The 72,089-nt window shown below is 31.8% G+C and overlaps 4 protein-coding genes and 1 long non-coding RNA gene across 5 annotated transcripts; all 5 read left to right on the top strand.

Annotated features, from left to right (window-relative positions):
- The first annotated feature begins 1,556 nt into the window (after positions 1–1,556).
- LOC139496100 (acetylcholine receptor subunit alpha-type acr-16-like) lies at positions 1,557–7,728 on the top strand. Its single transcript, XM_071284561.1, has 4 exons — positions 1,557–1,668; positions 5,225–5,355; positions 6,661–6,797; positions 7,308–7,728. The coding sequence occupies exons 1-4, from the start codon at positions 1,608–1,610 to the stop codon at positions 7,648–7,650; spliced, it is 672 nt and encodes a 223-aa protein (XP_071140662.1). The 5' UTR covers positions 1,557–1,607; the 3' UTR covers positions 7,651–7,728.
- A 17,381-nt stretch (positions 7,729–25,109) lies between these two features.
- LOC139494507 (cartilage matrix protein-like) lies at positions 25,110–31,385 on the top strand. The gene is made up of 3 exons (XM_071282667.1): positions 25,110–25,164; positions 30,384–30,679; positions 31,356–31,385. Exons 1-3 carry the CDS (start codon positions 25,110–25,112, stop codon positions 31,383–31,385), a joined length of 381 nt encoding a protein of 126 aa, XP_071138768.1.
- On the top strand, positions 30,355–35,664 carry LOC139494506 (uncharacterized). The gene is made up of 5 exons (XM_071282666.1): positions 30,355–30,679; positions 31,530–31,827; positions 33,419–33,620; positions 34,625–34,722; positions 35,576–35,664. The coding sequence occupies exons 2-5, from the start codon at positions 31,554–31,556 to the stop codon at positions 35,662–35,664; spliced, it is 663 nt and encodes a 220-aa protein (XP_071138767.1). The 5' UTR covers positions 30,355–30,679; positions 31,530–31,553.
- A 2,788-nt stretch (positions 35,665–38,452) lies between these two features.
- LOC139494957 (uncharacterized) lies at positions 38,453–39,143 on the top strand. Its single transcript, XR_011657221.1, has 2 exons — positions 38,453–38,494; positions 38,945–39,143. It is a non-coding gene; the product is annotated as an uncharacterized lncRNA (long non-coding RNA).
- Positions 39,144–69,108: 29,965 nt separating this feature from the next.
- Positions 69,109–71,436, top strand: LOC139496099 (acetylcholine receptor subunit alpha-type acr-16-like). The gene is made up of 4 exons (XM_071284560.1): positions 69,109–69,292; positions 69,729–69,859; positions 70,369–70,505; positions 71,012–71,436. The coding sequence occupies exons 1-4, from the start codon at positions 69,232–69,234 to the stop codon at positions 71,361–71,363; spliced, it is 681 nt and encodes a 226-aa protein (XP_071140661.1). The 5' UTR covers positions 69,109–69,231; the 3' UTR covers positions 71,364–71,436.
- Positions 71,437–72,089: the final 653 nt, after the last annotated feature.

Raw genomic sequence — 72,089 nt, 5'->3', positions numbered from 1 at the left:
AATACACCAAACTTCATAAAAACCTGGTATTTAGTAATATTAATACATCATCATGGCAGCTGTATAGATTATGGAAGATCAAAGTTGATTTGAAAAAAAATATTAAAAAAATTAAAGTGTACTATCTGAATATAGTACGAACTGCAAATTCTAATTCTTTGACCTAGATTAATTCAATACTTAAATTTGACAGCAATACACCAAACTTCATAAAAACCCGGGATTCAGTAAGCTTAATATATATCTAAGATATCTGCATAGTTTGATGAAAATCCAAGTTGATTTGAAAACATTATTAATCAAATTAATGTGTACTATTTCTATTTTGTCCAAATTGCAAATCCTAGCTTTATTTATCAAGATTAATTTAATTCTTAAATTTTACAGCAATACAACAAATATGACCTGGGATTCAGTAAGCTTTATATATATCTAAGATAGCGACATAGTTTGATGAAGATACAAGTTGATTTGAAAAAGTTATTAAAAAATTAAAGTGTACTATCTCTATTTTGTTGGAATTGCAAGTTCTAGCTTTTTTTTACCTAGATTACTTTAATTCTTCAATTTGACAGCAATACAACAAAAACAAAATGACCTGGGATTTAGTTAGCTGAATACACAACTGAGATAGCTGCATAGTTTGATGAAAATCAAAGTTGATTTGGAAACGTTATTAAAAAAATTAAAGTGTACTATCTCAATTTTGTCCGAATGCAAATTCTAACTTTTTAACCTAGATTTATTCTTTTTTAATTTGACAGCAATACACGAAACTTTATAACAATCTAGGATTCAGTTAGCTTGATATATATCTAAGATAGCTGCATAGTTTGATGAAAACCCAAGTTGATTTGAAAAAGTTATAAAAAAATTAAAGATGCTTATCTGAATTTATATAATAATTTTTATTTTGACCTATTGCAAAATTAAATTCTTTCGTTTCATAGCAATACATCAAACTACCAAATAAGCTTGAATTTTGTAAGATCAATATTATATTTAGTTAGATGGGCTGATTTACACCAGTCGATACTAAATTCGAGACCATTTCAAACTACACCAAGATCATCTAGTACTGAATCAGACAAGTCGAAACCTAGTCGAGTACACTTGGTTTTACTGCTTATTTTATGTATGCAGGTTTTATTGACGGGTGATTTATTGCAGAAAACCATTGGCCTGTTTAAAGGCTAATGTCCACTGTAGACGATATGTTTAAACCATTGACCACTGACCACTGATGACCCGTTGATCCATTGACATTCACATCATTATCGTATCTTTTATTTATAAAACTACTTCTAATAAAATTGTCGAGTTGGATAGAAATATATGCTCCTCTACGGTTTGTGTGAATGTCAAATTCAGGTTTAGGAATATTACATTCATTGGGACAATAAAATAATAACTGAAACAATCATCTACTTCTAAAATGTGAACAACATAATGAGTGTCAATTATAGGTTATTTCACAGGTTATTAAAAGCCATTTTCTAAATGTCACAATAATTACTATACAGGATATATATTCAAATTTTCACATCATTTTAAAAGTTGCGTTAAAATTTTCTAATTGCAGTATAGTTTCCAAATTGGACAACAAGATGAAGACACACATATTGCTTACTGTGGTTTTAATTCTAGAATTTCCATGTGTTGTTCAAGGTATGAAAAATAAAAATTGCTCATGAAAATAGTTAAGAAACTTCTTCTGGTTGTAGGTTTTTCATTTAACGCACAAATAATGTATTGAAATAACAATGAGAATCAGAATATACAACAGATAATGCATATGTTTTACGTTTAACTATTTTATCGTTAAATCAGCTGACATACTATTACAGTAATCCTAGCGATGGTATCTTTGTTATTTAATGTCAACTTGTGCACTAAATCGAAGGTACGATTTCACGATTAGGAAACATTGAGATAGACAATAGATAAACATGGAATAATTTAAAACTTGCTTACGTCAATTATAAATTTTGTCGATTTGCTGCATATAAACTAAACTTAGCAATTATTAGGTTGATCTGTTTTCTCTACTTTCATCCGATCCATTAAAAACTTTTAAAGTAGATGTGACTTAGACATTAAGTGAGCTGCAATGGCTTCACAAGGATTAAATAACAAGTGCATACTAAAGTCAGATTTAATGACATGACATTACAATGCTATCGGTACTATGACAACTAAATTAATACCGAAATTGCCATAACGCATAATGTATCTCAAAGTACCAGATAGGAGTAAGCATCTGTTAAAAATTTTACTGTGATACTGCGTGAAATATCTTATACAGTAACCTCATGAGCAGTTGAGGATGGCACTATCTTTAAAAATTTCAAGAAAAGAAATTGTAATTTTTTTTTAGAAATAATCAACCACCCTCCTCGCAATTATAATACAAGTTTACCACTCACTTTCTGGTTCACCTAGGGATCCTGTTTTTTTAATCTTAACCGATCTCTTCTTCTGCATATTTAAAGGTAAAAAAAAATACTTTATTTATTTTCAGTTTCATTCAACCTTGACAAAAATCAAAAGTATTCATACATTTTTATCGGTAATTTGTGCATTTTTCCTTTGATGTGTACTCGCTGATAATGTCAGTATCAGTGGACTGGCTGTGATATAAAAATTATTGGGTTAGTACGCAAATGACATGCGCGAATGCAACGCGTAAAGATCTACTTTCCCCTTTCATTCACAAAATTTGCGCGTGATTTTTATCGCAGAAGCGCACGAGATTTTTGGCGAATGAAACACTTGACATTGAGTATAACTTTAACTTTTATTTTGTTGTGAAAATGTGAACAGAAAATGCATGAAAAAGCCGACAGACTTAAAAAAAAATGCGTTATCTATAATTGATATATGAAGTACAACTTACACATCGTCCATGATGTTCCAATCCGAGTTTTTATTCATACAATACCTGGTGCTGTTCCAAGTAGTTTTCTTTTTCTGTTTCTTGAGAAGTATTTGTTTCACCTGTTCAGACACTATAAAGTGTTACAATATTTTTAAACGCAACACATAAATAGTGACCAAAAAGGTACCGCAATCGCATGAGAGAAGGTAGAAAAAAATGAAAGGAGAAGGTCCGGTAAGGACCGATTTTGGCCTCAAATTTCAGGTTCATCTGACGAAATATTTTGACCACTTTTTAAACACTTAAGTGTCTATTTTATTTGAATTAATTAGTTTATGCGAAAGATTTTAACAGATTTACTCATTAAAAACGATCTGATTCAAGCTCAAATATGAAAATTCTACCTAATATGCCAAAAAATGTCACTTTTCAGATGGTTTTTGGTAAAAATGAAAGTGGCCGCATCCGTGTTCATCCTCAACCTTTATATATGTTATGTATTATCATAAAATACAACTTACGTTTCAATATTAAGGATGAACACGAATGCGGCCACTTTCGTTTTACACGAAAACCGTCTAAAATTTAACTAAAATGCTAGAATTATGAGGATTTCAGTAATTTAGCATGACTTAATGGTGCTAGTACCGGATATATGTGCATTGTATTGTTAAAAACAGCTCATATTTATGTAGCAGAGGCATTCTACTGTCCAATAAATAACTAAAGGTTTACATTTTAACAATTTTGTAAAACTGCTATATTTTGGGGCCAAAAAGGGGTCTTACTGAACCTACTCCTTTACGCATTTTCGACATTTTTATGGGACCTTCATATACAATTTTAAAAGATGTGGTTTCATTGTCAATTTAAAGACAGATATTCATAGAACAAAAAACAAAAAAGTGAACTTATTCATATGCGGATCTAGGATAATCTAAAAAGGGGAGGGGGTAACCGGGGAACCATCTATTAAAATGTTTGAAATAATTATGAAGTAGACAAGAAATGAGCTTGTTCAGATAATTTACAAATTACAGTCAGCTTTGAGGCAGCAACCATTTGGGGGCGAAAAACAATCTATCAAGTCGAAAACATTTTTTTTCTTTCAATTTTAGCATTACATATAGTGGCAGCTGAGGATGAAACAAACAATTTTTTTTTTCTCAGAATCAAAAACAAATTATTTTTTCTCTCCAAAAAATGGAAACAAACTTTTTTTCCAAAAAAAACCCCATAGCCCCCCCCCCTCCCCCTCGAAAATCAAATGGTTGCAGCCTAAGTAAAATATAATTATAACTTGACGTCGTTGAACTTAAAAATGATGATCGGTGAAAAATCTGCTGATTCATATCGTATCATTCTAATGTTCTGACTTACTATGCCGCTGTTGAGGGGGGATATGACCTTAATCGAAGAGAAGCTCTACTGTGATAGTCGACTTTGGTATGTTTTTAACCCATATTGATAGGATTTCAAACTCCTGTAATTTAAATTCGGGACCTCGTGATTTCGTGTTTTTAAACCCGGGATTTCGGGATCAGGACCCTCCTATTCCCCCTCTATGTTGATGCTTTGTGAAAAATAAAGAAATCTGACTTACCGGTATGCTACCATTATATTTGCCATTGTTAGAGTCATGTCCAAAGCCGAACATTAATGAAACACATGCAATAATTCCTTTTCAATACTTTGTGCAAGATAACGCCATGTTTACTGCACTGTGACAACATTTCAAATGACGTAATGCAGCCTGTGACGTCAAGTGTGATTCGCCGTGATTCGACGCGAAAAAGAAGTTCGTTTGTTATTTTCTCTATTATTGTAGTATTTTTTTTTTTAAATTACCGATAAACAGAATAAAGGACTTTTTGTTTTAGATACTGACTTTATCACAGAAAATATCAGGCTCGCCCTTCGGGCTCACCTGATATTTTATTGTGATAAAGTCAGTATCAAAAACAAAAAGTCCTTTATTCTATATGTATTCGTTGTATGTATTATTGATAAGTATGTTTAGAAATTGTCCTTTTCAATCTTTATCTACGCAAATGACCCTACTACTTTTGACTGAAGTAAGTACGACCAACATGTATTTCATTAGTTTAAACTTTTTGATAAGTAAAATTAAATCAAAAACCAGACAGACAGATACACAGACAGAAGGACAAATGGACGGACAGACAGAAGGGAAAATAGACGGATAGACAGACAAACAAATAAATAGACAGACAGACAGACAGACAAATAGACAAACAGACAGACAGGCAGACATATGTATGATGTAAATATCTTTCAAAGAAAATGCCGACCATACATTGAACGTTGTATTGTTGTTATTCTTAGGTGTTTTAATAGACGATTGGTTAATAAGAACATTACTGCAGGACTACAATAAACTAGCATACCCTGGAACAACAGACAATGAAACTGTTGTTGTCAAACACGACATGACTCTAATTCGAATTGTGGAGTTCGTAAGTTTTCGGAATTACATTTGTAATCAGTTCGTTATATTTGTTATCAGTTAATTACATTTTTCACCTGTTTTATTAAAATTATCATAAACAACATGTTGCTGTGAAAGGCTGTTCATTTTCTATCAAATGAATTCTACAAAGTTTAAAAGCATCGAATTTAGAAATATCTACGTTTTGAAACTATTCAGAAAGAATAATGGTATCAACTTTTTACACGAAATTTCGTCGTTCGCAGTTTCACAAAATCCTTCTGATTCAAAGTGTTTTTTTTTTATAAAGACCGAAGCATATACACAGTATTTACTGTTTTGGATAAGATGGAGTTTTCAAAGACAGAAAGATAAACGAGCTTACACAAGATGAAATAGAGAAAAATCGGTCTATAAAATAAATAATAGAAAATCAGTAAATTAAAAGTGAAAATTGTAGCTTTAATTTTAATCTTATTATTTCATCTATAACAGTATCAATCTTTTAACTTGTTTGTGGAATGTAGTGGTGTACGTTAATGCGACAGGAATCCAACAGCAAATACAACAATAAAAAAAATCGTTTTAGAGCACAGCACAGATTGAATATCATACGAATTGATATCTACGCAAAATTTCAAACTTGCATTGATTTTTAGGCTATAAAACCTATTGAATCATTCCAAAGAATAAATCTTAGATCTGTCATTAACATGATTAATAAGCATCCCTCAAATAATGTTACACTTGCTAGTGATAACCACTTTAAAACAAAGAAAATGTATAATATAGAAAATCTTTGACCTTTATTCTGCATTAACACTTTAGATGATGAATGACTAAGTCCGTCAAGGAAATTATTTCTGAATAATTACTGAAGATGTAAATATGTTTCATTATAATACGTTATTCTGATTGCGTAACTGCAATCTCGCCTTATTCCTTAATCACTTTCATTTCAAAATGAATAGTAACACTCATGTCAACACTTGCTACTACAATAAAATGTACTGGTAAATAAAAGTAAAAAACTGATAGTAATCGTGTTTTCATGATTATAGCAAAAAAATGTAATTATAAGTATTGAATACTTCTTTTAGTAATTTCATACGGTTGTAAAAGCGTTGACCGTGAGCATATTTTAAAAATGAACCCCCGCGCTTCATACAAAATATACTTCGGTCAACGCTTTTACATCTCAATGTAGTTACAAAAAGAAGCATTCAATTCAACATGACCTTTATTGTTAATTCAATTGAATACCAGTAGATATGTAATTATAATTTATGAGGACATTTTGTATATATTGTTTACATTGAATATATATATACAGGATGGTACAAAATTGAGGATAGACGCATGGCTAAATACAGAATGGAGAGATCCACGATTCCTTTGGGACTCTTCTCCATCTATTATTCGGTTGCCAATATCACAGATTTGGACACCAGATATCGTTCTATACGACAAGTGAGTACATTACACGTATAGAAATTAATTTGATAAGTAAGATAATATGATTGTTTTTTATTGAAATCTTTCAAAATCTTCTAACTGGTTTACATTTTAGATGCACAGCTATACTTGACTCTATCATATATTAAAAGTTGAATGATTTCAGATAATTTCGATTTAAAATATAAGCAAATGACCTTTCACAAACGCTCATTATATAATGCAAAGATGTATTTGTACCCTTAGTTAACTTTTGTTTTATTCTTTTGTATAAATATATTTTTTGTTTGGGTTAAAAAGGATTCAATGTCAATTTGATAATTAAAAAAAGATATTGCTTGAAATGTTTTCAAAAAGACCCATCTATCTCAAAAATTGTTCACTATACGGAGAAATCTCTTAAATGTTAATTTTGATATCTGACACAACATTTTTATTTTTATTTTACTGCTTCCATGACTATGGTAAAACATGTGCAAGGCGAGCATTTAATATACTAACGTTTGTATTGTTGTTTTTTTACAGTCCAGACACAATGACACGATTTGAACCAAACGCATTGATTCACCAATCAGGACGTGTTTACCATAGCCAGCCAATGCGTCTAGAGGTCGATAACTGTGGACAGTTCAAGGATGAATTTAGATGTACCTTCAAATTCGGATCATGGACATTTGATGGATTTAAAATTGATTTACAAAACAGAAGCCAGGTCATAGATTTGTCAAACTTTCAACTTCAAAACTATGATATAATAGATACAAGCGTGGTCAGGAATGAGTTGCATTATGCGTGTTGTCCGGAATCGTATCTTGATATTACCTACACAGTTAATATGAAAAAACTAAAGACAGGATGGTTTTACTAAGTTTCATTCTTTGTAGATTTTTATTGTTTCCACGGAAGATATTTCAGTGTTTTGTGGTAATAAATTATCCAAATACGTTTGTATGTTCATTTCAAATATAAAACACACATACAGTATAGATCACTTCTAACCTCTCATTAGAACTGTCAGAATATTTTGTCATAGAACTGTTCTAACTTGTCCTAGAACAGTTCTACCTAGAACAGTTATACCCTAGAACTGTTCTAAGTAGAACTATTAGAATTAGTTATATGTAGAACTAACTAAATCAGTTCTAGGTAGAATTGTCAGGATCAGTTCTAGGTAGAATTGTCAGGATCAGTTCTAGGTAGAATTGTCAGGATCAGTTCTAGGGTAGAACTGTCTAAATCACTTCTAGGTAAAACTGTCCAAATCAGTTCTAACAGTAGAACTGTCCAAATCAGTTCTAACCGTAGAACTGTCAGCAGAACTGACTTAATCAGTCAGGACTGTAGAACAGTTCTAAATTACGTCACTGCAGTAATGGCACTTTAGAATTTAGAAAAAATTAAATCACTTCCAATTACTTTGCAATATAATAGCGGATTTTCTATATCTGTTACTGATCAAACGTTACATGTACAAATATCGAAGTGAATAGAAGGTTATCCAACTCATCGGAGAAATAGTTTTATAAGATTGCATACGGAAACATCATTGTTTACGTTTCTTTGTTCCCCTTTTTTAACAGTCTCTTCCTAAATATAACTCTGCATTTAATTCATGGAATTTTAATCGTAATTTACCTTGTTTACATTCATTCAAGATTCTGTTTTGACAAATGTTCAAACGAAAATTGTACAGTGGATGAATTATGGGATATTAATGAAAAAAGTATTGTATAGCGTAAAATATACATTTGTGACATCGCGTCAATTCAGCCAGACTTTTCCATAACGATTATAAATGATATCTGGGAGTCTGGAACTCAGAAAAATATATTCGATCTGAACATGAATGAAACATTTGCCCCTGGACGTTCGGCTAGAAACAAAATCATGCATTTTTCTTTGCCTTCTTCAAATTATATTAAGAGCTTGTCTCACAGAAAACCATGCAAAAGTGTCGAGGAGTGAATTTTGCGGAATCTCTTTAAATTTGGTACACACAACCCTTAGGCCATGCCAATAACACTTGCAAAATATTTTGCTTAAATTTTATCGGATAGCCAAGTTTTGTCGCGCCATCTATTTTCACCCTTTTTTACGTGGAAATTTCCAAATTCTAGGTTTTTTTTATTGATTTTAATCCACCAAATAATTAGTTCTAGCTATGAAAAATATCTATTTCCTTCAATGCATATGATAAAGCATAATAAAGGAAATAAAGAAATGTAAGTAATAAATATATATAGGATTTTTTACAGTAGGATCTCTATGTTTATTAAACAGGTGTTTCAGGAATTGACTATTTTACCAAATTTAGGACCTGAAGAAATTATAAAATATAGAAAAGGTGAAGCCGTAATTAAAAGATGAATATGTCAACATGAACTACTATGATAGCTTAAAGAAATATAAAAAATCCACCTACGGCAAATATTTAGAAATATATTTTGTATATATCAGTGTACGGCTACTTTTTATGGTATTTTTATAAATTTTTTTATGTAACTAAATCTTTTCCTTACACAAAACCACAAATTATGGTGCAATTCGTATCAAAATGAGTGATTTTATACTTCAGCTGCTGTTTCTTGTTAATTCAAAGCAAAAGTATAGTGAAATTAATAATCAAAGTACTAAAAGCTCTCACGGAAAGCTCCATTTCACAAATGAAAAAAAAATGGTTCGATTCAAAATCCAAATCCTCAAATTTGAAACTGCTTATTTCATGTTTTGTCTTTGAACTGTTTCCATTATTATATCTGGCACTTGCTTTTATATGCACTTTAATATTCAAAATGAAATATAAGCACGGACATGTACTGGATCTGCATATTTATGCAAATGTAATGTTATTGGAAATCGTACATGCTACTCGTGAACATTCATTTGTTTGTAAGTATGCCCGTTTTTCAGTATTTTGGTCCAATAGTACCTGATATGGAGGCTGTAAAATTAGAAAAAACACAAATCCTAGTCACAACGAAAAAGTTTAATTAGACGTAAGTCAGGTTTGAAAGGTGATGACAGAATAACTTGTTATAAATTTTTAACGAAAAAAAACAAAACAATCACGACCTTTTTTCAAGTTTAAATTACACAAAAAATTTAGCTTTTTTGGTTTGTTTTAATGCAACAAGACACTGAATCCTTTACATCTCTTTTTAATAGCCCTTACTGACATTCAAATCATTATCATGATTATAGAATTTATTGTTCATAAAATCATTAATACCAGTTGACTCGGCAAAAAACATATCAACATTCAGTTTACAGCAAAAGTAGCCATATCATTGTCCTTGTAATATTTTATGAATGGTCACTTCTATTATGGCTTATAATTCTCATTGTATATTCACAAAAACAAGATCAACACATCTAATATCTACCCTGAATAGTATAATTCCTATTTGTGGTAGGTTCTTTCTATTGTCACTTATTCACTTTCATTTTCAGAAACTGACACTTTGGAGGTTGAGGTCTCCGATTTTTTTTTTACAGAAAACATGCATTGATTATTTTGAGTTTGTTCAGTTGTTAATCGGTTTCCTTTTTAACAAAGTATCCAACTTCAGTAACTATTGTAGTTTATGTAATTTGGATCTTCATTCTGGCTTATTACCATGATTATATAAAATTCGGAATTTTTCCAGCCTCACAGATACATGTATAGGTAGCCTTAGAACTTGCAGTGTGAATCTTAATACTTTTCTCTTACTGCGATGTAACCTTTCCAACTCCATGTTTTATGAATTTCGCTGACATTTTATTCAGTATATTACATGTATGTAACTACAAGTTCAATATACCCACCAAATTCACACATGAATATTTGCACTGTAAAACCTGACTTGTCCTATGCACTATACTATCAAATACTTTTAATTTCTATCCATTTGAAACATTTTGTACATGTTTTATCAAGTTTAAAATTTCTCCACAACTTCTATCATGATTTTGTCAGATCAGGACACGAACAGAAAAAAATTTAACATGTGTGTCATGCTAAACAGTAAGTAGCTTCAACTGCTGAATTTTCATTCATAAGCGGCTTGTTTTCTTGTACATATGGGTTATACTGCTCTAGCAACGAATAGCTTCAGAAGTATGTGCTCACTGAATAGCGTGGACAACCTAAAATATGAAAAACATTTATTGTTAAATATACAAATAGAACCCTTTTGAGCAGAAACCAAGTTATGACAGAAAGAAAAACATCTTATGTATAATCAAAAACAATTTTAAAACAATTTTAATACAATCAACAATAATGTTGGATTGCTGTCCCATTGACATATAATCCACACCTCCTTTTACTCATGTGCATGATATGTGCAAAACAATGATATAACTATTCCAAATTTCAACATTAGAAATACATGTATTCCAACCCTGAGAACAATTTCTATTTCGTTTCAATGGTTAAATTTGAATGTAAACAAAATTGATTAATTTAATTTCTAATTTACTTTACTCATTTTCAAAATAACGAATTTTAATCATGAGAATAATTATGAGAGTGACGGAGCATAGTATCCTGGATAGAAATACATAGTCCCCTCTTGCTTGAAATTTCTGGAAAAAAATGCTATATACTTAAAATAATCTATAACTTGGCATGGTGTATTGTAATACATATCAAGTCAATATCTTTCAGCACGATGAATAATTATATATATAAAAGGTTTGAAAACTGAGTATTAGACATGTTTGATTGAATCAGACGTAACAAAATTTGAACTTGATATGTAACCTGTCATTATAAAAGTACATAGACGTACTTGTACCAATCATAAAAAAAGGTGAAAAACTGATTATTTGTGTGAATTTTCTAAGGAAGGACGGACTGACGAACAGACAGACAGACAGACAGACAGACAGACAGACAGACAGACAGACAGACAGGAATCAATATATTTTCATATCAAAACAATTTACAAAAAAACAATATTTGACAGGCAAGAATCAATGACAACAGACAGACAGCATATTTTCATATCAAAACAATTTACAAAAAAAAAAAAATATTTGGCAGACAAGAATAAATGGCAACCGCTGTTTTTGTTAAATTCATTCCCAGTTTATACGAATAATAAGGAACTTAGAGCTTAACATAGTTGATACATGTACTATACCTGTTATTGTAATCTGCATTTTGATAATACATATGAAGGATATATACATGTATATATATATATATCACCAATGTTTTTGATTTGGGAAACTTTTATCATTAGATTGACTTTCATATGCCCCATTTATGTATTTGATACTAAATTACTTGAGCCCTTAGTTAACCAAATAATCTTGCAACATTAGCCAAAATTCTACTGAAATATAATGCCTAAAATTGAGTTTTGGTACATACATTTGTACATTGTATGTCATGTTTATTTGCAATGTAAGAGACAATTGATCAGCTTCGCCATGAGCGCATGTTGCTGTTTCAAAAATGAAAGTTCAATAACTTCTCAAAGCCATATCTGACAGAATGATAGACCTACAGACAAAGTTATACCATAATAAGTCCCATTAACGGGTATAAAAGGTATTAACTATTGAAATATATGTACAATGTAAATCTACATGTGTTATTATATATCTTGCCAATATTATATTCATGATTTAAATATGTATGTACATACATTTCTCGTTTTTCTGTTTGAATGGTTTTACACTAGTTATTTTTTATGCCAGTTACAGCTTGCTGTTTTGTGTGAGACAAGGCTCTGTGTTGAAGGTCGTACCTTATAATGGTTTACTTTTATAAATTGTTACTTGGATGGAGAGTTGTCTCTAATATTGGCTTTCATACAACATCTTTCTATATCTATATGTCAGATGGTATAATATGCATTGGGACTGCAGGTACTTTTTATACAATAACGTATAGACTGTTCCTGGTGACTGTTACCGAGAAAATCACCCCCTCTTCCTAGGAGTGATTTTCTTATAAATTAGGTTCGTCACAGACAAAGGACCTGTATTTGTAATCCCAAACTGTAAAGGGATTACAGCTGCATTTAAATTTCTTTATAATTATAGATATTGTACATGTTATATCACATGTCTGCCCTTAACAGAAATTTCCACTGGGAGGTTACATGGACTCACAATACAATCAACCAGCAGGGATGGGGTGGGGTTACTTTTATATGAACGGACCCCCCCCCCCCCCTTTTGCAACCCCCTGGCTATGTTGGGTGTGTATCGGCTGACCCTTCTTTAGTTCTTAATAAAAGATATGCAGCCAATGATTTATTTGTTGTATTTTATATATTATTATTATTTACCTGATGTACATGCTGTATACTTCTGTTCAGTTTTCTGTACGGAAGTTCAAGACCTGCTTTAAACTTGACGTTCGTTGTGGTCATAATAGCAACATCAAACTAAATTCCTTCTCAACTTAGCCTCGACATTATCTCTTGGTGTCAGCTCTACATTTTTGTAATATCTCATTATCTGACACTCAGTGACAGGACATTTTCATGCAAACATGGCAAAGCTCTGAGCTGACAAAATGTGAGAAAACTCTTGACTTGTATCTTCACATTGCAGCATTGACATCAATACAAAGTGTGATGCATCTTTATGTCACTCAAACAGCTTATGTAAGGTCCTACTATCACAAAAAGGCTTAGTTGCTAGTTTCAGGGAAGTCTGCATCTCATGATCTGAGCAGGTACCTTCTTTATAGTAGTGTGGAGAACAATATAAAGGGAGATAACTCTTGATAACAACCATTAAGCGAAAGCTACAATGTCTTATTCATTTATATGTTATACATTTGTAAATTGTTTTACATGAGTAAAATTTAAAAAAAATGTTCAAAATTAAACATTTAAATTGATAATAACATCATGTTTTGTTTGATATATGCCCAAAATTGGTTTAGTTAAAAATGCGGGAAAAGTCTTTAGGTGGGTTTTTAGAACAAAAAATAAGGATGTTTTTACTAATTTGCCATGGGTGGATTTTTTATATTTTTTTAATCCAATAAAAATTTGTGGAAAGAAATTTATTTTATGTATTTCTGTTTTCACCTTTTCGAAAACCAGCGACTTGAACTTGGCTAGTAAATGACTTATACAAAACAAGGCATTAAACAGAGCACCCTTTAAGTGTGCAAATAAATAGAAAACTTTTTAAATGCGTAATTTATTATCTTTTACATATATTTCGACAATATAAATTGCTAGAACCCAAATAGAACTAATTTGGTGACTTTTAAAGTAATTTCAAATAAACATATATTTGAAGGAATTTTTGGCTAATTTTGTCCAATTAGGCAAATTAGCTTGTTACTAAAAATAGACACAATTCAGAGAGGTTTCAAATATATTTTCTGGTTTCCATTGAACCTAGGATATGAAAAAACTTCATTTGCTGGAAAAGTTTTAACCAACCTCCTGGACGATTTTTCAAATTTTGCATGGTTTTCTGTGAGACAAGCTCTTAACAATATACTATTCCAAGAAGAGAACTTCCCATACATGTACTTTTTATTTTAAGATAAAGTATATGAATCAGTCATGTGAGCGTTGGATGATGCCGTTAAATAGTTTTGTTTAAAAAAACCTATCACAAACTACTGACTTAAAAAGTCACTTTAGTGACGGTTCATTATTATGGATACAGTAAGGAAATAACGGCACGCTACATTTTTAGATATAGTATAAATTCACCTTATCGCTATTTGTCTGCCATTACTGAACATTACACAGGTTTGCGTAAAATTTTGACGTCATAAAACAAAATATCTGACGCCACAATGAAAAAGTGATTGTTGTATGCTTCAAATGTTCAAGAGGCCGGGTCAGTCAGGATTAGGGATAAGGTGTATTGTGTTCCAAAGTTGGTGTCATTTTTATCATACGATCCGTTCTGACATAGATATATTATTGGTTTACAATGAGGCCATATATTTACATGATAAAGTGTAAATAAGTTCATTTTTGGTTAATGCGGTCAAATAATTTTGTTAAAACGACTCAGTCTGATATATCTAAACTACTAAGAAAAATTTACAATACAATATTTTGAGTAAAAAGAGGACTTGCTGGTACTCTAAATTGATGTGGATTTTTTTTGTAGCCAATGTGTTCCAATGTTGGTGCCATTTGCAATGAATGTAGCTATTACGATATGTCAGGTGTGAGTTGTGTTCTTTAGACATATCTTGATTTCCACCAAGAAAGTGCAATGGTACATATATGTAGATTACAATCAAATATGATCAGATGGGACCACATAACAATAAAACAAAATTCCTAATGCCAACCTTGTCTGAGGGAGTTGAAACAATCGATTATAAGTATAGTCTAAATTATCAACGACGAACTCATGCATTTTATGTTTATAATCATAATCGCTAAAGCCAATAATGTAAAAATAGTCATTAGATTAGCTAGGTTTGTAGTTTGGTACACCAGATGAGCTTTTCGTTGAAAGTCATGAATGTATAAATACGCAGAAACTTGAAGAGCAATACGACGAAATGTGTCTTAGAATGAAAAGCAAAAAACTCATCTTATAAAGTCAAGTTTGCCCGAGGGAGTTGCAGCAATGGATTATAATTAAAAATATATTTCTTGCAATTCAGATTGTTCATTGTTTTAAAGTTAACATTAACCAGTGTTAGAGGCCGCATTGTGACTCCTATTTTTTACATCCTTGTCCTCCGTTCTGTATGGATAATTGTGTTATTTGCAATCAAACATTACGTCCGTGTTATGGTGGTACATTTGTCTATAGAAACAAATGTAAAATCATCAATTGCTAGCATAGTATACTAAGAATTTTAATATGACATGTTTCTTTCACTTTGTTAACCACACTGTGATAAAATTCCAGGTATATCAATCACAATCTTTGCAATTTTGCAGCAACATAACAACTTTTGATTTTTCTACGCTATATACTACTATTCCCCATGCCCAGTTGAAAGATCGACTACACCATCTCATAAAACAGAGCTTTTTCTATAAAAATGGAAATCGTAGATACAAATTTCTTGTTTTGGGTTACAATAATTCATATTTTGTGAAAAATCACACTGAATCTCCCAGAAAATATACTGAAGATGATATTATCAAAATGCTGGACTTTTTGATCGACAATATATTTGTTGAGTTTGGAGGATTTATATTTCAACAGACAATCGGTATTCCAATGGGTATTAATTGTGCACTCCTGCTGGCTGATTTGTTTTTGTACTCGTATGAAGCAGAATTCATTCAGAACCTTCTGAAAGACAAAAAGAAAAAGCACCTTGCGAAATTCTTTAATTTTACTTTCCGATATATTGATGATGTTCTATCATTGAATAACCCATATTTCAGCCAATACTTACATCTCATATATCCAACTGAACTTGAAATTAAGGATACCACTGATACTAGAAGGACTGCTTCATACCTTGATGTTTTCTTCAATATTGACTTAGATGGACGACTTCACACGAAAATCTATGATAAACGGGACGATTTCAACTTCCCAATTATCAATTTCCCATTTCTCAGCAGTAACATACCCTCTGCCCCTTCGTATGGTGTTTACATATCACAATTGATACGTTATTCTCGCGTTTGTTCACACTATACGGACGTCATATACAGGAGTGTGCTCCTTACGCTGAAACTGCTCCAACAAAGTTATGAGGACAGATTAAAATTGACACTCCGTAAATTTTATGGACACCATCACAATTTGGTGGATCCATACGATGTGCCGTTGACCAAACTAGCTAAGGACATTTTTACCACATGGTAGATTGTGTTATGTCATAATGTCGTCTAATCTTTTAATTACCAAACGTGACTTATTCCCGATTGTGACTGTTTTGCCGAGTGTAAACTCGCATTACTATAAGACGTGGCACGGTACTTGTCTATCGCAAATTCATGTATTAAGTTAAAATGTTTAATGTTATATTTGTAATTCTCATCGGATTTTGTCAAATGTGTTGACGTCTTTTCTATTATATTAATGTGTTATGGTAAAGAAAATTAATCACCGCCTTCATTTATCAGATTTGATTTCGTTCAACGTAATCAGTACGATATTTTACGTTTGAAGTTCAAAACAAACCGGACATAGTTTTATAATATAGTTAATTGCTACCTTAAGGTAAATTAAGGAATGTATCTCCCTCGTGCAAAGCTCTGATTCCTTTCACGGATTTGGCTATACTTTTTTGACCTTTTGGATTATAGCTCCTCATCTTTTATATAAGCTTTGGATTTCAAATATTTTGGCCACGAGCATCACTGAAGAGACATGTATTGTCGATATGCGCATCTGGTGCAAGACAATTGGTACCGTTAATTTTATTAGTTTGATATTAATAAGTATTAAAATGTGCTTTGTTATTAAATGCAATATCAGTATTTAGTTCTAATATATAATCTTGAATCAATCCTAATTCTATCTTATTCATTCTTATGTGACGTCATTTTTCATTTTTTGATGATCTGTTTTACAAATTCAAATGACGTAATTTTTTCATCATTTTTCAGTTTCAAATAGGACGTCACTTGGCGTGGAGGCTTAAACTTATTCGGATGTGTCTACTTTTGTGTTTCAAATGTCTGGTTATGTTAATGTATTTCAGTTGTTTCCTGTAATAAGTTAATACTTCAGTTTTATCATGTACATCTTTTGAATATTAATTTTATAAAATTTACTGTTTGCAAAAGTATAAATTATTCTAAATTATAGGGATTTTCTGGTAACTAACAGAAAACCCTTGCCGTTTTTGGCACAACCTTTTTGATCTGTTGGTCCCCGATGCTGTTCAACTTTGTACTCGTTTCGGCTTTCAAACTTTTGTATCTTGGCGTCACACGTAGATCTTGTGTGGACAAAATACACTTCTGGCGTATTAAAATTTTGAACTTGTTGCCTTTTGTTGGCTGTTGTTCGTGTGATTCTTTGTCAAATGTGTTCTCCAATTTATTTATATTGTAGTCCTGTGTTGTCATTTTGATGTTATATTTCACATGGCCATAAAAGTGCGAGGTTTGGCATGCCACAAAACCAGGTTCAACCTACCAATTTTTCCTTTAAAAATGCCCTGTACCAAGTCAGGAATATGGCCATTGTTATAATATAGTTCGTTTCTGTTTGTATTACATTATAACGTCGTGTCGTTTGTTTTCTCTTATTTTTGAGTGTAAATTCACATTGCGATAAGACGTGTCAAGGTACTTGTCTATCCCGAATTCATGTATTTGGTTTTGATGTTATATATATATGTTATATTTGACATTCTCGTGGGATTTTGTCTATGTGTGTTACATTTTAGTGTTATGTCGTTGTTCTCTTATATTTAATGCGTTTCCCTCGGTTTTAGTTTGTTACCCCGATTTTGTTTTTTGTCCATGGATTTATGAGTTTTGAACAGCGGTATACTACTGTTGCCTATATATATCTATACTTAGCACAGACTCCGAGATGTACATTTAATGGCTGTTAAAATATACCACCCATGTAAATCGTAACCTATGTGCAAACACTTTGTCGATTTCGCTATGTTAAAAATTACTATTGAAAAATCCAACAGAACCTTTTTTTCTCATTCTGAGGCATAACCAAAAGGAATTAATGCATAAGGGATCGAAAAGACGTAAAAAAAAAATCCTTTAAATTCCATAAATATTTTCGGTGCATTAAGGTCATTTCAAAACATTACGTCAAACGAATGAAAACGCCAAAGCTGAAGGTTTTTCAATTGCTTTTACCTTTTAAACAAGAATAATATTGCATTAAATATTTTTTTGAGGTAGGTATTGCTTTTTTTTCTATTCTTTTGCATTATTCTCACATTTACTGATTTCAGCAAGTCAACATGGTGGCTCCTTGGTTACAAATGGCAACAGTTAATTTGACGGTACTTTCGAGATAGAAAAAATGCAAATTAAAAAAGGAAAATGGTGGGTTTCGAGAATTAAAAGAATCAACCACATTTGTTTTTGGCGGTTATTTAAGAAATAATTCATGCAAGCTACAGATTTATTGGATGTTGTTTAACATTTATCAAACAGTGGATACAATAGAACAGCCACGCACACCACATACCCATCCCCGCTTCAGTTTTTGAATGTCCGTATTTGTCCTATTAGAAACGAAATAATTCACGTAAGCCATATATTTGTTGTAAATTTACACATGGCCTGGGCTGTGATATTCCTAAATGTTATCCCTCGGTAACGCTCAGGAAAAAAAAATGGCTGGACAATTTCTCGATTATCTTTATAAAGTACAAAAATGTCCAAAACTCGAATAGAAATCAAGTCATTAACATTTAATCAATGTTAGTCTGTAAAGTACTTTTCTAGTTTTATCTCATAAAAAACACACGAACCAAAACAATTGAAAGGCAGGAATGTATAAATTCGTTAAAAAGTAAGGCGCTTTAGGATCAGAAAGGCAAAAAGAAGAATAACTGAACACATCTAAGGTCAACTATGCATGAAGGGATTAAAACTACTTTTTTTCGTTATGTCTTACTGTATCAACGGGAACTTTAAAATCATGTTCAGAGCAGTGCTCTGAATACTCAAATGATGATATTCAGGTGTCGAACAATGCATCTGCAGTGGTTCGACTCAGCGCTTGTAAATGAAAATAACATATTATAAATTGTGTATTCACCCGAAACATTCTCTGGCTTTATCATCATATATAATTATATACCAAACTTCGAAAGTGTTGTATCAATATGTAATAACTTCAGGAGCAAGAACACACAAAGGACATAGTAATAACAGCCAAAATCATCTTTGGTATTCTTTTCCTGAGGAAGTTGAAACATACGAAGAAATTGTCATTTTTTTTATTTATTTTTTTGCTGATAATATCGGTTTTGGGTTTTTTGTTTTAGAACTAATCAGTCTTTTAGTTTTCTTGTTTAAATTGTTTCACGTGTTTCCTTACCAAAAGATTCAAGCTTACTGTATGGTTTGGATATTCCTAAAGAATGGAGACCGTACCGTAATTTCTACTTGTTAATATCCTCGTCCTTTGCACATTGTACAAATAGCTGTTCTTTTCACAATTAAATGTTCCGGCCTTGTTATTTTATTATGCTGTATATATTTTCTATAAAAATATAGATTATTTATTTGGACATCAGATGACAAATTTTAAACAAAAAGCATAGTATAAAAAGAAATATTCACATTTGTATTTAACTACAGGTGGTCCAAAACTTTTTTTATTTGAATGGACTTGTAAATATCATAGAGAGGAAGCGGAAGGAGTATACAAACGCATAGGTCGATGACAAGCCGACAACGCAATGGCGAAAACCGAAAAGAGAGAAATTCAGTTTTGATCAGAAATGTATTGCTGGTCATCACGCTTTACAACGCTATTGGAATTTTTAATATTACTAAACATTGAAATAACAAAAATACCGAATTTCAAGGAAAATGAAATTTCTTATCAAATAGCAAAATCAAAAGCTCAAACACATCAAACCAATAGAAAACAACTGTAACATGATTGACTTTGTACAAGCATTTCCAAGTAAAAAATGGTGGGTTAAATCTGGTTGTATAGCTAGTTTAACCCCTAATTTGTATGAAAGTCGCATATAATAAGATTAGGTACTCTCTAGGACCAGCTGCTTCTTCTTTTAAAAAATGAATCACCTGTCACAAAGTATAATACAATAATTTGCAATAAGAATAGATTCTTGCAGCTTAGATGACCAGGTAGTAGGCATGTTTTTGTATAAATCTAGAAGTAGGCCGAAAATGTGCAATTGAAGACAAACATATTACTTTTACCATACAGATGATACACAAATATGTTAATTTATGTATCATTGTCATTTTTGGTAAGTTTCTTTTGTTACCTATTCTTACATTGGACTCGGACTTCTTTTGAACTGAGTATTAATGTGCGTATTGTTGTGTGTTTGTTTTTTTCTACATTGGCTAGCGGTATAGGGGGAGAATTGAGATTTCAAAAACATGTTTAACCCTGCCGTATTTTTGCGCCTGCCCCAAGTCAGGAGCCTCTGGCCTTTGTTAGTCTTGTATGATTTTTACTTTAGTTTCTTGTGTATTTTTCGGAGTTTAGTATTGAAGAGCCATTGGTGGCCTTCGGCTATTGTCTGCTTTTTGCTCGGGTAGTTGTCTCTTTAACACATTCCCCATTTTCATTCTCAATTTAAGATGTGGTTAAAACGGAAATAGAAATCAATTTACATATTGTGATGCTATGTAAACTCTAGTTAAAACAAAAGTGTCAGGTATATTTACTGCACAAAACGGTTATAATGTCAAATTATGTAAGTTGGGACATTCATTTACTAGCACTTGATCGATACCGCTGCTGGTTTATTGTTGGTTAGGGGGAGGGGGTATCATCAGCTCTATTGACAATAAGTGTATGCTGACATGATGTCACATATACCAACTTTAAATTCTTTGTTCTTAGATCTAGAAATTATTATGAAAATAAAGTTCCAACTCCCTTTGGTATATTTGACCATAGATGATTTTGGCTATTATGCTAAGGTCCGTTTTGATATTAGCTTCAGCTTTTTATGTACGTACCTCTGACATACAAACATAATGAAGATCAATCCAGAAAAAAGTTTGTCGTATGTAGGAAATTTATACGTTTTTAACTGCTTAGCTATATCACTGTTCTTACCATTACACTTGTCGGAATGAGTTTTTGCAGTTTTTGAAGTCTGTTATGAAATTACCTGTACATGCATTGGTGTATTATTTGTTAACAAGTTTCAGTTCAATTACGGCGAATTTTCTGAATAAAATCCATAATGCGGTTGAATATTGTAGTCCAAATCTACTATTCAATTTGATATGCAAAGAAGAGATAAGTACTACGACAGTGCAAACATCGAGGGGTATGTGCGAGAACTTTTGGTTAACATGTTTCTATACTGGTGATGTATTATATTTCTCTAATTTTTGTGCTATTTTCACATTTCCTGGCCGGTGTGAGAAAAATATTTCTCCTCACTAGTGAAAAATCTGTTCTCGGCAAATGATTGGTCGAAATTTGATTATGACGTCTAAATGTTTTGTTTTCTTCTGAATTTTTCTATTGTGACGTCATGAAAAAAGGCAACCATGCCTGATGACGTCGCATATAAAGAACACAAATTTCTGAAAATCTTTGAAAAAGAAGGAAAAAAATCATTAGAGAAACAGATTCCTACACCAGAACTCGTTTATTACGATATTTCTCCACTCTCGACAGTTAAATTTTAGTTATTTAAAGAGCTCGGCAAGCCTCGCGCTTTAAATAATAAAATTTAACTGTCTCGAGTGGAGAAATATTGTTATACACTTGTTGCAGTGTAGGAATCTATATGTCCACATTTTCAGGTTAAAGATAAGATTAGATTTCAATAGCCCCTCAAGATATAAATGATACACATTACACTGCTTCTTTGGTAATCAATGGACATATACAGTTTGATAGATAAAACATTTTAAGGCTATGTTGTATTAACTTACACTTATATTTTCATGTTGTGAAATGACATAAATGCGCCAAAAAGATAAATAGACTTTCGCGGAATTTTATTTAATTTTTATTCTGTTGATTTCTCCGAGCTCTTGTGCATTACTTCATTTCATTATGCATACGAATAAGAATAAAAGTTATTTTGTCTTTTTTAATTGCACTTTTTAAAACAATAAAATCGGCAAAGGGTCTGCAAATAGGTTCCAATACATGTAGATTTACGTTGGAAGTATATTGTAACAGCCATTATTATGTATATCTCTGAGTCTGCGCTAAGTATATTTTATCGAGAATTTTATCACAGTGTTGTTTACAAAGCTAAAGAAGCACGTCATATTAGAATTCGGCTTTTATTACAAGTTTTTTTTTGCGTTCTTGCACCTTAATTTGTTACGTATTGATGCAACACTTTCGAAGTTTGGTATTGAATTAAAATATGATGATAAAGCCAGAGAGTGTTTCGGGTGCATACCAAATTTGTGATGGGTTATTTTCATTTACAAGCGCTGAGTCGAACCACTGCAGATGCATTGTTCGACCCCTGCATATCATCCTTTGAGTATTCAGAGCTGTGCTCTGAACATGATTTATATCATACATTTTTTAAAGTTCCCGTTGATACAGTAAGACATAACGAAAAAAAAGGTTTTAATCCCCGGAGGCATAGTTTACCTTAGATGAGTTCAGTTATTCTGCTTTGTTCCCTTCTGATCATAAAGCGCCTTACGTTTTTACGTATTTATACATTCCTGTCTTTCAATTGTTTTGGTTCGGGTGTTACTAAAAAAGGGTACAAAGAAGAATAACTGTACATACATTTCCATGTAGAAAATGGTGGGTTAAATCTGGTTTTATAGCTAGTTTAACCCCTAATTTATATGAAAGTTGCATAGAATAAGATTATGTACTCTCTAGGACCAGCAGCTCCTATTTAAAAAAAATGCATCACCTGTCACAAAGTATAATACAAGAATTTGCAATAAGAATAGATTCTTGCAGCTTAGATGACCAGGTAGTAGTCATGTGTTTGTATAAATCTAGAAGTAGACCGAAAATGTGAAATTGAAGACAAAAATATTCATTTTACCATACAGATGATACATAAATATGTTAATTTATGTATCATTGTCATTTTGTTTAGTTTCTTTTGTTGCCTATTCTGACATCGGACTCGGACTTCTTTTGAACTGAGTATAAATGTGCGTATTTTTGTGTGTTTGTTTTTTCTACATTGGCTAGAGGTATAGGGGAAGGGTTGAGATCTCAAAAACATGTTTAACCCCGCCGCATTTTTGCGCCTGTCCCAAGTCAGGAGCCTCTGGCCTTTGTTAGTCCTGTATGATTTTTACTTTTAGTTTCTTATGTATACTTTGGTGTTTATTGTGACGTCCATTATCACTGAACTAGTATACATTTTTGTTTAGAGACCAGCTTAAGCACGCCTCCGGGTGCGGGAGTTTCTCGCTGCATTGAAGACCCATTGGTGGACTTCGGCTGTTGTCTGCTTTTTGCTCGGGTTGTTGTCTCTTTGACACATTCCCCATTTTAGTTTTGAGCGCATCTGATGAAGGGCAGTGTTTAATTCATTTACTAGCACTTGATCGATACCGCTGCTGGTTTATTGTTGTTTGGGGGAGGGGAGGGGGTATCATCAGCTCTATTGACAGTTATTGTATGCTGACATGATGTCACATATACCAACTTTAAATTCTTTGTTCTTAGATTTAGAAATTATTTTGAGAATAAAGTTCCCTTTGGTATATTTGATCACAGATGATTTTGGCTATTATGCTAAGGTCCGTTTTGATATTAGCTTCAGCTATTTATGTACGAACCTCTGACATACAAACATAATGAAGATCAATCCAGAAAAAAAGTTTGTCGTACGAAGGAAATTTAATACGTTTTTAATTGCTTAGTTATATCACTGTTCTAACCATTACTCTTGTCGGAATGAGTTTTTGCAGTTTTTGGAGTCTGTTAAGAAATGACCTTTACATGCATGGGTGTATTATTTGTTAACAAGTTTCAGTTCAATTACGGCGAAGTTTCTGAATAAAATCCATAATGCGGTTGAATATTTTAATCCAAATCTACTATTCAATTTGATATGCAAATAAGAGATACGTATTAAGCCAGTGCAAACATCAAGGAGTATGTACGTTCATGAGGACCTTTGGGTAACATGTTCATATACTGGTTATGTATAATATTTCCACATTTTCAGGTGAAACATGAAATCAGATTTCCATAGCCCCTCAAGATATAAATGATACATATTACACTGCTTCTTTGGTATTGAATGGACATATGCAGTGTTATAGATAACAACTAAGGTCTCTGCTCCATTGTAGTAAGGTGTGAACTTTTGTCCCTGTATAAGTTACAATTGAATCCCTCATTAAAAGGCTATATTTTATTAACTTACATCGTTTATCATCATAAGAGTACACACGCCGTAAAATAACAATAAAACATAAGATCAATTTTACCTTCCATTTCTATTAGCGACTTTTTGTGTGGAAAAGGAAATATCTATAAAAATGTGAATAACTTTTCATTACAAGTTTGAAAATTACGAAACGAAAAAAAATGTTTGTTGTAGCCTTTTTGTTCGTAAAATAAAATCTACTAAACATTTGAGAGTTAATATATACATTTGTTGAAACAAAGACAGTTTTTGTAAAACAATTTGATTTAATAAAATACAATATGTCAGAATTAGCCATGTGCATCTTTTATCATTGATTTTGAAATCTGTTACATACAACTATCACTCTTATACAAAGTTAGTTTACAACAAATTAAGCAACGAAGAAGATGTTGAAAGAAATTATGGTGGCCATGTTAGTCAGCTTTCTCGGAAAGTCTGAAGGTAATGTTGAACAATTAAATTTTAGACGGTTTTTTGTTTAATATATATGTCCTTTTAGAAGAAAATCAGAAATAATACTGTTAAGTTATTCTGATCAAAAGAATGATGGTCAACACTTTCCATGTATCGATATTTGCATAATATATATGTTGGTTTTTTTTTAAACTGAAATAATGGACACATTTTCGTATTTGTGAAGTGATAGAGTTACATTTTTAATCATTGATCAAAATAACTCCTAATACTGTTGCCATATTTTAGGTACATTATCAAAATTTGTATTTTACGGTTGTTTAAAATATTATTACAAAGATATTTAAAATTGAGTTATATGAACTCGTTTTATGTCGTCACAGACGGTTTGAGTAAAGAAAGTCGTGTGTGTCTTCTCAATCGATTGATTCGTTTGAACATCGGTAGACGTCTGTTGCCTAAATTTCCTCCTGATACAGCATGAACTGGGAAAGCTTTTTTCACATGCAAATATGTCAATAATCATATATCTACATGTCAGGGCAACTTGAATAATTGGTTCGTATCGAAATGCACGTATCAATGGACCCCTAAATTTATTGACGCAATATGTATGTGGTTGGAATCATTTAATGATAAAATGTCGTTGAATGATTGAACTGGTAAACCATTCCAACATTGTTATCCATTGACAATAAACTGTACCATTTTTTTGTCACTTAAGGGCAATGAACACCATTTTAATGACATGCAGCATCGCTATGTATATTTTGCGATGTGAAAAGGAAAATTGTAGAGATAATTTGTCCTTGCGAATTCATTAAAATCAAACATTTCAAATCAATAATAGTATCATTCGTCATAGGTATTAGTCGTATGAACCATAAATTTTCCTGACTTTCGAGATTAAAAAAGAATGCCCAATGGGTTACACAATGTTGACTGTTGTATCTCTATTTTGACATTTTTACTTGTTATGTCTGTTTGTTTTTGTTCACATATCGTTGTCAATATAATGGAATTTTTGTGCGACTGTTATACAAGTTAGGGGTTTAGCTAGATATAGAACCACGTTTGATCCACCATTTTTCTACATGGGCAAATGCCTGTACTTAGTCAGAAATATAACAGTTGTTAACTATTCGTGTTTGAGCTTTTGATTTTGCCATTTGATTAGTAACTTTCCGTTTTGCATTTTCCTCGGAGTTCGGTATTTTTTTGATTTTGCTTTTTACAGATACGTTTCAGTCAATCTGTTTACATTAAAGGCGATTTAAACTGAAGTTACTTCAAATTCTGGCGGTAAATTGAAGTGACTTGAAATTTAATTATACACAGCGTTTGGTCAATATTTAGGCTACAATAACTTAGTTCATTTGAATCTCATAAGTAAAGTTTCAAAATACAAGATACGTACACTAAACTGCGGGAGACAAAAGTCATCGACATTTTTAAAAGCTCACGCGTGACGGTAAGCACCAAATAACATTTTCTATTTTCTAAATTTAGAGTGATTATGATATGTGCTAGTTTTGTGTCAATTTGATGTGTAAAGCCTTTAAAAAATGAATTTTAAAGTGTATTTTGTTTTGTGTTGATTCAATACTATTCAAGATCAGGGGAGGGTGGGGGTTTAGCAAATATGCATAACTGCGCCAAATCTTGTTTATACCTGTCAAAAGTCAGGAGCCTGAAATCATTTGTCGATGTATTTTATGTTTCTTTGTTCGTTTTGTACATACATTATGCCTTTATTTTACTCGTTTAAATTGTTCCTCATCTGTCAAGGCCGCGCTTTTACAAGCTTGCTATGCGATATGGATTTTGACCATTGTGTAAGGCCGTACGTCATTTAATTTCTTGTGGAAATTTTTTTCATTGGTATTTTTAAATTGACATTTATACAAGACTGTTTTTTTTTTGTTTTTTTTTATCTTTTATCTTTTATTAGATTAAATATGACAAACATGGCGCAGCTGTGACACACTTACCGTTTTGCTTCGGTGCACATTTCCTGTACGAATTCTTCTACTAGCATATAATCTGATCTTGAAGATTTAATCATGCTAAAATAGAAAAAAAATGTTTTGTGATCTTTTAATAGATTCAAAAGTATAAAAGATCATCTGTACTTGAGTAAACGATTTACACTATATAAAACAAATAGATATTATTTGATATTAACATAAATTAAGTTTTTATACTGAAGCTAAAAAAAAGCTAATATAATTTTTATGAATAAATAAAACATATTTTCTATCGATTAACGAACACAAGAGTGTGAAGAAATGTTACGTGACCTGAAATCAACATGTCACGGAATATCACTTTGTTACTAAAATTGGAGATAAAAACAACAGAAAGTGTTTAAGCTGCAGTGTAAAGCGGGAAAACCAAGTTTGTTACAGCTGCACCTATCGGCCAAGCTATAGTCTTTCTTTAAAAAAAAACATTTAATAATAGAACAACATTATTATTCTCTGTGAACACTGAAAAATAATGCTTTATATAGGAATGTATTTTGCTAATAAATGAAACAAGATATGTACAGGGAACTGGATAACAAAACCAAAGGATGATGACTGAGCGGAGCAAACATTCACATATAAAATAAATACATCTGTTCATTGGCTATCATAAATGAGCAGAAATGCAATCAATTACATAAAGGGCATGGACATCAAATGAAAATACTCAACACTTATTTGAAAATGTTTTTTAAAATATGATCGATAAGTTTTCTAGCTACATTTTATCGATTATTAAACCAAGTACGTTTGCTGAAAGCTAATGAATTGATGTGTATTGTACGTTTTTTTTTTGGTCATGTATATAAATCAGGCTGTTTGTTTTCACTTTTAAATTTTGTATACCTGTCATTTCGGGGCCTTTTATAGCTCACAATGCGGTATGGGTTTTCTCATTGTTGAAGGACATATGATGACCTATGGTTGTTATTTTCTTTGTCATTTAGTCTCTGAAGCAGAGTTATCTCAATGGCAATTATGCCACATCTTTTTACTTCTAAATATGTGTTGTTTTATTCAATGGCGCACGATTGTTTTAATTCTTGATCTCTCTAAGATAATTTTTAACAGCTGAAATCTGCGAAAAATTATATTTATTGCAACTTTTTGTTCTTGTTTTTGTTTCATTCTTTCAACAAACACTGTCCTTGAACTTGTCATAAAGCTTGTCCATAATTTGACTTGCACAATATACATGATATTTTTAATGATATTTTTAAGAAAAAAAAATGATTCAAAATTATTTATTTTACAATTACAAATTACATTGTCGATTAAAAAAGCTATAAATCTGTTTCCCATAATGTACAATAACGTCAATTGTAAATCAGATGATCTTGATTTTACAGATTTAAGTGTTTTACTTTGCGGATTTGATTATAGTCCAGCTGATTCGTACATATATTTTGAAGAATTGTGGGTTTGATGATAAAAGCATGAAACTTTGCACCATTGTAAGTGTATGGAAGTCAAAATAAGCTATGGACCCACTTTAGAAAATCCAATATGGCTGCCAATCATGTTATGTCGGTTAACGAACGTCATGCTAAAAAAACGAAAACAACGAAACCAAACGGTAAACATTTACAACATTTCAAATGTCAATCAGTTGAATTTTCAATCCTTTCTATTCATATTCGTTTCATCGAAAAGACACGTTTGCACCCATCATCTTGATTTCAGTACGCTCCGTCTTGGTAAGTCTATCGTTTGATGTTTAGTGGTTTGTTGACTGCAGTTTTTACCTTCAAAGTTTTTCGGTTGTCTATGTCTATTTTTTCTCGACCTTATATATCTGGATTTCTGAAAGGCTTCATTTCACTTTGAGTTCATGGCATGTGTAACAGTACGTTTTTGTACTTACGCGAGCAACACGACGGGTGCCACATGTGGAGCAGGATCTGTTTACCCTTCAGACACAGCTGAGATAAACCCGGTGTTTATTTGGGTTCGAGTTGCTCAGTCTTTGATTTTCTATGTTGTATTTTATATTTTATATACTCTGTTTGTCTTTTGATCCTTTTCTTTATTTTTTACACGGCTTTGTCAGTTTGGTTTCGACTTATAATTTTGAATACCCCTTTTGGTATCTTTTATCTAAAAAATTAATCGGAAGATACCAAGACCTAGTTGATAAATATTCCGTTTCAACTTCATAAATAATACATATGATCTTGAATTATAGGTTTTCGGTACTGGCGTTGTTTATCATCTTAATTACGTGTTATAATGTTTATCTGTCTTTGTAAATTATTAACCTTTAATGTTTAGTCCATGTTTGGTATTATCTTTTTTTTGCGTGACTCGGTACTTATACATCGCGACATTATATTTTTGTGCTATGGTCATTTTATTTTTGTATTCTTGTCTTTCAGTTTTGCTTTTGTGCTTTGTCTATATGCCATTTTATTTTTCTTTGTGGACATATTTGTTTATTTTTATAATGATTCAGGTTATAAAAAACTACTGTACCCCTATCATAAAGGCAAACAGGATTTTAACAACAAAAACTGACAAAGACCGATATTACCATAAGAGGATCTTAATTAAGAGCCCATTATATATCTAATGTTATCTTTTCCTGAGGGAGTTGAACTTTATATTTTAATAAAAGTGATGATAATGATTATTAAGGAATGACTGTAATATTTTTTCTGTCTATTCGAAATAACGTAAAAAATGTAGCGGTTTATCTGAAAGTGTGCACCACATTTTTTAGGTTATTTGGACTAGACAGAAATTATTTTACAGTCATTTCTTGTGATTCAATTCTTAATTCCACTTTTAAGGAGTAAATCATGAAAAAAAAGCGTTCATGACGTCACGGTCACATGACAAAATTATGTCTATAAACTGTGGAGACAAACAAGTTTCAGCGAAGTTGAAAACATGTTACATCCAAAAGTACATTATTGATAAATAATATACTGATTATGAGTCACTTTGTGTTTAATCAATAACACAAAAGTCGCTAAAACCAAAGTGGTCTATAGCTTCAACCCCCGAAAAGTTAGAGCCCCTAAAATTAATCAAAATGGGCCGTATTTAAATTCAAAACATGCTTAATAAACCCGAAGGTATGCTAACCTATTTCAATATACAACATTTCTAATCTAAACTTCTTTCTGAAAGTGATAGTGTACTTTATTCATCATACTAATTCTAGGTTAAAGTAAACACTATCAATTGGATTCAATTATAGTAATATTTATATTCTAGGTTCAAATGTAGAAAATTGTATTGCTTGCTCTGATATTGTCTTCCTAATTGATGAATCTGGTAGCATAAACGACGTAGAATTTCTCCAGATAAAAACATTTATAAAAAGTGTGGTCCAATTATTTCCAAATGTTGGACCAAATGGAGCACAGTTTGGAGCAGTTTCTTTTTCTGGTGAAGATGACCAAACAACAGAATTTGATTTAAACGACCACGGGAATGCTACTAGTGTTCTTGCTGCTATAGATTCCTTGGTAAATAATGGAACTGACACTCATATTGGAGCAGCACTGGAGGTAAAATTATTAAAAAGCAAGTGGTAGTTTCAGATAAAGGAAAAGATCACTTTAATTTTTTTCACAGAAATTAAGGTTAAAGGCTGAAAGTAATAACCAACACACCCCTTTGTTTGATTATATCTCCATCATCATTAGGCACAGTCATACTGTGAAAGCAGAAAGTGCGTGATTCAAACCGAAACTAATTAAGTATGCTTTGTATAAAAGGAATATATAAAGGTATTATCAAATGGTAACTCAATCTCCCGTAGTCCTACGCATATATCTCATTAACTGTGTTTGGACATTTTTCGATAACTTGTGTTCTAAACGCTCTTTACACTGGTTTGCAACGAACGTTGGTTATAAGTCTTTTGGTAACGAAACACGCGTCTTGCAAATTATATTCCTGGTATCTTTGATGGGATTATTTACCTTGTATTCAGGTGTTATTGAGTTTATTAGTGTAGATTAGATGACGATTTTTTTACTTTTAGTTGCTCTTAATTGACCATATACCAGAATGTCTTAACACATTGTAGGTAATCTGTAGAAAAAGTATGAACTCTTGAGTCTAAAGCCAATAATAGGAAAACAATCTATTGATGGCTATTAAAGTCTTCAAAAGTGGAACTAAGTATCCTAACATAAACTGGCAGTTATATTTTTATACATTTACGTCTTTTATTTGCAGAACTGCCGTTCTTTCTCAATGAATCATTAATATACATAATACTAGTAAGCGGGCGTATTAATAAAGGGAGGATTACATAAGAACTATCAATAATGAATATGCTTGAATAATATATTTTTACGTTTGATAAGTTTATTTGTTTTGAGTTATTTCATTCACATTTTATTTCAATAGTACTTAGAGAATAACTTATTTAACATGAATGTGGACAATGGTGAAGGACGACCATGTGCAGTCGACAATAGATTTGCAATTGTTATAACTGATGGTAAAACCGTTGGCGGCACAGTTCCGAAAGCTCAAAGCTTAAAGAATGCAAATGTCAAGATCTTAGCTGTCGGTGTCGGAGATGGTGTTGATACAAGCCTGTTACAAGCTATTGCATCTGGAAACCAAAATGTCTTCCTTGTAGAAGATTTTGATACCTTCCCATCAATTTTAGATGGTCTAATAAGTTCAATATGCACACAAGGTATGTGCATATTTTGCCTTTTTTTCATTAAAACATTTATTTTTATGCCCTACTATCATTTTTAAGGCAATCTTATTTTCACATTTCTAGAAGTATGTTTAGTTTCTGTATTGTTTGTTTCCTGTCATTTTGCGTCATGTTGGATTGCTTTTATATTTTGTTTTATTTGTTAACCTAACAATACGAAATGGTATCTGCACTATTGTTAAAATAATTGTTCTAACAGAGTACTAGTATGTATTCCAAAAATTATGTTTTTGAAATGTCAGGTTTTTTTGTTGCATTTAAAGATACATTGAGCAAGATATATATAGATTCTTACATTGGCACCAATGGAGTTTTGGATTTATCAATCGAACTTTGGCGAGGGCTTTAAAATTGATAATTTAACTCTCAACTTATTAAGAATCTGTTTGTCTATTGATTATCAGATAAATTAAAAAATTTAATAAACGAAATTCAGTGAGCTGATAAAGGTTATGACCCTCAAAATCAGCCAATCATCTTCAGAGATCAACGGCAACCACACGTTGATTATTTTGTTTTATACAATAGATCATGAAAATGTTAAATTGCAAAAGAATTAGAGAAATAAATATATGCAATATAACAGATAAATATTGACAAAAGTCATTGTGTCCACTCTATTCCGTTTCAAAGTTGAATTAGTTTCTCAAAGTGTAGAGCTTGTGGTGTATAAAAATATAACCTACAGTGAAATATATAAGTTTTCAATGAGGTTGTTCTTACTTAGAAGTTATTTAGAAACTCATAATTGACTGTGAATGAATTTCACTTTTCTCCCAAGATTTCTTTTGGTTATGTATTTAAGAAATTATTCACCGTTGGTTTCAAATTTGGGGTTTGGAACTTGTATTCGGCAAAAAATACATCAATGGATTTAACGATTTGTGGTTTCAAAATGTCTGATTAAGGTAAATGCAGAGAAAACATTTATGAAACGCAAAATTTATAAAATATTACTCTCATTGACTATCTCTAAAATTAAATAGTCAGAACTCAGGCCCATGTCATAGTGTGCAAAACAACACTAAGTCTAGTATATGATTTGTTTGTGAAGTTGGTCAATAAGGATTTTAACATATATCAGTGCAAATACTTAACTCTGATGTTGGTTTTGTTCTTGATTTTTTATCTGCAACCTTGTACTCTGTTTTAGTTATTTATCTTATTTTTCCAATAAGTTCTAAAGAAAAAGTAAAGTTAAAAATATTAACTGTAAACAAAATGATCATCTATATTTTCAAAGCCCTGTCGACAAGTGTTACAATTATATAGGCCTCATTCTAAATGTTCTAATTGTTCGATTATTTTTCGATTGTTGAAACTGCATTTCAGCCATAAGCAAAATAGGCCATCGTGACCTATTTACTATAAGATGCAGTATGGAATTATCATTAACAGAATAGGTTTTCTTTAAAGTAACAGACATTCTTCATTTTGCATCTTTATTATACACATTTGAAACATTTCAAGTTTGACTATAATTGCTCTTTCAACCAATTGCATCATTTGACAAAACGTTGAAAATTTTTCAATAACCTTTAGTAAACCTTTTTGAATTTGACAGACAGCGGCCCTCACGGATTTTGCGGCTTTCCATGTACTCTTCATAACAAAACCTATGACCTTTGCCCTTGTGACGAAGACAATGTCAACCAAACATATAGTGTAGGAGGTAATGATACTACTGTCTTTACGGAGGATTTTGGTGGTGAAAACAAAACGGGCTGGGAATGCTATACTAGAAGTGGAAGGTTTTATGTAGTACGGTTAGTAAACATTTATTCACTTGCTGGGGTCCAGTTTGGAATATTACAGTTATTATTCATTCGTTCCGTTGTTGGATCAAGTCTAACGTTTGATTTTGTTAGTTTTTATGGATTCCTTTTTTTTTAATTTACATTAATGTTCGTTGTTTTTGTTAAATATTTCTTTACTCAGCTTGGCAGTGAATATATTTTTCGGCATCGCATTTGGTTAACGTCAATCATCATACATTGTATACATGTTATAGGAAAAATAGCGATCTACTTAACCGCCGTCAGCTTGTACATGTTGTAAGAACAGGTATTCGGTATATTTTATAGTTATATTGATATGATGAAAATAATTAGTATCATTTAGCCTTTTCGTGAATTGAATAATCCGCAAAATCCAACAAACCGCTGAAATCACGCTATAGCAGGTTTAATTGACTAAATAAAATAACAGTCCTAAGTCCTGACAATAACTTGTCAATTTTACCCTGTGATTCATATTCACTAATAGAAGAAGTTGTGTATACCACGAAAAGGCAAGTCTTTACTTTATAGCATTATCACTTTAAAAGGTAAAAAATACAAATTAAGGAGTAACCACTTCAAAAGCCTTGTATGTCCATATTCTTCTCTTAAAGGCATAAAAACATTTCCAAGAGATCACGCCATATTTACCCTCAAACGGAATAAAAGTCCAAAAGGACTTTTATTTACAGTTTGTTAGTCATTATGTGTGCTTTCACATTTATAAACAATAGCAAAAATGTGTTCAATCCTGGTGATTTTCCACCAAAATATTTGCTATGTTTTCCTTCATTTTTAAATTCTATAGAACCCAAGGATTCCATTCATGTTTATCACACATGTATATGACAATGAAATCGACTTACCTTTAACGTAGGTAAACGACAAACAAAAATATAACGGATATTTTCATTCAAATATTTGAAGATATGCAAATCATATGCAATGTCAGGAGATGAAAGTACATGCACATGTTTCAATTATACTTTTAGACGATGTATTGCTCATGATGTATTCGAGTACCGTTGTATGAGAGACATAATGTACAATACTAATAAAGATATAAGAGTATATTGTATGTCAGAATGGGGTAAGTTTTAATTATTAATTATAATATATAACTCTGTATAAGGCATATGATTCTGTTTTATTTTAAATGTATAATGCACTGGGTTAGTATTGCCGTTTTGTTTTAAAAATATTTTTTGTCCAAGCACAACATGGCGTTTGAACTCTGATTGAAATTGAATGGACTGTATTGTCCTACGTGGGTTCTTTTTTTGAAAGATTTGTTGAACAGTAAACATCACAGATCAAAAACGAATCAAACTGATTTGCAGTTTCATTTTATAATCCAAACATTTATATTCTTGACAATATTTATGTTACAAAAGCTCAGAGCAGTGCTCCAGTCGAAATGTTGAACACAGTTTACTTAATAATTTATATCACACAAGACCGCTGTGGACACTAAAACTATACACCATATCGCTATTTAGTCCATTCCAAAAACAAAATTATTTAAAAAAAACTTCGTTTGGGTCAAATGCTGTAAAACAAAAGTCACCAGCAATGAGCTGAGGGATGAAAAGTTTGGAAGGTGAACATTTTAAAATTTTGATAGGTGATGAAGGAATTTTTGAAAAAAAAAAAAAGTAATTAAACATGCTCTTTTTGATGTGCTTCCGATGGTTTTAAGCATGCCTGTATCAAAAGATGTATGCACAATATATTGTTTGAACAAGGCCCCAGATAGCTTCAGCTGGTTTGAAAACAGTTGTGTAATTTTATGACCTATCCGGTTTGGCATAAATATCGATAAGGTGTATAGACCTCATCCTAAACTAAAGCATTGATCAGACTTATAATATATTACACACGGCAGCTATGTAGGTTTAGTATATTTTTACACTATTTAAAATATTATGCGTTTTATCTTTTAGCATCATTTGAAGGTAATCCTTCTCTGTGTGATGTCTGTGATGGATCGGCATTTGACAAAGACAAAGCTTTCATTATCAAAGGTAAATAATTACAATAGATGTATGTTTCATTGTAATACGTTATTCTGATTGGATAACTGCACATCACGTGTTATTCCTTAGGCAATTGCATTACTCAATAAAACTTATCATTCATGTTAACACGAGGTACACAATAATAATTATGTAATTATAAGTATTGAATGCTTCTTTTTGTAACTTCATAGGGTTGTAAAAGCGCACATTTTTTAAATGTACTTCGGTCAACGATTTCACACCCCAATGAAGTTACAAAAAGAAGCATTCAATTCTTAAATATAAAAACAAGAATATAGTGAATGAGGGTCAGAATGGAGTTCACAGAATATATAATAATTGGAAATAAGTGCAGGTTAGACGCCAAAAAAAATTACAAAAAAGAGAAGTAGATAAAAAAAAAGAATAGAAAATAACTGGGGGCTTAATTTCAAAGAATAAAGAAAAATGGCCTAAGACAATATAAAAAAAATTAATAAAGGACCCTACATCCACACCCTCTGATATGATTGCAAATAATATATTTCCTCTTTGTGTCATAGGTGCATGAATATAGTGAAGCTTCGATACATGGGTAACTACATCTACAGCGATTCGCGAATAAAAAATACATAATTTTAAAGAACCAAAATAAGGACAATGAGACATTTTATATTAACACTATTACTTATATTCTGACTACATAAGTAAACTGCATCATTTTTCTTTTAGAGCAAAGTGAGGGTAAGTTGAATTCATTTTAATACTTATTTAACTAGAAAGGGTATACACCGATATCTAGTAAACAGAACTCAAATATATAGACGAGGCAATGTGGTTTTTTTCTTTTTAAATTTTAACTGTAGCTTCCCATGTTTTTTTTTTATCCTAACACACATCTGCTTATATCCATGCATTTAAATAAATTCGAGTTTACAGAATTGAGACTTACGGGCCAAGCAATGAAAAGAGAAAAATGCGCAAACGAATGGATTAGACAATTACCTTGCAAAGGTATTAATCTAATAAGTAAAAAGGGTAAAAATGCCACAAAATAAATAACATAGAATCCCCCCTCCCCCCCCCCCCCCCCCCACAACATCTAGACCCTCATGTATTGCATAGATATTATGAAAACGATTTTTTTCTTTTTTATTTCGTAGAATGTGGAGTTAGTAAGTATATTTTGTTCATTTATTTGCTTTTCCTTTTGTACTGAGTATTAGTAAATTATTTATAGAAGCTATGATACTCTAATGTCTGTAGTCAGGAGATTAAACCAGTTGTTTTTCACTTATACCGTTGATTGATAGCGTTTGATTTTTTTAGTGTTACGAACTTCTCCTTTTCATAATTATAGTTCAGTATTTTTGTAATACTTTCTACTATATTTGTCACGGAGCCTATGTGCTTTATCATTTTTCGTACACAAAATTTATCGAGATAAAGTGTATTCATCAAAAACTGCGAAGGATGATTTTGATAGAATAATGTATTTGAAAGGGCCACTGTTCAAAGTACATTTCTGCTAATATACCATAAATTCCAATCCTGTGGCTATCATAATAAGCATGTGATGAATTAATTTCGTTAAAAACCCACGATATTTTTTAGTTATTTTCGCAAATCTGCTAAATTGATCATTCGGTCTAAAACTAAAGAGTTGATTCTGATCTACTTAAAGCGATATTAAAACGGTCATTTTAATATCAATTAAAACCCGTATTCGGTCATCAACAAGAAAGAAGAAAGATTCGAAGAATGTATTTAAGTGATCACTAAAATAACTGTATCCATACAGAATTTGGAATAAAGATTATTTAATGTTGCTATTAGGTGTCTTTGGTAAGTAACATGACACTGACAGGTAAAAGGTAAAACATCAAATTTGTTATCATTGTATGGTGCTATAAAGTGTCATTGCTAATTAGCATGGTAAACAATCAAATCTATTATTTGTAATATGTTGTATGGGTCGAGTAAATATATATGGTAAGTAACATGACAATGCCATTTCAATAAGGTAAAAAATCATATCTGTTTTATTTTCCTATTAACAATGATTAAATGTCTATGGTAAGTAACATAACACTGAATTTTAATATCATAAAAATAAAATATGTTATGTTTGGTGTTGTTATAAAGTGTCTTTGGTAAGTAACATGGTACTGAAATTTCAATGAGGTAAAAATCAAATCTGTCATGATGTATGGTTTGATTAATTATGTATGGTAAATAACATGCCGCTGATATTTCAATATCATAAAATCAAATATGTTATGTCATATGTTGCTACTAAATATCTATGGTACATTTGTAAGTAAAACGGCAATTTCATTTCAATAAAGTTAAACTTCAAATATGTTAAGTTTTATTTTGAAATTAAATGTCTTTGGTAAGTAACAAAGCACTGACATATCAATATCGTAAAAAAATTAAATCTGTTATGTTGAGTGTTGCCATGGAGAGTGTTTGGTAGGTAACATGACACTGAAATTTCAATATGGTAAACAATCAAATCTGTTATGTTGAGTGTTGCCATGGAGAGTCTTTGGTAAGTTACATGAAACTGACATTTCAATATGGTAAACAATCAAATCTGTTATGTTGTATGTTGCTACTAAATATCTATGGTAAGTAACATGGCAACGGCGTTTCAATAAGGTAAAACATCCAATCTGCTATGCTTTATGTTGGTATTAAACATATATGGTAAGTAATATAACACTGACTTTACAATATGGTAAAAAATCAAATCTGCTATGTTTCATGTTTCTGTTCAATTTATTAAGCCAGTAACATGACACTGAATTTACAATATAACAAATCAAATCTGTTATATTTCAGTTGTTCTCGAATCTGGCTGTGAGTATACTTATCTGGATTAATTTTTACGAATTTCATTTTTTTTATTATAATAACTATTGTATTATTATTCTTAGGTCTCACATTTATAACGATTCTTGACGTTAGGTTTGCCTTCTATACCTTGTACTAAAATTGAGAGTGGAAATGGGGAATGTGTCAAAGAGACAACAACCCCCGACTAAAGAGCAGAAAAGGGCCCATGGCCTGGACCAAACCAAGGAGCATGTCGTGAAACATTCGATCTTTGCTTTTCTTTTTTTTTCTTCAAATTAGCATACAGTTATAATAAAGGTCTGAACTTTACCCTGTATTTAATTTATGTGTTGAGGATCATTTAATGTTATTGCCTTTGTCAAATAGTAAATCTGCATCTATCTTTCATAAATTGTTCCTGATATCATGGCCAAACATGTTCAGCTACATTCCATAATTATGCTTTTTTTTCAGTCTGTGGATGTGCTCTACCTACAATATGTCCAGTAACTAACAATGTTACCCAGACACAGTGTGACGCCTGTGAGAGTTCCGAAGGCAATGACGATGGCCTATGCTGCTCGTAATCTGCAAAACGTACAACTTGATTTAATTGATCGATCCAACTTATCTAAAAGCAAATTAGCAACTTTTGAATAAAGATTTTGCATTTTTTTTGGTTATTGTTTTGTATTACATTTATAACAATTGCAGCTCATTTTTGTTTTATAATAGAAAGAAAAACAAACAAAGGATATTCATACATAACACAAAATCAATATATGTACGGGCAAAAGCACAAAAAGCATAGGAACACCACTTTTTTTCGCTGTTCTTCATTTAAAAGTCACAATGAGCCTTCAACAGCGAACACAAAAACTCACATCACTGCAAGTTTAAGACGCCGCCTAGCACCGGTCTGCACCGGTTATGTCTGCATTTTACATTTTAATAATAAAAAAAATGATTGCTATTGAGACAATTTTCAATCAGAGACCATATAAGAGACGTGAATGTAATCATCAATAGGTTTATATGCAATCTTATATGTTCGAATATTACTTTAAAGCAGTGTAGAATTCATCTAAGTTTGGGTCTAACTTGTATTTTGATACCAAATTTTGAAAGGAGTTAGATTTTACATTTAACAGATAACAGGTTTTTATCGAAAATGATAGACAGTACAAAAGACCACACTTACCACCGACACTACCACATCCGAAAATAATAGACATTAACACAGACCAAACTAACTGCCAACACGTACATCTCCGAAAATACTACACAGTACAACAGACCGCACTAACAACCATAACATATTCCATCTCAACCTTAGGAAGAGTGGTTCATTTTCTTCTGCACTGTTTATCGTTTGTTAGATGTTATACTTTCAATGGTATTTATAAACCCAGAGTAAAATTTTAAATATTTAGTATAAAAATGTTAAATTATTCATCTTCAAACAAACATTTCAGACAAAACTGGGAAATATAAAAGAATAATGATATGAATTTAAAGAAAAGAAGAACATCAAACACATCTTTTATAAAAATTGAAAATCCAACTGATTAAAAGTCATATTGATCTCTTAAATTTTTTACACTTAAAACTAGTTCTTAGTATCTCAACATGTCAAAATAGAGCCCGTTTTTAAACGCACACTGGACATAATTGATATATTTCTATTCAGACTTTCTACATTTTATCAACCGAAAGTGAACTATTTTTGAATATTACGAGTCTGTGGCTTCATTACACGTTTAACGCAAAATAGACTGAATTATTTTTTTGGTTGTGTTCAGACAATACAGTTTCTTGTGCGTAAAATAATTTTAATGGAAGCTTGCTGAAGGTATTTTATAGGACGTACGCCCATTCATTAGGGCGTGACAAATTGTCACTAATGTTCAATATGCTTTTCTGCTGTGCAACGTTTGGACGATATCTTTTTGCGCCAAAAATCAACTCATCTGCGCAACAACGTATTTGCGACAATGCTACTTCTCCGCCACTTCATCTTAAAAATCAATACAGTTCCTAGACTGGTAGCAGGTACATTTTCATGCATGGTATTCTCTAACCATTGCTTCTTTACAATTTGTCATGCGACTAAAATTTGTAAAATTTCAGAGTTATATTTCCTCTTATTGCAAAGATATTCCTCCGTTATCATTGAAGTTCACTTTTAATTTGTTTTTAATTTTTTTTTCAATGTTCTTATTCTTCGCATTTTTATCTTTTACTTTTAGATAACTTATGTTGAGAAATGCATTTGTCAAATGCACACTAAGTACAATGACTTAATTCCGGTATTTTTGTAATTTGTATCTTATAACTACACAACACCGTGACTTCTGAGCGATTAATGTTTTATTTAAGTAAGTTTCTCGAATCCTGTATAATCTGCATTCTCTGTCGTATCCAGTAAACACAATTCAATTCAATTCAAAATATTGTATTGTTCAAATATCAAATGTACATTTAAACAAAGGGATTGGACAAAAGGCAGTGCCTATACAAATCCTTTCCCATACAAGATGGATTGAATAACATGCATGATAGTATATAATTTTCTGATAAGTTAATAGATCATACGTTGTTGCAGTGAGTCAGGGGAGGCAATTCCGCCACTTCTTGAAGTATTTTATAATTACAAACACAATGGCTTGTATAATCTATAAAATGTGGAGCAAAGAAATAGAATTTCTATTTGATTGTTCAAGTATAGATAATAGATAATTGGCTAATCAAAATAAAAACCACAAAACTCGAAAGGAACATTTCACTAATAGTTATTTTCTTTCTTTGTTTGACAAATCTCAAGATTGATTATCGTTATTAATAATTATCTCTCCAATATAAGCTATAACTAATTTATAACCAACAAAAGTTTTCTTTTTTATCTTAGCCAATTATTCAAATCGGTTAATGTTATTGCTTTTTAAATCGTTTGAAGTATTAGCATACCAGAATTAAAATTGAAACTAATGAGTACATATGTCCGAATTAAGAAACAAAGACGTGACAATAGTTATTCAACATAAGATAAATACCAAAAATTGACAGAGTAATTATTAAGAATCAAGTCAAAAACGATAAATAAATTTATTAGAACTGTCATTTGTATATGTATCTTTTGCATGATTGACTTGCCTACGATAATAACAAATACATAAGTTATGTCTCTTTCATCATACAAATGTAGATGTCTATTCACCTCCCAGACGCAATATGAAATTATAGTATTCTGTAAGCTTTGTTTCCTTAACCAGTGTGTTTAGGAATAATGTAAAACTATTATGATGTTAAAAAAAGTTATAAAGAAACAAGTCAAAAATCATCTGCTGACATGCAACCTGAATGCAAAGCTTTTAAAATAAAATGATTATTTTTATTATTGATAATTCTATTATTCTGTCAATCGGCCTGCACATCTACTAAGAGCTATTCTTTAAATCGATCTGCACGTCTACGTTGAGCTATTCTGTCAATCGGTCTGCACATCTACTGAGAGCTATTCTGTCAATCGGTCTGCACATCTACTTTGAGCTATTACGTAAATCGGTCTGCACATCTACTGAGAGCTATTCTGTCAATCGGTCTGCATATTTACTGTGAGCTATTCTGTTAATCAGTTTGTGCATCAACTAAGAACTATTCTGTCAATCGGTCTGCACATCTATTGTGAGCTATTCTTAAAATGCTATATGAAAATAAACACATCATAGATACCAGGATTACATTTTGTATATACGCCCGACGCGCATTTCAGACGCGAGTTTTATCTACAAAAGATTCATCAGTGACGCTCGAATCCACAAAAGTTTAAAAGGCTAACAAAAGTACGAAGTTCAAGAGCATAGAGGACCAAAATTCCTAAAAGTTGTGCCAGATACAGCTAAGGTAATCTATTCCTGAGGTAGAAAAGCCTTAGTATTTCAAAAATTCTAAATGATCTAAACAGTAAATTTATAAATATGACCTTATCAATGATAAATCATGTCAGCACAGAAGTACTGACTACTGGGCTAGTTATACCCTCGGGAATTAAAACTCCACCAGCAGTGGCATCGACCCAGTGGTTGTAAATAAACTCATCATAGATACCATGATTATATTTTGTATATACGCCAGACGAAGAGCATTGTTTTCAATCGCTTTTCTGTTATTTTCTTTGTTAAAGATGTTGTAATTGCTTAACTCAATTTGAGGTCATATTTAAATCGAAAATCAAGACAACACAACACCAGAAGACAAAATATATATAAGTCTTACCTCTTCATTTTATAAAGCATACAAATAGATTAAAAAAAATACATAACATAAAACATATAAGAGTCACTCCAAAGAGAGTTATGAGAGACTATCTAAAATGTTTATACATTATGTACACTTAAATTAGCAATATAAAATACATTTTATTGTCAATAAAATGTTTGTGCAGATTTTGGCAGTAAAAAACTGATTTTTTGTTCATCTGTGAATAAAGATATAAATAAGCTTCAATCAATCAACTTTGTTACATTCGTTTAGATTTTCTTAAAGAATTAAGATTGATTATTAATCAATTAATTTAACCTGATCAGGGTATCGATAAAACGGTAAATAGAAATATTGGTATTAAACCATAACCAACAGATTCTTGAAATTAAGAAAGCAGCTTCTCATTGATTATTTCTTTTCAAATAAAGATGTCAAAATATCGAATATCATAGGTAGGTCCAGGTGATTGTTTTGTTTTAGATAAGAACTTGTGAAGACAAAAATTTGAGCTAAATATTCTTAAAAAAAAGCAAGACTCGAAATCAAATTATAAAATCCATTCCCTTTTCCTCAAGATGTTCATTTCGTTTTGAAAAAATATTCTCAATAGTGCATGGTATTGACGTTATAATTAATAATCTCATCGCAAAACGTTATTTATTTCTGATCATTTCTTCAGATGTCCTAATGACTAATAAACTTTCCTCATTATTCATCATATTTCCTCCTGACGCATAAGATTTCCTCATGATTCATCAGATTTTTTCATGATTTATCAGATTTCCTCTTGTTTCATCAGATTGTTTCGTGATTCATTAGATGTTCTCATAATTTATCAGATTTCTTCATGACTCATCATCTTTCTAATGTTTCAGCAGATTTCCTCATAACTCATGGTATTTTCTCATGAGTCATCAGATGTCCTCATGGTCCATCAGATTTCCTCATGAATCTTAAAATTTCCTCATGATTCATCAGAATTCCCCATGATTCAGCAGATTTCCTCATGACTCATAATACTTCCTGATGATTCATCAGATGTCCTCATGATTCATCAGTTGTCCTCATGATTCATCAAATTTCATCATGCCTCATAAGATTTCCTCATGATTCATAAGTTTTCCTCATGAGTCATTAGATTTCCTCATGAATCATAAAATTTTCTCACGAATCATAAGATTTACTCATGATTCATCAGATGTCCTTATCGTTCATCAGATTTCCTCATGACTCAAGATTTACTCATGACTCTTAAGAATTCCTCAAGATACTGTATTTAACAGTATATATTGCAAACAGGAGCAGATAAAAACTAAACTGGGATTATTTGTACTTACCGGTTTTTTATTTGTGAAATTGGTAGTTTTGTTGTTATTTATGTTTTCAGGGTATACACATAACACATGATAGCCTTAAAGCTAATATCATAAAACGACAAACAATTTAAGACAGCAACCAACGCATCTACCTAACTACAGATCCCTGGACTTAAATTTCTAGCTCATAGCATAAAACGGCAAACAATCATGTAAGACATGATAAGATGATGAGTATATTGGCACGAGAAACTTCATGTGAGCTTGACCTTTGCCCTCAATGTAAAACTTGTATATTTTGTTTGAATTAAATGGAGAATTAACTGTATGATTGGCACACGTACCACATCTTCTAAGATATATTAGATACATAAGATATATTGTTAGTTTTGTGTACCACAATGACCCTTTTATCAAAATCTCTTTTTTTGCACAAGAATCTTTTGACCAGACTATGATTTTTTGACTCTTGACCTTTGCATATTGGATGTGTCTCTTGGTATGATTACCTTGACGTCAAGTCAGGAGTCTCTGTTTTTGTTAGTCTTGTATGTTTTTAATTGTAAGTTAATTTTATAATTTGAAGTTTGAAGTGGTACACATTTTGTTAAGGGCCATCTGAAACCCGCCTCTGGACGAGGGATTTTCTCGCTTTGTTGAAGATATAAAAAAGAAGATGTGGTATAGTTTTCAATGAGACAACTATCCACAAAAGACCAAAATGATACAGACTTTAACAACTATAGGTCACCGTACGGCCTTCAACAATAAGCAAAGCCCATACCGCATAGTCAGCTATGAGGACTCATAAATGGCCTTTGGCTGCTTTCTGCTCTTTTGACATTGTTACTGTCTCTTTTACACATTCCACATTTCCATTCTCAATTTTTAAGAATGTTTGGTTCAGATGAAACTAAATCCTTTAATTTACGTGAATATCAAGTAAGAAAATTTACTGCTTCAGTAGCATCATGTGCTGCCAGTTGTGATAGATGATGCAAAATATTTCAATCATTTTACCTTAGATTGCATTTCATGGACATGTAGGTATGGATAGTCTGCTTTTACATCATAAAAATTCACACAGAAGGTATACACATATCAATAAACTGAACTCAATGCCAAGAACCATTAAAGTACACTTAGACAGAGAGCTCAATCTAGTGAAACACTTTGTTAAGTTGGTCACATTTAACTTGATATCACTGTCTGTTACCAAACTGCACCGAGATCCTGAAAAAAGATGTGCAAGTTCAGTTTATTTAAAAAAAAAATTTAATGGAAGTAAATAAGCTGATTACTGAAATAAATGTAGAATATGTCTATTAATCACAGATGCCCCTGCTTGTGAAAAAAATGAGTAAACTTTGTGTTGAGGTGGGGATCCCGCTGACATGTTCAACCCCGCCTTATGCGGTATGTATGTGCTTGTGGTAAGTCAGGAGCCTGTAATTCAATGAATGTCGTTTTTTATGTGTTACATACTTGTTTTTTGTTCATTTTTTGTACATAAATTTGTTCGTTTATTTTCTCGTTTGAATATTGTTTTACAATGTCATTTCAGTGCCTTTTATTGCTGACTATATGCGGTATTGACTATGCTCATTGTTGAAAGCTGCATATGACCCATAGTTGTTAGTGTTTGTGTGATCAAGTCTTTTGTGGAGAGTTTTTATTGGCACTCATGCCACATACGGGGGAGGGTTGGGATCCCGCTAACATTTTTAACCCCGCCTTATTTTATATGCACGTGCCTATCTTGTTTTTCGTTTATTTTTTGTACGTAAATTAGACCGTTTGTTTTCTCGTTTGTATTGTTTTACATTGTCATGTCGGTGCCTTTAATAGTTGACTTTGCGGTATGAACCTTGCTCATTGTTGAAGACCGTGTGGTGACCTAGGCTACATTGTATAATTGTTAATTTCTGTGTCATTTAGTCTCTTGTGGAGAGTTCTCATTGGCACTCATGCATCAGCGTCTTTTATATATTGTGTATTAGTTTTGAAGTATTTGATTGAGGCAAACTAAAGTAAGAAGAGCAGAAGCCGTTTTTATGGGACATTTGGGACAGACGGACTAGTGTAACTCTTTATGTTCCTAAATCATGGCGCCAACACAGAAGTTCTTACTATTGTGCTGGTGATACACATCCCACTAGCACCGTCATTAACACATATGCACTTAATTTTATTATAAAAATATTCAATCTTAATCTTGATTTCTTTATTTTTGGCCGAATGATTATATGCATGCCCTTCACAACGACTGAATGAGTATCAAATTTGACAAATTTATTGTACATAATTATACATTTTATTATATTTTATAACTTTTTTTCCAACTAATTAAAGCTTACCAACTTATCGATCATAACTTTCCTTTATATGTCTTTTAACATTCTGTTTTGAACAAAAAGATTTCTAACATATACTTCACATGTATTTCTTTAAAATTTGACATTATTAAAAATCCATTAAATAAAATTCAGTCGAACTTGATAATAAATGTGCAATCAAATATATGTGCAAGTCGTCAACAGGTCAAGTGGCTAGATGCACATATCGTTAGCTATATAAACAACATGTCTTAATTGGGTGGTATTAAAACTTCTAGCAAAGGTTGATCCAGGGGGCGCCCCCCAAACCCTTTGTGGGGAAAATTTGGTTGATTATATAGGGAATCATTGAAGCATGACTGGAGCGGGCCCCCTTAGGAAAAGTTCTGGATCCGCCACTGTCTAGACATATTTACGTAAATAAGGGATGAGTAAAGGAAAAAAAGAAAACAGAAAGACTGAATTAAATAAAAGGATGTTCGATGTACTGTATACTTCGGTTTGTTTCAAAAATCTATACGATGCTTTATTTTCATCTAGTTTTCGTATCAAAATAATTAAAATGAGAAGACAAATACCTTATAGCTTCCTTTACCGTCGATGCTAAAATGTTTAATGTTATAAAATAATTTTAGCGTCTTTGACCTACTTTACCTTTTTATTCGGAGACTTGCGGTTATCTTCTGTTATGTTCAACGGGAACATTAGACTGATCTAGAATAGAACCAAGATGGAACCAAGAGGCGGATCCAGGGGGGGGGGGGCCTTCGTGGAAAAAAATTGGTTGATTATATAGGGAATCATTGAAGCATGACTGGAGTGAGACCCCCTTAGGAAAAGTTCTGGATCCGCCACAGTCTAGACATATATACGTAAATAAGGGATGAGTAAAGGAAAAAAAAAAAAGAAAACAAAATGACTGAATTAAATAAAAGGATGTTCGATTTACTGTATACTTCGGTTTGTTTTAAAAATCTATACGATGCTTTATTTTTATCTAGTTTCCAAATCAAAATAATTAAAATGAGAAGATAAATACCTCATAGCTTCCTTTACTTTACCGTCGATGCTAAAATGTTTAATGTTATAAAATAATTTTAGCGTCTTTGACCTACTTTACCTTTTTATTCGGAGACTTGCGGTTATCTTCTGTTATGTTCAACGGGAATATTAGAATGTTCTAGAATAGAACCAAGATGGAACCAAGAAGTTGGGTTGCCTTAACCAAACAACCCGGATGTTGAACCAGTTACCATTGTTTCGAACCAAAGAACCAAGGTTCAGAACCAGAAAACCCAGATTGAACCATGGTTTAGAACCAGAGTGCCCGGATATAACCTAATTGCATTCGGAATTCTCATGACTTTTTATACTTTCAATGTATTTTCCAAATCATTTATTTATTTAGTATATTTATATATAATTTACTGTTTCTATTTCAATTTCTATGTGCAAGGACATAAATAATGGTCAACCGAAACGGAGACGAAACGTGATCTGTAACTCATCCTTTTAAACTATTGTACCGACAGTAGTACCGGGGGCCTGTTTATCGAAGCGCTCTTAGAACTAGGACGCATCTTGGTCCTAAATGGGTTTATCAAACATGTCGTAAATTAGGAAAAGTCATAGTACAAAACATTGAATTTTTCGAAAAACTTAGGATGTTCTTATCCCAGGCATAGATTACCTTAGCCGTATTTGGCACAACTTCTTGGAATTTTTTATCCTCAATGTTCTTCAACTTTGTACGTGTTTGGCTTTATAAATATTTTGATATGAGCATCACTGATGAGTCTTATGTAGAAGAAACGCGCGTCTGGCATACTAAATTATAATCCTGGTACCTTTGATAACTATTTACACCACTGGGTTGATGCCACTGCTGGTGGACGTTTCGTCCCCAATGGTATCATCAGCCCAGTAGTCAACACTTCGGTGTTGACATGAATATCAATAATGTGGTCATTTTTATAAATTTCCAGTTTACAAAACATTGAATTTTTCGAAAAACTAAGGATTTTCTTATCCCAGGCATTGATTACCTTAGCTGTATTTGGCACAATTTTGGATCCTCAATGCTCTTCAACTTTGTACGTGTTTGTCTTTATAAATATCTTGATATGAGCGTCACTGATGAGTCTTATGTAGACGAAACGCGCGTCTGGCGTACTTAATTATAATCCTGGTACCTTTGATAACTATAGTAATCGTCCTAACTTTAAGACACCTATTTAGGTGTCTTAATATGGTCTTAGGATGGTCCTAACTTTAGGACATATTTTAAATGGTTGATTTGTAAACAAATACGAACGCCACCTATATATGTTTATTTATAGGGAGCAGTATTAATATTTTTTGTGGCAATAGGCCACTTAGGGACTATAATAATCCACTGTACTATCGGGGTGAAATTGATATTATACGCAAGTATAGATTATCACATCCGTTCTAATAATTAGTTAGATTATGACTGCACAACATAGTACAGACGTTAATGGTAAAATATTGTTTGCTTTTACATTGCCTTTTTGAAATAAATTAAATAGAAAATGCAAGAATGAGATTTTTGCATATATGCGTCGCCTGTCTTTTTAATACTCCATTTCTGACAATGATTTTTGTATGACGTCAGAGGAGTAAAATACTGGACTTAAAAGCCCGCCAGACAGATGGCTTATATCCTGAGAAGAGACCTTGGTGAAATTTGAAATAATCACGGGAACGAAGATTTTGAAAAAACGTTGTAGTGATTAGATCATCAACGACGTAATTTTTAAAATAAGACGGCAAAGTCGAAAATAGTTCTAGGTCATAATGAAGAAATTGTCAGCCGTCTTATAGCCAGAAGGTATCCGCACGTACCCGAAGTTTTGTCACAGTTTGTGGACATATGTTGCTGGTGGATAAAGTCGCACTTAACTTTTTCTTTGCGGTTTCAAAGCTCGTTGTCGAAATCGACATTATTTCGAATCAGCTGTCCACAAAACCGACAATAAAGTACAATACTCTTTGATGTTGATACATATAACAACAGTGTCCTAAAACTATGACAATGTCATTTTATAAATTAAATTGTTTCGAGCTTCTCTGTGCGATAGAACCGTTGATTTGATACTAGTAGAAGTGACAGTTTGACATGCCTTCATAAAATTAGCGGCAAGTCGACGTACTTTAAATATTATGCTTATTGTAATATATAGTTATAAAGTCTTTTTTTCTCTAAAACGCAGTTTAAAACGTAAAAATATTATTTAGAATCAGTGCACTGTGTGTGTCAATGTAGCCGTGAGATATGAGACTACGTATTTTTACGTCAGACAAACATTTTCGTGCATATGACTTCATATTCGATTTCAAAAGGGAGTGGAATGGCCATCGATTATTAAAGGGTGACAGTAGAAAATAATAAAATTAGTCCATTACATTATGCGATCACGATCATTCTAAAGCTCGTGTATAAACTTATATGTTAATTCATTATTGTGCAGTATTTTAAACGATCAACAGGACAGTCACAAATGATGGCTTAAACATATCATGAAACAATTACCATATTTCATTTTACTTCTCGGTCGGTGTTCCATGAAATAGTGCATTATAGTTTTAACAAAGAAGTAATTCGGGATACAAAATGTCTATATTAATAAATTTTACATTGCATTTAAAAAATCCGTTGCAAAAATATTGCATGATTAGAAATCATCACCCGCTGTTGGAAGTTGAGTTTCGCCACTTTTCGTGCTTGTCATTAGACGGTATTAGGGATTTCGAGTGTTAAACTGATAAAATCTAATAACGAACATATTCCATCTCAACCTTAAGAAGAGTGGCTCATTTTCGTCTAGCAATGTATATCGCTTGTTAGATGTTGTACTTTCAATGATATTTATAAACCCAGAGTAAAATGTTAAATGTTAAGTATAAAAATGTTAAATTATTCATCTTCAAACAAACATTTAAAAAAAAAAATGGGAAATATGAAAGAATAATGATATGAATTCAAAGAAAAGAAGAACACCAAACACATCTTTTATTAAAATTGAATATCCAACTGATTAAAAATCATATTGACCTCTAAAATTCTTTACACTTAAAACAAGTTCTTAGTATCTCAAAATGTCAAAAAAAGAGCCCGTTTTTAAACGCACACTGGACATAATTGATGTATTTCTATTCAGACTTTTTGTATTTTATTAACCGAAAGTGAACTATTTTTGAAAATTACGAATCTGTGGCTTCATTTCACGTTTAACGCAAAATAGACTGAATTATTTTTGTTGTTGTGTTAAGACAATACAGTTTCTTGTGCGTAAACTAATTGCAATGGAAGCTTGCTAAAGTTATTTCATAGGACGTACGCCCATTCATGAGGGCGTGACACATTGTCACTAATGTTCAATCAGCTTTTCTGCTGTACAACGTTTGGGCGATATCTTTTTGCGCCAAAAATGAACTCATTTGCACCACAACTTGTGCCAATGCTACTTCTGCGCCACTTCATTTAAAAACCCAATACAGTTCCTAGGCTGGTAGCAGGTACATTTTTATGCATGGTATTCTCTAACCATTGCTTCTTTAAAATTTGTCATGCGACTAAAATTTGTAAAATTTGAGAGTTATATTTCCTCTTATTTCAAAGATATTCCTCCGTTATCATAAAAGTTCACTTTTAATTTTTGTTCAATGTTCTTAATCTTCGCATTTTTATCTTTTAATTTTAGATAACTTATGTTGAGAAGTGAATTTGTCAAATGCACACTAAGTACAATGACCTAATTTCGGTATTTTTGTAATTTGTATCTTATAACTACACAACACTGACCAAATAAAAAACAACAGCAGAGGGTCACCAACAGGTCTTCAATGTAGCGAGAAATTCCCGCACCCGGAGGCGTCCTTCAGCTGGCCCCTAAACAAATATATACTAGTCCAGTGATAATGAACGACATACTAATTTCCAAATTGTACACAAGAAACTAAAATTAAAATAATACAAGTCTAACAAAGGCCAGAGGCTCCTGACTTGGGACAGGCGCAAAAATGCGGCGGGGTTAAACATGTGTGTGAGATCTCAACCCTCCCCCTATACCTCTAACCAATGTACACTCAGTACAATGACCTAATTTCGGTATTTTTGTAATTTGTATCTTATAACTACACAACACTGTGACTTTAGAGGGATTAATGTGTTATTTAAGTAAGTTTCTCGAATCCTGTATAATCTGCATTCTCTGTCGTATCCAGTAAACACAATGGCTTGTATAATCCATAAAAATGTGGAGCAAGGAAATAGAATTTCTATTATATTGGTTAAGTAAATAGATTATTTGCTAATCGAAATAAAAACCACAAAGCTCGAAAGAAACACTTCACTAATATTTATTTTCTTTCTTTATTTGACAAATCTCAAGATTGATTATCGTTATCCATAATTATCTGTCCAATATAAGCTATAACCAATTTATAACCAACAAAAGTTTTCTTTTTTTATCTTAGCCAATTATTCAAATCGGTTAACGTTATTGCTTCTTAAATCTTTTGAAGTATTAGCACACCAGAATTAAAATTGAAACTAATGAGTACATATGTCCGAATTAAGAAACAAAGACGTGACAATAATTATTCAACATAAGATAAATACCAAAAATTGACAGAGTCATTATTAAGAATCAAGTCAAAAACGATAAATAATTTATTAGAACTGTCATTTGTATATGTATCTTTTGGATGATTGACTTGCCTACGATAATAACACATACATAAGTTATGTCTCTTTCATCATACAACTGTAGATGTGGATGCACCTTCCAGAAGCAATATGAAATTGTATAATTCTGTAAGCTTTGTTTCCTTAACCAGTGTGTTCAGGAATAATGTAAAACTATTATGATGTTAAAAAAAAGTTATAAGGAAACAAGTCATAAATCATCTGCGGACAAGCAACCTGAATGCAAAGCTTTTAAAATGAAATGAATATTTTTATTATTGATAATTCTATTATTCTGTCAATCGGCCTGCACATCTACTAAGAGCTATTCTTTAAGTCGGTCTGCAAATCTACTGAGAGCTATTCTGTCAATCGGTCTGCACATCTACTGTGAGCTATTTTGTCAATCAGTCTGTACATCAACTAAGAGCTATTCTGTCAATCGATCTGCACATCTACTGTGAGCTATTCTTAAAATGCTATATGAAAATAAACACATCATATATACCAGGATTACATTTTGTATATCTACAAAAGATTCATCAGTGACGCTCGAATCCACAAAAGTTTAAAAGGCTAAACAAAAGTACGAAGTTGAAGAGCATAGAGGACCAAAATTCCTAAAAGTTGTGCCAGATACAGCTAAGGTAATCTATTCCTGAGGTAGAAAAGCCTTAGTATTTCAAAATGAATATTCATGTCAGCACAGAAGTACTGACTACTGTGCTAGTTATACCCTCGAGAATTAAAACTCCACCAGCAGTTGCATCGACCCAGTGGTTGTAAATAAACTCATAATAGATTTTGTATATACGCCAGACGAAGAGCATTGTTTTCAATCGCTTTTCTGTTATTTTCTTTGTTAAAGATGTTGTAATTGCTTAACTCAATTTGAGGTCATATTTAAATCAAAAATCTGGACAACACAACACAAGACAATATATATAAGTCTTACCTCTTCATTTTATAAAACATACAAATAGTTAAAAAAAAAAACATAACATAAAACATATAAGAGAGTTATGAGAGACTATGTAAAATGTATATACATTATGTACACTTAAATTAGCAATATCAAATACATTTTCTTTTGGCAGTAAAAAACTGTTTTTTTTTTTTCATCTGTGAATAAAAATATAAATTCAGCGTCCATCAATCAACTTTGTTACACTCGTTTAGATTAAGAATTAAGCTAGATTATTAATCAACTAATTTAACCTGATTAGGGTATCGACAAAACAGTAAATAGAAATATTGGTATTAAACCATAACCAACAGATTCTTGAAATTAAGAAAGCAGCTTCTCATTGATTATTTCTTTTCAAATAAAGATGTCAAAATATCGGATATCATAGCTAGGTCCAGGTGATTGTTTTTAGATAAAAATGTGTAAAGACAAAAATTTGAGCTAATTTATAAATATTCTAAAAAAAAAGCAAAACTCGAAATCAAATAATAAAATCCATTCCCTTTTCCTCAAGATGTTCATTTCGTTTTGAAAAATATTCTCAATAGTGTATGATATTGACGTTATAATTAGTAATCTCATCGCAAAACGTTATTTTTTTCTGACCATTTCTTCAGATGTCCTTATGACTGATAAAATGACCTCATGATTCATCAGATTTCCTCATGACGCATAAAATTTCTTTATGATTCATCAGATTTTCTCATGATTTATCAGATTTCCTCTTGTTTCATCAGATTGTCCCGTGATTCATTAGATGTTCTCATAAAAAGTAAAATCCAAAAATACTGAACTTGGAGGAAAATCAATTCGGAAAGTCCATAATCACATATCAAAATCAAATAACAAAACGCATCAAAAACGAATGGACAAGAACTGTCATATTCCTGACTTGGTACAGGTCAAATGTACAAAACCAGTCAAAAGAAATAAGAAGGAAAGACAAAAACAAATCGTCAAAAAAAAGGAGAGATAAAACCACAGTCAAGACACGAAGAGGGAGCCACAAAACCGCATAAAAAGGCAAAAGAAGGAGAGACAAAAACACCGTCAAAAGACAAAAGAAGTGACAAAATCACAGTCCTAAGACAAAGGGAGGAGAGAGAAAACAGCAGTCAAACGAAGGAAAGACACATCCCTGGCCATAAGATCAAATTTAAAGGAGAGACAAAACTACATTGAAACTACAACAAAAGTATTTCCAAACAATAATTCACAAAGGACTAATTAAACTAATTAAACTAAGGATTGAGAAACCCCAACTTTTTTAGAAGCTTAATTCAATAGACAACAGAACAGTTCAATTTTTGCTTTCGATTGCTGTATTTCTGTTTTCTATCAATAATGAAGATGACATAGTGTATCTATTGAAGCAGAAAAACTGATATCATGAATACCGTCCATGATTTATATAACATTTGTTAGATTGAAACAAACTGAAAATTGTTAAAAACACTCATTAAATTGCCAAAAGTAAAAAAAATATTAAGAAGTAATTGCATATTTTTATTTTATGAAATCGTGAATATATTAGTCTTGCAAGATAATTAGAAACCCTTATGGATCTTTTGATGTGACAACAAGGAAGAAAATGCACATGCAGCGACTACTAATCCGTTTATATAATCACATACAGAAATAGTTCATTGTTATATTTTTAATTTAAGACGTCGGTGTAATACTAACCAAACAAACCGCAGTATTAAAGATGGTATTGAAATGACTGTAATAGGTTTTGAATACACCTAACGTGATTGGCTAGCGTTTGTTCGTTAAAAACAAGTAACGCAGCGAGGCTTACTGCATAGGTTTATTATGTATTGGACAGGATAAAGAAATATGAAGTTATCTAGTAGCTTTTTATTTGTTGCAATAACTTATACTTTTGGTAAGTATTAAATATAATATGTTTTCAGAATAATTCAGTAATTTAATCATTCATTCGAAAGCAGGTAAGACAGATTTATGGACTTAATGATTTAGTTTAAGCACAAAGTTTTATGACGTATAAATATGATTTAAAATGCTATTATACACATAGACAAATCCAGTTAACAAGCAAAACCTTTACTTAATGTGGTACCAAACACCTTAACTAAAATTAATTTAGCTCGTTTAATTTTCATAAAATTTCGACAAAATATTTACTTTGACCCTTTGACAAAAATGTAAAAATTTCAAAAAACTTGAACCAGAAAACTTATCGAAAACTTTTCATTAGATATATAACAGTTTGACGAACACTAATTTTGATCATTGAGTAGCTTAATATTTCCTAAACAATATAACGTGATTAAAACGTTCAGCTGAATTTTACAGAGTTATCTCCTTGTACAATGTGGTTACTTCTTAAATTATGTATCTTATATTGTGTTATTTCATCACTGTCACGGGTTATTGGTGATTACCCGCAAACACCTCGCAAGATTGTGTGTGTACCTGTCGCAAATGTAGCCTGGCATTCAGTGGTTTCCGTCTGTTGCTGCATAATTGTTTTCTATTCGTTGAACATCAATCAGGTAGTTAGTTTTCTCGGTTGCATTTTTATACATTTGTCATGTATGGGAACTTTATCGCTTAAATGCTCATTGTTGAAGGTCGTAAGGTGACATATAGTTGCTACTTCTACTTCATGTGGCCTTTTGTAGAGAGATGTCTAATAGACAATCATACCTCGTCTTCAAATTTTTATTAAAAAGAAATAGGGAAGTCTCAAAAACTCCATATCTTACAAATTATCAAAACCATAAGTTGAACTTGTTTTCTTTGAATTAGGTCATGTCTCCTAAGATTCGTTGTTGAAAAAATCCGGAAAATGTTTTACAGTCATATTATTACTTTCTTCTAAACAAGTTTATTGCACAGCATATGATACAATACATTTGTTTTAAGTAGACAAAATTTATTGAGATGCTTTTAACTTAGTTTGAACAGTATATATCAATAAAAGTCTATAACAATGAAGTAGTACAAATTTACATAATTCAGCTATGGGAATCGAAATCAAGTTCGGATTTTTTTTATACTTTTAAGACATCGGACCTGTCTACGACATGTACTATATCGCAACGATAATATCTTGAGAGCTTTAAGAAAAAGTGTAAAAGGAAGATACCGTAATGGAAACGCTGTCAACATATTCAATGTAACATGGTATCGATCAATTGAACACATCCCATTACTTGTTTATTGGTACCAATGTCATATTTAAACATATTCTGAATTTGAATCAAGAACCTTGTTTCATTACATTCTGATTATATCAGGCAGCACAAATAATCAATTTAGACTGGTCTTTGGTATGGACACATACATGTGTTGTTGAGTTTTATTTGGGCAGAATAATGAAAATATCCACATGTCTGACTAATAAATGCATAGCAGTCACAGAAATATCCGTATTCGTATTATCTAAAGTTGTAAGTTTCTTTTGTTGTAAGGAATATTCCTTTTTCAGCGGATTAATACTTACATTGGCAACACGAAGGGTGCCACATGTGGAACAGAATCTGCTTACCCTTCCGGAGCATCTTAGATCCCCTCAAATTTTTGTGGGGACCGTGTTGCTGAGTCTTTAGTTGTCTTTGTTGTTTTTTGTGTACTATTGTTTGTCTGTTTGTCTGTTTGTCCATTTGTCTTTTTCTTTTTCAGCAATGGTATTGTCAGTTTATTTTCGATTTCCACTATCGGTCACTGTGCTGTAATTAGTTAAAACAATATTTCATTTTCAAAAAGCGCACAAAATATAATTATACAATATAAATACAAGGATTCGGAAACAAGAACAACATATATAAATCTTCTCCCTTTAAAAAAATGACAAAATTAGGAACATAGTATAAGAATCTCGTATAATATAATTTTCAATTCTTATAACACATGTTTATTCTGTGGTTTGCCCGTTACTCAGAAGTCAGTTTGATCGAAACATGTGATCAACTCGTTTTTTCATAATAACACATGTAGCTGAGAAATATGCAAATATGCTGTATTTACTTGTGTACTTTTTTTTCGTAAACTTTCGAAGACAGGTGAGCATAAAGACACCTTATGTTAATAAACCTACTTTGAAATCTAATAAATTTATCATAGCAATTAAAACTTAGTGCGCATAAACTCAAAACTAAAATTGGGAGTTATAATAAAACTGAAAAGAGTGAAATTTCTTTTCGAGTTTCTATGCCAATTGAAACTGTAGATGAAGACCCTTTAGGTGTCATTATCAAGTATAAAAGGAAAGAGAACCTATGAAACATAAATATCTATAATTAAATTAACTTTTAAACCTTATAATAATGAAACCGTTTAATCAAAATTGTTGCATAAAATCAACAATTGGTCTTTATAAATACTGAAAAAGATGTGTTTTTTTTAAATGCTGAATTGTCTAAGGTTACAATTGACGAATAATAAACATACGGATTACAATACATACACTTATCTTGCATATAACGTATTGATATTTTTTAGTTGTTAGTTACATATTTGATGTATTTAAATGCAATGTACTTTGTAATAAGTCTTAACCGATAGTCATAATTGCGTTTATGCTAATGATGGATATCCTACATTGTATTTTGAGGTGTGTTCTTCGACTGTTTCGATTCTCATACATCCTTGGCTTTCACATATTTGGCTTTGAGCGTTCCTGATAAAGGTAAATTCGGACGAATGAAATTATAACTTGCTTTGTTTCATTTTGTGAGATAGATTTAAGGAGATGTCCTGTAAAAGTCTGTAAGGAAGCAAATAGCGAGACAACCCTTTAATTGTAAGAATGTCATTTCATTGTTTTCTCCATCTATGTATATATTAGTCAAGGAACGATACTTTGTTTGAAAATAAAAGTGTAGTTGCTTTTGCTATCACCCTTTATTATGCTGTTTTAAATGACTGTGCGCTAAATCTGACCATACATGTACATGTTTCATGTATTGACATAAAAAAATGCAGGAAAAACATATTACCTCACAGTGCTACAGTCATTGTTATATTATGTAAATAAGTCACGTGTCGACCAATCTGGATTTAATATTGCAAATATGCTATTTAAATGCAAAGTTATATGCTATTCTTAAATCACACGTACCGTCTAACATATGTATAATGTTAACCTTGGAACAAGAGACAAATGACATAATAAGAGAGCTAACCTTTAAATCGAGGTCCCAATTGCATAATTACCTATATCAACAACAAGACAAGTAGAGGATAATCTGACAAAATATTGTGTTTTTAATGGAGGTGATCTTTCTATAAAGATAAGGAGTTGTGGTATGATTGACAATGAGACAACTACAAAATGTATCCACCAAAGTTCAAGTATGAAACAATTCAATTGAGAAATAAATAGCCTAATGTATAACAAGACAGTTTATAGCTGGTTTGAGTGGTTGATGTTTATGTGAAATATTTTTTTGTTCGATATCCCACTGTAGAAAGTGCATAGTTAAAGATTGTTCTAAATTTTATGATTTACAGGACAACCTATTGACAATTTGTGGATTAAAACATTGAATAGCGGAAATATCAACTCATGGAATGTACCCGATATATATAATTACTATACGAAATTGTCAACATACGATTTTCCTGAAATTACGAACAGATATTTATTGTTTAGTATCAAAGCATGTGATAATGTTTTTGTGTTACTATCAGAAACATACACATTGACATCAACAAAGTTTCTAGAGATTGTTTTTGGTGGAAATTCCAATCTTATTTCGTATGTTTGGTTGACAAGGAGTCCTGGAAATATAATTAGTGCACCCCACTATTCAACTCCGAATCTACTGAGTTGTACTGCATTCCGAAGTTTCAATTTATCATGGCCTTCAGACGATCGTTTTGTGCTTCTGACGGATTCTGGAAAGGTAGTATTTGATTGGACGAGTGGTGATACACTTGACATTCGTGGTATTGGTGTCCGATCAGGATGGGGAAATGATGCCACATGGATTGTGAATCATAAAGGTATGATTCTGAATTTAAGGATGGATTACAAACGTACTCCTAATTTCCTTTTCTTTTTTATTATTATTACCAAATGGACTAAAATGTTTAAGCTAAACTAGTTAACACTGACATATTAATATTTGTACATAGATCGAAATGAAATGGAACATTTAGATCAATGAGAATCAATAAAATATCCAGCAGCAAACGTTTTTATAATTGATGTTTAGTTGGCTAAAATCTACTTGCTCATATTTCACTCATGTTCAGAACTATGCGAAAAGTTTGTTTATAGCGATATAAATCATAAAATGTTGCATATCAAATTTTTAAAAGAATAATTTTATATACAATCAAATTTATTTGAGCCGTTTGTATCAGCCGATTAAGAAAGTTATCATATTTCTTTCTACATTAATAAGAAGATGTGGTATGAGTGACTATGTGACAACTCTCCATCCAAATCTGAATGTATTAAAAGTTATCAATTATAGTTCAAAGTAAGGCCTTCAACATGAAGCTTTGTCTCACACCGTACAGCAAGCTATCAAATGTCCCCAAACTGACTAGTATAAAACAAACAGGAAATCCACCGTCTATATAAAAAAGCAATATTCGAAAAACACCTATAAAGCACACTAATTAACGACAAGCACTGTACAAAACTTAATCAAATATTTCATATCAAGCTTACCCAAAAAAACATGCATACATTTTGATAGTAATATAAATATTATATTTGTCACATACCAGAGAGATAACTTCAAGTAAAGAAATCAAATCCGAGCAGTTCTTTTTTTTTTCAGCGCACACATCCGGTCATTACCGTGGCTTAAAATCAACTTACGGGAACATGAATTTACTACGGACAACATCTGCAAATAGCTTGATACTATGCATCCTGGTTTGTGAAAGAGATAACAACTGCATCGGTATAAATTTTCGTTTGAAAACAAAGAAATGTGAACTTATAGAGGGAGACCAGCTAATAAAGAAAACTGCAAACAGTGAATGGATGTTTTATACGAAATGCTTACAAGGCAGTAAGATGTGTTTAGCTGTCACAAATTGAACAATATGACACATTTGATAAAATCTGAATGTGCATGGTAGACATAATTTAACATTAGGCCTCATTATATCTTCATTATTGTTTTGTTTTGTCCTCAAAACGCTGCAGCATTTGGATCATGTGTTGCTTACTCTTTCATGACACCTTTGATCCCCTCGTGTTTTGGTGGAGTAATTGTAATTATCGTTTTCTTTTCTTTATTTCTTTGTTCTTAACTTAAAATTTTCTGCTCATTAATATTTTTAACACTTTTTCTTTATATCTTTATTTTTTGTGTGTTTTATTTCTTTTCTGTTATATCTTGTATTTTGTAAATCTGTATTATTTTGTTTCATTGATTGAATGATAAAAAATACTCTGTATCACTAACTCAGAAGAACGACTGCTGCTTTAATATATGTAGTAAACATTCCAATGTAAAAATAAATATGGATAAGGTCAATGTTAGCTTATAAATACTTAGTAATAGAGTTATTTTCAATGGTTATCAATTAAACACTGTTATATCAATCTGAGTTTTATTTTTATCTTTGGTATCAATAAATCTAAACATAACATACGTATATGGCTAACAATTATTCTCATTTACGATTATACAGCTTGTGAATATATATTTTGTTTTGCATTGCACAAGGTCTTGCATTCCTTTACAGTTGATGGCCCCGATACACTTAACAAGTGGAAGTGTACAGATTGATCAGTGATTGTGTTATAAACTGTGACCAGAGAATGCTAGTGTTGGCAAAAAGATTTGAAAAAAATTAACAAAACAAATAAAGAATAGAGTAAATGGGATGTAAAAGTGTAGAGAATAACTGTAGAAATTGAATCAGGTAATACAATGCCGATTACAGTAATGAATAATGAAGAGAATAAAGAAATCACTTACATATATATATGATTGCGTTGGATAAAAACCGCTTTTTTATACGTGTGCACGTAACAAATGTCGTTGTAGAAGGGTCAAAATACAGCACAAACAACATTATCAAAAATTACTTCTGAAATTAATGTATTAACTAAAATAACGCGGAAGATTTGTTGAATTCATTATGGCCACCACTGCATAATCCGCTATATTCTTACCTGCTACATGTAAATTTGATTAAAATGTTTAGGAATTGTTTTATTTCAGATTTGTCAATACCCTTAACGCATTACTCATATCTACGGGCAAAATGTATCCGAGTCAATCTTGAGGTTAATAATTACCTGGTTCTATTAAACCCTTTATAAGAATAACAGTTTATTCCATCAGTTCAAGCTTCCATGAAATATCTCAAAATGTATAGATATAAAAACCATAAAACATTAACAAACGCACTTTGAAACAAAATGGTCAAGAATACATACTACTTACGAATTGAAATACCTATTAGAATAGACAATACTCACGGTGAATGTGAGACAACAATCTGACCAAAGAGCAAAAACAGCCCAAGGCCCCTGATGGTGCCTTGTGCAGGGTAAAATAATGCCGCAACTAGAGGAGAACTGGTCCCTACACAGAAGTATATACTTTTTCAGCAAAATCGACGCCATACTTAAATCCCAAACTTACAAATCAACCAAAATTGACTTTGGCAAGGCACAAAAATGCGAAAAGTTAAACATGTTTTGTGTGGTCGCAACTCTACCCTATACCACTAGTCCATGTGGAAGAAAAATACACAACAAAAATCAGTTCAAAAGATGTCCAATGTTAGAATAGGAAACAGAATAAACTAAGCAAAATGACATTGTTAAACATAGAATAACAACATGAACAAACGACTTCTAGCAATTACTGACATTTCCGGCTCCTGGCTTTAATTGATTTAACTTATTGAAGGATAATTTTCTCATTATCAAAATCATCCAAAATTCATCCTGTTAGTGGTTAGTAAAGTGCCGTCAGCTAGCAATTATCATGCTTAATATAGAAAAAGGTAATTACTTACTGTTTATTCAATCAAAATAAACATAGACATAGATATAAGAAGATGTGGTATGAGTGCCAATGAGGCAACTCTCTCATCTAAGTCAGAATTTGTAAAAATAAACCATTATAGGTAAAAAAACAAACAAGAAACACTTATGAACCACACCAACAAACGACACCTGTTGAACATCAGATTCCTGACTTGAACAGGTGCAAACAAATGCAGCGGGTTCTAACGTTTAAATCGGTACCAACCGTCGCCCTAATCTGAAACAATAGTGTAACATCACATCATAAAAGAGGCACACTATAAAAAAATCAATTGAAATGGTTTAACTCAATTCAAAGACATATAAACACAAGTGAACATACACTGAACTGAAAAAAATGATCTATTACACAATGTAAATTAAAAAACAATAAAATAAGGGGTTATATGTTAAACAATTTCAGAAAAACAAAATTGAACACAATGCCACCAAATAGAATAATGTACACAGGTGAATAAAAATAATTTTGTTGTAAGGTATACAGTATCAATTGAGAACGGATATATTTTGTACAAACTAAATAATTTTGTTGTTCATAGAACAGAAGTGAAAACATGTTTTGTTTTATTAAACACTCGTGCAGTAAGTAACACATACAGGTGTTTCCGTATAACATGTATAACCTATATAAATACAGAAACAAACAACTGCTTTTAGAATTAATTTGTTTTATTTCCGATACAAAAATCTAACTAATAAATCGATAATTAATTCTATTTTTTTTTTTTTTACCTTAAATCACTTCGCAACAGTATCTTAACTACATCACTTGTAAATGAATATGTTTAAAGGCTTGGTAAGCTTTAGGGGTGAATAACAACGTGTTTGTGCTCTATAAAATTGAGAATGGAAATGGGGAATGTGTCAAAGAGACAACAACCCGCCCAAATAAAAAACAACAGCAGAGGGTCACCAACAGGTCTTCAATGTAGCGAGAAATTCCTGCACCCGGAGGCGTCCTTCAGCTGGCCCCTAAACAAATATATACTAGTCCAGTGATAATGAACGCCATACTAATTTCCAAATTTTACACAAGAATCTAAAATTAAAATAATACAAGACTATACATACTTCTACCTGAACAGATTGAATTTGAAATATCTGAATGGATAAGATGTTCGCAAGTATATATGTTTTTTCTAATGATGTTCCTGTAGCGATAATGAAATAAAGTAGAAGTTTGACGATTAAGTATTGTTGTAATTAATATGCTGTGGGTCATTGTTTTAAAATAAGAATTGTTACAGGGTTTGTAGTAACATGAGCAACACGACGGGTGCCACATGTGGAGCAGGATCTGCTTACCCGTCCGATTCACCTGAGATCATCCCCAGTTTTGGTGGGGTTTGTGTTGCCTAGTCTTTAGTATCTAAGATGAAGTAATGAAATAAAGTTAAACACAACAAAAATACTGAACTCCTAGGAAAAGTGAAAAAGACCATAATCAAATGGCAAAATCAAAGGTTCGAGCACATCAAACGAATGGATAACAACTGTCATATTCCTGACTTGGTACAGGTCTTTTCGTATGCAGAAAAAGGTGGATATAACCGAGTTCTATAACTAGCTAAACCTTTCACTTGTATCTACATCTACATCATACGACGATCCATCAGCACATTGATGACTATACGTCGGCTCATCGCAAACAGACACTTAATAAAATATAATAACTAATTTTGTGCAATAATTCAAAGATAATTTGTGCAATAATTCAAAAATAATTTTGTGCAAAAACAAAACAAAAATTAACGCATTTACATTATTTACAAACAGGTTAGATATCTAAATATACTGACTCTGGATCAGTATTTTAAACTGATCCAGGGAGTTAACGCTGATGATCTTTTGTGGGAGTGAGTTCCACAGTACAACAGTGAATGGAAAAAAGCTGTACTTGAAATAGTCTGTTCTTGTGCTAAATGTCTGGTATTGTAATGGATTAGTGAATCTGGTGTTTTTGACTGGCTGTGGTACAAGGTAAAGGTTTGGGTCTACTGCAATGAGATGGTGAGAGATTTTGTAAAGCATAGTGACTCGATTGATGTTTCTGCGAGTTTCAAGTGACTTCCATTGAAGATGGTCAATCATGGAAGTAACACTACTGGTGTTGTGGTATCTGTTGGTGACATAGCGTGCTGCCCTTCTTTGTACTTTTTCAATGTTGTTTTTTTGTTTTTGGGTGTGAGGTGACCAAACTGAAGAGCAGTATTCTAAATTAGAACGTACCATGGATTTGTATGCCAAGCTTTTAGTTTCTTCCTGGTTTATTTTCAAGTTTCTTTTTCGAAAGCCTAAGATCTTATTTGCTTTTGAAGTAATAATATATTTATGTGTGTATCCCAAGACATGTTGTGAGAAAGGGTGATACCAAGATATTTTGCAGTGCTGACGGATTCTAAGATGTGGCCTTTTAATACATAATCATGTTTGAATGGTGACTGTGATCTTGTTACAGTGAGGGAGTTGCATTTTTCAGGATGGAATTGCATACCCCAAGTTTTTTCCCAATTGGCTAGGCAGTTTAGATCATTTTGTAGTATGGTACAATCTTGTTGGTTTGTTATGTTTCTGTATAAGATACAATCATCTGCAAACAAGCGTGTTTTTGATGTTACTGCTGCAGGTAGGTCATTAATGAAGATGAGAAAAAGTAGTGGACCCAAAACCGAGCCTTGGGGCACCCCACTTACCACAGGCATTTGACTAGATACCTCTCCGTCAAGGGCAACCTGTTGCGTTCTGTTACTAAGGAAGGCTGATACCCAATTCCAGGTATTTCCCCTTATGCCATAATTATCCATCTTTCTTAATAACTTTTTGTGAGGTACCTTGTCAAATGCCTTGGAGAAGTCTAAACTAATAAGATCAATTTGTACACCATTATGAAGGTTACTAAGTAGTTCATGACTTAAAGTAAGTAGCTGTGTTTCACAGCTGCGTTTTGATCTGAAGCCATGCTGATTGTCCACAAGGATGTTATGTGTGTCCAGATGTTTTAGTATGTTACTTACAACAATGTGTTCGAGCAGTTTGCAGCAAATGCAAGTTAGAGAGACAGGTCTGTAATTACTGGCTAGGTATTTTTCGCCTTTTTTAAAAATAGGGATCACATTTGCCTGTCTCCAGTCTGTTGGTACATCTCCTTTCAAAAAAGATGTGTTAAAGATCAAAGCGAGATGTGGTGCAAATTCTGGTGCAAATTGTTTAAGAATTCGTGCTGGTATTTCGTCTGGACCTGTAGCTTTAGATGGATCAAGATTTTTCAAAAGTTTTTCTATGCCATTTGGTGTTACATGTATTTCTGCCATAGATGGATAGTTGTCGGAAAGAGTTGGTATTTGTTCTTTATCATTTTCAGGTGTAAAAACAGAGTGGTATTGTTTATTGAGTATTTCAGCTTTTTGTTTTGTGTCGTCTATCAGCATACCTTCAGATCTTAATGGTGCAACTCCTGAACTGTCTTTTTTGGTGGACCTAATATAATTCCAAAATTTTTTCTGTTTTTGCGAGGTTTGTAAGCTCTCGTCGTAACAAATAATGTTTTCCAGATATGTCCAGTAAGCTTTTCTTGTCTCTTTCTGAAGCAGCTTTTTTGTTTCCCTGTACTGTTTATTTATTTTACTATGCGAGTCTGTTTTCATTTTTTTGAACAATTTGTTCCTTTTTCTAATCAGTGACTTTATTTCTTTATTAATCCATGGTAGTTTTTGTTTGGTGTTATTAATCATTTTAGTAGGGATTGACTCTTCCATGGTTTTTAATACCTTTGTTTTGAAATTATCCCAAAGTTCGTCCATTGTGAGATTTTCTAGGTTTGTAATATTGTTCAGATGTATGTCATTTAGCTTTTCTTTAATTTGTTCAGTATTTGCTTTATTGTATAGGAAAACTTTTCTAGGTGGTTTTTTTGCTCTTCTAGGTTTTAAGTTGGATTCAATATAAACATGCATGACAGTCGCATTAAATTCTATTATTTTGACACGGACGTGTAAAGAAAACAAACAGGGGGAGGGTTGAGATCTCACAAACTTGTTTAACCCCGCCACATTTTTGCGCCTGTCCCAAGTCCGGAGCCTCTGGCCTTTTTTAGTCTTGTATTATTTTAATTTTAGATTCTTGTGTACAATTTGGAAATTAGTATGGCGTTCATTATCACTGAACTAGTATATATTTGTTTAGGGGCCAGTTGAAGGACGCCTCCGGGTGCGGGAATTTCTCGCTACATTGAAGACCTGTTGGTGACCTTCTGCTGTTGTTTTTTTTTTCTATGGTCGGGTTGTTGTCTCTTTGGCACATTCCCCATTTCCATTCTCAATTTTATAGTATGACATAATAGCTAAAAATGCAAAAAATAAAAAAAATAACAACATTGCTCAAAAGTAACAATTATTTAACATAGCCTTAAAACAAACAATGAAGATAATCTCGTCAACCATGACCCTAATCCGAATTATAGAATTCGTAAGAAACACAATTATAATCAGTTTAAATATTACTTTTGCTCAATAACGCGATCTACTTGATTTCTCACTACCATTAACATTTTTTTCCATTAAAGATTGACGCATTATTTTAAAGTTCTTAAGACGGCTGTATGAATTTATAACACTCAATTCATACGCTAGCAGTATCTTATCAAAATACCACTTATCCTAGAATTTACAAATGTCCTCAAAAGGTCACAAGGTATATACACGTTATTTACTGTATTAAGACATTACAACAAATTATGAGGATCTAGATGGAGTTATCAGAATTAAGATGTGTGGGTAAATTCAACCAAGGACGTATGACTAACACGGATTTATGTCTCGCGGTATCTCGTTAAAATATCGCAAATCTTGAGATTTGGATTTACTCACTACTATAATTATGCGCGCTTCAAATACATATTTCCGGCTAGTTACGATAATGTAAACAACTAACACTTCTATAGTCTCGATTATAATGATAGAATATATCTCAATATACAATATTGCATGATCGCAGTTGTTTATCACCAGAGAATTAAACCATGTGTAAAGCCTCATTAAAGAACTTTATAAGAAATGCTTAGAAAAATAATAAAATTTCGTATAAAATATAAATTTAATTAAATTATATGATTTCATTCAAATGAGCAAACAGATTTATTTGCAGTTATACGTAGGTCAAAGTAAAGTTTGGTCTATTTTTTCTTACAATAATCATTTTTTTTAAATAACATTTAACATTTTTAATTCAATGATTTATCCCCGTTTGCAAAATGAAAATAAAAAAAAAGATGGTTGTACAGTTCTTAAAGACAGTAACCAAACGACAAATATTATAATTAGTTATCAAAGGTACCAGGCTTATAATTTGATACACCAGACTCGCATATCGTCTACAAAAGACTCACCAGTGACGCTCAGATCTAAATAGTTAGAAAGTCAAAACAATAACTAAGGCCTTTTAACATTGTATTATTAGAAAAAATTATATCTACACAAATTTCAAACTTTTAATTATATCGAGTCTTTAAAGATTTCACAGAACCACAGATCTTGCATTATTACCCATTCGAGATATACGATATTCAAATATAGAATATTGATGTAGTTCTTGACTTGGCACAGACAAAAACAAAGAAACCATCAATATCTATAAAAGGCAAACGAGTATACGAATACTGAAATTGTTTCTCGAGTACTAGGCCTTCGATGCGAGCACTCGTTGTCATCCCTGATATATAATGGAAAGATATCTGTATTCAAAAGTTGACAGTGACAATAAATTATAAACTTTCAATGTTTGACATGTCAAATTTACTTTTGAAATATTGTCTCCCTTCAAACATTGAATGGTCAACAAATTAACAATTATAGAAAGTTGTCTTGATGCAACAGTGTTGAAAGGTCGACAAGTTGACCTTGATGGAGGCTGTAATTAGATATCTATTTAATGACCCGTTAAACCTTAGCTGTAGACATCTTTCTGGCTGTCAACATTTCGATCTGTTTATTTTTCCACCACAGTATAAATGAGTAATTTAAATTGTCAACTTTGATATTTGCTGACTTTTTAATGTGTAAATATCTCTGCCTGTCGACACATTCTCCATGATTATCTTTTTGATACATACAAATTGTCAGCACAAATTCACAGTTTACAGTATTCACAGTGTGTCACGAAATATGCATTATACAATGAATGTATTAAGATAAATTGTTAAGAAGTGCTTTAGTTTACTCTTTACAGTCATTGAAACTAGTGGATCATTGATGAACATTGTTGATAAAGTTTTATGTTCTGTCTAAAAACATGAATTGTCTGAATGTAGAAAATGAAAAATAAGTTAGTTTCATAAAACAAAAAAACTAATTCCTTGGAAATATAGATCACAATCAATACTAACTGTTAATACAACACAATGATTTTTTTTCTATATGGCCAACCTGTATTTAACAAATTTGTATGCTTACTTTATAATTTACATGTGCTCACTTTTAAATATGACTCACAAATATGTGTCAACAATTTAACTGCTTGTCAATTTTCGAATGTGTCATTTTTTTTTTTGTTGTAGTGTTAATCAGGACGTTTTTTTTTTCTTTATTATTCAAATTTGTCATAAAGGAGCCTTTTTTATAATGTCACACGCTGACCTGTGTATAATTTACGCACTGTTGAAGTCCTTTTGGATACTGATTCGTCCAGAAAGTCTTTGATGGTGTATGTGTTAATGTTTTATTAAATGAGTGTTGGTAATTTAACGCATACTTCAGCACTTCTGAATATTTTATGTGGACATGTTTTATTGGCGGATGATTTATTGCAGAAAAATATTGACCTGTTGAAAGGCTACTGTCCACTGTATATGACATACTTAGTACCCTGACCGCTGACCAACGATGCTCCGGTGATTCATTGACATTCACACCATTTATCGTATTTTATAATTGTAAAAAACTGCTTCTTGTTAAGTTCCCAATTTTGATAGCAATTATTTACTCCTCTACATGTTGTGCGATCGTCAGTTAATGTCAAAAGCATTATTAGAATCAATTACATATTAGTTCACAGGTTATTATAAACTCATTATCTCTGTTTGAATGTCACGGTTATAACTTGACAGATTATATAGTTTATTTTGAAAGTTTTAAACATTTTACATTGCATTATAAATTTCACATTGGACAACAGGATGAAGATACACATGTTGCTCACAGTGGTTTTAATTCTAGAATTTCCATGTGTTGTTCAAGGTAAGAAAACAAAAACTTGATCATGAAAATAGTTAAGAACCTATACACGTGTACAAATTATGTATTTATGTATAGAGTCATTAGCTCCAAATATCTCACTATATTTTATTATCAGTTTAGAAATGGCCTCTTTCTTGATTTGCCAAACTTTTCCTTTGCCTGACCCTGCTCCTTTTGACTGAAGTAATTATAATCAACATGTATTTCATAAGTTCAAACTTCGATAGGTTCATCGTTAAAATGAAACCACAACACAGACTGACAGACTAGCTGATAGACATATATACAGACAGAGAGACAGACAAACAGACAGACAGAGAGACAGACAGACAGACAGACAGACAGACAGACAGACAGACAGACAGATTTAGGATGTAAATATAGTTCAAAGAAGACGCCGGCCATTTACTGATTATCGTATTGTTGTAATTCTTAGGTGTTTTAATGGAAGATTGGTTAATTTCAACATTACTGCAGGATTACAATAAGCTAGCATATCCTGGAACAACGGACAATGCAACTGTTGTTGTCAAACACGACATGACCCTTATTCGAATTGTGGAATTTGTAAGTTTAAAGAATTACATTTGTCATCAGTTAAATGCATAGTCAAACTTGTATTGATTTCGAGTCTATAAAATAGAAACATGTTAAAGAATGAATCTAAGATCTGTCATCAATAACCATTCCTAAAATAATGGCACACTTGCATGTGACAAACACTTTCAAACGAATCAAATTTATAATACAGATACAATTTGATTTTTTGTCTTCGTTTAAACTTTTAATGATGAATGCGTAACTTTTTATAGGAAATTATTTCTGATATTTTGTTTAAAGTTTCAACACTTATCAATAACAATGTAAATATATAAAGATTATCAAATAAACATTACATATATTCAAACAAATGTATATCATTTTAAATGTTTGTTTTGGTTTACTTGAGTTTTTTTTCTGCATTTGAGAAGCATGATTTTCATTGTTTATTGATTGAATATCAGAAAATATGTTATCATATTTTATGAGAGCACTGTTTATAAATTATATTCTTTACAATGAATGTATATATACAGGATGGTACAAAATTGACGATTGACGCATGGTTGGGTACAGAATGGAGAGATCCACGATTTCTATGGGATTCTTCTCCCACTAATATTCGGTTACCAATATCACTGATTTGGACACCTGATATCGTTCTATACGAAAAGTGAGTAAATTACACCTATAATTGAGTGAGTTAAGATGATTGTTTTTTTTTAATTCAATCTTTCAGATTCTATCAATTGGTACAAATGTTAGATGCACACATATACTTGACTCTATACATTATATATTAAATTAATCTTAATGATTTCGATTAAAAACATAAGCAAATCACCGGAAATAAAATTTCCATTTTAAATTTTGTTATAATGCATTGTAGTACTTTTTATTAACTTTTCGTTTACTTCTGTTTTATTCTTTTGTAAAAAAAATATTGTTTGTTTATATAAGAAAAGGTTCATTCTCAATAATTGAATTAAAAAAAACCAGATGGAACTATTTTTGAAAAAGACCTTTCTGAAAAAATAATGTTAACTATATGGATTGATCTCTTATAAGTCACTTTTGATCTCTCACACTCTCTTATTTTACCACTTATCATTTAACATGTGCCCAATAGTACCGACAAAGTGAGCATATACTCAACTCACATATGTAATTCTTTTTCAGTCCAGACACAAGGTTACGATTTGAACCAAACGCAGTTATTGACCAATCAGGACATGTTTACTATTGCCAGCCAATACGTCTCGAGGTCGACAACTGTCGACAGTTCCAGGATGTATTTACATGCGCCCTTAAGTTCGGCTCATGGACATATGATGGATTTAAAATTGATTTACAAAACAGAAGCCAGGTCATAGATTTGTCAAACTTTCAACTACACACCAACTATGATATAATAGATACAAGCGTGGTTAGGAATGAGTTGCATTATGCGTGTTGTCCGGAACCATATCCTGATATTACCTACACCGTTAGTTTGAAAAAAATAAAGACAGGATGGTTTGACAGACTTTAACTAAGTTTCATTCTTTATATCGTTTCCACGGAAGATATTTCAGTGATTTGTGATAATAAAATATCCAAATATATTTATTGTGCATTTATTTCAAATATTAAACGCACATAACGTTATTACGAAACGATGTTTTTTTTTACTTATTATCAGTTCGAGGTGTCCACCAAGTTCATAGAAACACATTAACAGAAAAAATATTTTCCTATTCTTAAGATGTGATTGTTAAGCTATTTTCCGCCTTGTATTTATACTTTCTTTTTGAATCTTTGAATAAAGATAAACAGTAAATCGCGAACTTTCAGCTTTAAGGAACTTGTCTTTCGTAAATCATACAAGATCTTACACAAATATTACATGCAAGACTGATATCAAAACCATTTTAAAAATCATATTTATATAGCGACGACAACCTTGTTGTAGCAATGTACATCTAAGAAGCCGGCAACGATATTCATGAATCTTAAACCAATCACGCGATGATTTGATGTGTTATCACCTTCGAAAACTTTTCCACTTTTCTATTAGCTAAAGTGATAAAACCATTTTCTAGACCACATCCATTTAATTCCTTGTTCAACGGACCCGCCCGCACCAATTATTTTATAAAGCAGAAAAAAATATGTTCTCGCTTCCCGCATCCAGAAATGAAATCATGTCCCTTCTCGCACCATTGTTTTGTAAATATTCTAAAAATATATTGACCCTTGTTTAAAATCATAGTCTTAC

Source organism: Mytilus edulis, chromosome 11 (assembly GCF_963676685.1).
Source record: "Mytilus edulis chromosome 11, xbMytEdul2.2, whole genome shotgun sequence".
NCBI lineage: Eukaryota > Metazoa > Mollusca > Bivalvia > Mytilida > Mytilidae > Mytilus > Mytilus edulis.
Note: the sequence above shows the minus strand (reverse complement) of the source record. Positions and strands in the feature narration are given on the sequence as shown.

Excerpts from the sequence above, each read along its gene's own strand:
- LOC139496099 (XM_071284560.1), top strand. The coding sequence starts at position 69,232 with ATGAAGATACACATGTTGCTCACAGTGGTTTTAATTCTAGAATTTCCA. Across the intron at positions 69,293-69,728 it reads ATTTCCATGTGTTGTTCAAG|GTGTTTTAATGGAAGATTGG; the intron begins GTAAGAAAACAA and ends TGTAATTCTTAG. Across the intron at positions 70,506-71,011 it reads GATATCGTTCTATACGAAAA|TCCAGACACAAGGTTACGAT; the intron begins GTGAGTAAATTA and ends ATTCTTTTTCAG.
- LOC139494506 (XM_071282666.1), top strand. The coding sequence starts at position 31,554 with ATGAATGTGGACAATGGTGAAGGACGACCATGTGCAGTCGACAATAGA. Across the intron at positions 33,621-34,624 it reads GGAAGGTTTTATGTAGTACG|ACGATGTATTGCTCATGATG; the intron begins GTTAGTAAACAT and ends TTATACTTTTAG. Across the intron at positions 34,723-35,575 it reads ATATTGTATGTCAGAATGGG|CATCATTTGAAGGTAATCCT; the intron begins GTAAGTTTTAAT and ends TTTATCTTTTAG.
- LOC139494507 (XM_071282667.1), top strand. The coding sequence starts at position 25,110 with ATGTTGAAAGAAATTATGGTGGCCATGTTAGTCAGCTTTCTCGGAAAG. Across the intron at positions 25,165-30,383 it reads CTTTCTCGGAAAGTCTGAAG|GTTCAAATGTAGAAAATTGT; the intron begins GTAATGTTGAAC and ends TTTATATTCTAG. Across the intron at positions 30,680-31,355 it reads ATATTGGAGCAGCACTGGAG|AACTGCCGTTCTTTCTCAAT; the intron begins GTAAAATTATTA and ends TTTTATTTGCAG.
- LOC139496100 (XM_071284561.1), top strand. The coding sequence starts at position 1,608 with ATGAAGACACACATATTGCTTACTGTGGTTTTAATTCTAGAATTTCCA. Across the intron at positions 5,356-6,660 it reads TAATTCGAATTGTGGAGTTC|GATGGTACAAAATTGAGGAT; the intron begins GTAAGTTTTCGG and ends ATATATATACAG. Across the intron at positions 6,798-7,307 it reads GATATCGTTCTATACGACAA|TCCAGACACAATGACACGAT; the intron begins GTGAGTACATTA and ends GTTTTTTTACAG.